Raw genomic sequence first — 72,089 nt, forward strand, 5'->3', positions numbered from 1 at the left:
CAGTGTTCTATTTGTAACTAAACATTTACTGAAGACTCTCTATGGATACTTTAAAAAATGCATTCTGTTAAAACAACACTTGATAGGATCATCAGCTAAATTTCTGAAAATAATCTGTATCACGCTATTTACAGCTATATGATTTTGACATTTTCATGTATTTTTAAGGTTCAGGTTTTGTGTTTTGTATTCTATTAAATACAATTTATTTCCGTTCAATTGAAATTTAACACACAGAGGTATTACCACTTCATGATAGATGTTATAAATACATACCATTGTTTTATTTTTATTTACAGGATGAAATATTTTAAATGGATTTTCAGTCCAGAGAGATTAGATCCTGAAACTTCTCCAAATACAGAGATTTTGAATAGATTTTAAAATGTTTTCACAACTGTACTAAAGACAGTGAATATGCTTGCAGGTAACTCTGATAATATCATGTGTATATATTTTAAATAATCAAGATTTATATCACTTGAGCTGACTAATGTTTTGAGAAAATTTATGAAAATTCAAATTCTTTTGCCACTTTAGGAAGAACAAGAAACTTTATCAACACCAAATTGCTAATTTAGTTTGAATCATCCCTTAAATACTCAAGTCCCCAAATACTTTCTTACACTCCTATTTTAAGGGATTTTTTCCCCTAATATAGTTACTTCCAATAAGAATAAGAAAGCAGAGTGTCTTTCAGAAATTTTTAAGATACAGAATTGAAACTAACCCAAGTTTAGAAATGACAGAAAGAATACTGCAAACATATGACAGTGTGTGTAGTTTTGACAAATATTAATCCTGGGGAATCCGAGGCAGTGTGACTGTGGCCTGTGACTCCAATGAATCCGTTGTCATTATTAGGAAAAGCAATTGTCTTGAAGCCAGTTTCCTTATCTTCTAGATTGACAGAAGAAGCAGACACAGTCTGGTGACAAGAAAAACAGATTTGTACTTACAAAGTTTGAAAGTTGTTTTTCAAGAAGGAGAACATATCACCCGCCCCCCCTTGTTCTATAAATAGCTCCTGGCAGGCAGAAACAACCCTGATTGCGAGAGATGAAGGAGAACAAGCAGCAGGCTGTAGTGCAGAATCAATGGCACAGTGCCAAGAGCTTCATCAAATGAATAATAGCTTCCACTTGACAATCAGTAAAGTGCCTCTTCTCCTACGGATTTAGTTTTTAATGATGATTAGAGAGGATGGGCCCCTAAAATTTCTCTGGTAGAAATGACCTCCTATTAATTTCTATTCCTTGAAATGCTGAATTTCAAAGCTATTTTACAGCTGCAAAACCAAAGGCACTGGCATAAAGGAACTATTATCTTTGTAATTGTAGCAACAAGTACTAAATTTGTCATTGATTAACACAGACTTTTTAACTTCATGATTCTTTGTTGGCTGAGTCCCTTATTTGGAGCTCTGCTGATTTGTTTTGAAAGTCAAATATTACATTTTAGATCCAACAGCTATCAGAATAAAGTCCTTTGTTTTAATATAATAAATACTTCCTATAACATGGTTATTATGCAATGAAGGGTGAAGGCTAAGTTTGAATCTCTCATTAATTCTATGTACTGTTTTTTTCTGCATATGTCACAACAAAATTCTGGACAGGCACAGTTAAAATATGTATAGGAGTACAATAATGGTTAGGCAAAAAACTTTATCAAAATTTAAAAACCTCTGACACATTTTAATTAATGTATATGTGTATGCGTATATTTTCCAAAAGGAAGTAGAAATTCAAAAGTCTCATAGAGTGTGAAGAGATTTCTATTCAGAATAAGTAAGCCCATTGTATCAAATTAAGCTATTAGTTATAAAGTAATTTCATTGGTATTAAAAATAACTCATGGTATATCTCAAATATGTGATATATGGCATTCTGTTATACATAAAATTTTTGAATGCAAAAAGAAAAAAGGAAAAAAATATTTGAGTGAATTCAAGAGAAGACAATGGCCTTTTATGGTGCTTTCTGTTTAGTGTTAGTAGTAAGAAAAAATAATGAAATGCTTACTTCAAAGATTTTAAAATTTAGGATGGTTTTAAAAAGCTAAAGAATCAATACTATTGAATCTCAAGTATGTCATATTGAGAGTTCATAAAAATTAAAGAAATGCTTAAAGTGATTGAAATATTTGGAAGGAAATATGTACTAAGAATTTTGAAAAATTTTGCCAACCTCTGATTAAGGAGGTTGCCCAGTGCTGACCTTTGTTGCTTTTCTTCAGTGTTCCCCAGAGAAATAAAAATATAGTGAGTTCATTATTTAATTTGTTCAGTTAAAGGACTTCCTTCAGTATTAAAATTTTCTTTTTTATGAAATTATACAGTATGCATGTTAGTATACTTTGTCTTGTGAAATAATATTGTTAATGTGCTTTACTTTTCAGTCCCTTTATTTGACAAAATAAAAAGCTGAGAACGACTTATGGGTTCCATCTTCACTTTAAAAATACTACCATCTTATGATATTAAAAAGTCATGGGTCTACTAGCATAAGAAAATTTATAAATTAGTTGGTAGGGATTTGCATTTTATTTTATAAGCTAGTTCAAAAAGTCTGTCATAACTACAGGTGAACCAATTTTAGAAGAAAGAAATTTGAAAAAAATGACCAAACTCTCAACATCCAAAAGAAAGGTAAAAATATCAATATCCTCAACAATTAAATTATAGTTACTAGAAAAATCAATCAGGAATTGAAACAACAGGATAAAACTTTTAGGAATGTCAAGAGTTTTAAAGAGAAGCTTGAATATATTGCTTTCTTTGTTTTTTTTTTTTTTAACTTTTATTTAATGAATATAAATTTCCAAAGTACAGCTTATAGATTACAATGGCTTTCCCCTCCCCCCAATAACTTCCTTCCCACCCACAACCCTCCCCTTTCCCTCTCCCTCCCCCTTTCCATTCACATCAAGATTCATTTTAATTCTCTTTATATACAGAAGATCAGTTTAGCATATATTAAGTAAAGATTTCAACAGTTTGCACCCACATAGAAACACAAAGTGAAAAATACTGTTTGAGTACTAGTTATAGCATTAAATCACAATGTACAGCACATTAAGGACAGAGATCCTACATGAGGAGTAAGTGCACAGTGACTCCTGTTGTTGACTTAACAAATTGACACTCTTGTTTATGGCATCAGTAATCACCCTAGGCTCTTGTCATGAGCTGCCAAGGCTATGGAAGCCCCCTGAGTTCACTGACTCTGATAATTTTTAGACAAGATCGTAGTCAAAGTGGTAGTTCTCTCCTCCCTTCAGAGAAAGGTACCTCCTTCTTTGAAGACTGTTCTTTTCACTGGGATCTCACGGAGATCTTTCATTTAGGGTTTTTTTTTTTTTTTTTTCCCCCAGAGTGTCTTGGCTTTCCATGCCTGAAATACTCTCATGGGCTTTTCAGCCAGATCCGTGTACCTTAAGGGCTGATTCCGAGGCCAGAGTGCTGTTTAGGACATCTGCCATTCTAATCAATGCTTTTTTTTTAAGATTTAAAAAACTTTATTTGAAAGGCAGAGTTTCAGAGAGGGAGAGACAAAGGCAGAGTGAAAGACAGAGGCAGAGTGAAATCTTCCATCACTAGTTCACTCCCCAAGTGGTCGAAACATCCAGGGCTAGGCTAGGATGGGTGGCAGGGGCCCAAGAACTTGGGCCATGCTCAGCTGCTTTTCCAGGTCATTAACAGGGAGCTGGATTGGAAGTGGAGCAGCTGGGACTCAAACTGCCACCCATAGAGGGTGCCGCTGTTGCAGGCAGAGGCCTAACCCTCTACACCACTGCACTGGTCCCAAATCCATGTTACTTTTATGGTGGACCCTTAAAATGCAGCATAGTTTGAACATAGAAGATTTGAAATGAAGACAAAAAATCTTGACATTTTCACTGTTAGAGAATGATATCCTTGTTGCTATATCATTTATTTCTTTTATATGAATGAAATTATTTTATACTTTATTATAATGTGGCTCTCCTATAGAGTAGGCCTTTAAAGCTAAAACAATTTCTTCTGTGTGGCGTTAATAGAGTAAAATGAGCTATTATGTAGAATAGTAGAATTCTGGACTTCTTAAGAATAAGCCTGCTATCCTAGGATTATAACTTTTACTTTGTCAGGTGAACAATTTATATTTCTTGTATATTCTATCTTTATTTTTGCTTTTGTTCTCTCTAATATTTAACAAATCTCATATGAAATATCTGGCTTGGTGCAGTTGTACTAAGGATCATTGGACGGACTATTGAAATCTACGTAGTAGTAAAGGAGGGAGTGCACCCTAGAGGCCAGTGTGATGGTGCCACTAATTAGCTCCCAGGGTGAGAACCTCAAGGAGCTCAAACTCAGAGTGACAACGCCATATTACTTGGTAATCTTTTTCCCAGAAGGAAAGTTTCCTTTCAATACTGTTTCTGGAAGAATTTACGGGGAGCCAGTTAAATAATTTGCAGGGTCCATGGCAAAATCAAAGTGTGGGACCTCATCTAGGGAGAGGGAAGTCAGCTTTCTTCCCACAGGCCACTTGCCTCATTTATTGCAGGTCAGAGTTCCAGTGTCAGGCATCATTGGATGGGATTGTGTAAGATTCCCCACAAAGTCACCTGCTGAAAATACTGATTCCTTGCCGACCTGAGGCACAATGTGGTCCACATCCCTACTACATCAGTTTCCTGTGAGGAGGTAGAGAGGAAGGTTGGTGTGGGGAGGGAATTGTGGTCTCCTCCAGACAACTTGAACTAGCAGCCATTGCAGGCAGTGGTGTTCCAAGCCTGGGAGAATTTGAAGATGCCCCCACCCCAGAGTATTAAGCCTCAACTCGGGCCTTTCTGAACATGCTGTGAGACTGCACGGGTTAGCCATGCAAGAAGCCATGGAAGTAGACTATGTTTCATTAAAGCAGATACTGGGCCTTTATATCCATGCTGTGACAATGACTTTTCCCTAAACATTTTATTTTTTTGGTTTACATTTTTATCTGTTTGTTCTAGTAGAGTTATAACATCACTGCTTCTTCACCTGAAGCAAAAATGAGTTTTAGGTTTCTTTTTTTCAAGATGAGTGATAGGTGCTGGCATTGTGGAATAGCGGATAAAACCACTGCCTGCAAGACAGGAATTCTGTATAGGTCCCATTAGAGGCCCAGCTGCTCCACTTACAATCCATTCAGCTCCCTGCTAATGTGCCTGGAAAAGCAGCAGAGGATGACCCTAGTACTTGGGCCCCTGCCACCCATGTGGGAGATTGGAAGAAGCTCTGGGCTCCTGGCTTCAGCCTGGTCCAGTTCCAGATTGCCATTTGGGAAGTGAACCAGCGAATGGAATATCTCTCCCTCTCTCTGTCTCTCCCTCTCTGTAACTCTGCCTTTCAAATAAATACATAAATCTTTTTTTAAAAAAAAGATAACTGATGAAGTCTTGGCCATTTTTTATTGCAAAATATAGATTCCTTGGAGGTTTTCTGCTACAGACCTTAGAGAGTGTTCTGTTAACAAATAAAAATTCAGTTTTTTTTTAAATAATAAGGTACTGACAAAGAAGCAAATGAAACCAAATCTACAAGAGTGGATTCATTTCTGACAGGAAAAGAAGTACAACTATCCATAGGACTGTTGCATATGGCAGAAGTAAATTGGTTTTGGTTTACAACCACTGAGAATTTTGTAGTGAGCAGAGGAATTAACTGACGAAGAAGAAAACTGAAAATGAAAGAATTTTGATAAATGATTGAGTGTCTCATTGATGCAAACTCGGCTCCACATTTCTCTCTTTTTATTTTTCTAACCCTAAAGACATAAAGTCTACACCGAATAGAAAAGCAAGGCACTTATTTTTTAAGTATATTTCTTTTTCTTCTTTTTTCTTGATTCTCTTCACAACCTCCCTTGCATTTCTTTACTGGTCTTAGTAATTATAAACAAAGAGAGATTCACTAGGAATATAAGTTTGTACCACTGAGGATAAACTGGTGAAGAAAGACAGTATTAGGGCCTACTTTCAGAATAAATCACATTTTCAGAGATAATACAGAAATATTTTCAAAGAGATAAAATAGATAATAATAGTTAAAATTTCTTCTTCCATATCCTTCATGTTCTTAATACCCCTACATTCTGGTTAGCTCCCTAGATTACATATTTGAGAAAGTGAATTCCAAGTTCATTTTAAAATTAATCTGAAGCTAGTTTTCACAAGACTGCTTGTTATATCAGGAAAACACCTTAACAAGTATACAAAGGAAACAATAATACAACTAATAAAGAATGGCAGATTTAGTTTTGTAGCGATTTATTTGAGTAAACTTTATTTTTTTTTATTTTGGACTTGATGCAAAAGCATAGGTTAGTTATGTTTAATGCATGGGATACTGTCCTTGCTCAGCTATGCAGTGATATCTCTTTTATTTGAAAAATCTGTATTTGTCCATAATCTTCAGCCATTCTAATGTGGAGTTTTTTTGTTTTTTTTTTTTGAGGGAGTGTTTTTGTAAAATTTCTATTTATTTACAAAACATTTGCTATTAATATTATTTTTGTGTGTGATTTTTATTTATATAATGATTCACTTTTAAAAATACAACACTTTTAAAAATCTATATACATATATTTTAGACATCCCTTGCTTCTAATGGCTGTGCTGTATTCCACATTTTACTTACCTCTTATTTCAGTGATAGAGACTACAGTGTCTCTCTTCTCCTATTGTCAGAAACAGCCCTGGAATGAACAGTCCTTTGCGTATCTCTTTGGGCCTGTGTGAGGATTTTTCTGGGATATCTCCACAGTTATAGTATTGCTCAGCTAAATGGTATGTGAATACCTAATTCAACTAGACTCTGGTAGACTGCTTTCCAGAATGGCAGTATCTACATTCCTTTTTTTTTTTTTTTAATAGATTTACTTATTTACTTGAGAGTTAGAGCTACAGACAGAGAGAAGGAGAGGCAGAGAGAGAGGTCTTTCATCTGCTGGTTCTCTCCCCAAATGGCCATACCAGCCAGAGATTAGCCAATCTGAAACTAGAAGCCTGGAGCTTCTTCTGGGAGTCCCACGTGGATGCAGGGGCCCAAGCACGTGGACTATCCTCTATTGCTTTCTTAGGCCATTAGCAGAGAGCTGGATTAGAAAAGGAACATCCAGGACACAAACTGGCACCCATTTGGGCTACCAGGTCTGCAAGTAGAGGCTTAACCTATTATGTCACAAAACCAGCCCCAGTATCTGCATTCTTACCAAAGTACAAGAATTACCCTATACTTTTACATCATTACCAATCCTCTGTTACATTGACCAATTTGATGGGTATAAGTGATATATCATTTAGTTTTTTTTCCTCTACTAAAAAAATTTAATATCTCTTTATATGCTTTTTAGTCTTTTGGATTTGCTTGTGTATAACTTGCATATTAATAATTTTGCCTGTATTTTACTTCATTTTGTTGTTTATTTGCTTAGCTGAAATTTTGCTTTGTCTTTGCAACGTTAGCTTGTATTTTTGATTTCAGATATTGCCAGTCTGATCTTTTCATTAACTTTGTCCATGGTATTTATGTTATTTAGGAGGTAACTTTGACATTTATGGTAGAGCCTCATATTAACAATGGCTTAGACAAGAAGGAAGTTTATTTTTCTTTCAAGTAACAGTCTGAAAGGAAGCAATCCTTTTTATTGTCACTTTGCCATTTCTAGGGTATTGCTTTTCTCAACAAGGTTCAGGGTGGCTCTCACCAGCAATTGTGAAGGAGAAAACAGCATTTCCCATCATTATAATAACATGATATAGAAGTTTGCTTACATTTCATTGGCTAGAAAGTTGTCCCAGGGCCATATCTAGTTAAAATGATGATCATTTATTCAGGTGATCATATTCTCACCTAAAATTCAGAATAATATATTTCTGACAGTTTCCTTCTTTGACAGAAATCCTCAATTTTGGTGTTCTCAAATTAATTCTTGTGCTTTATTTGTGCTTTTGGAGTTTTATATATATGAAAGTTTTCACTACTTTTGGATGATATTACTTTCTTTGAACTTTTTAGTTATACTTTCCTTATTTCATTTTTTATTTCCTGGGATTTACCTGCAATTACAGTATAAAAGGATGGATATAATTCTATTTTTCATTTTCTTTTTAATTTTTTAAAAAGATTTATTTATTTATTTGAAAGGAAGAGTTACAGAGTTAGAGAAAGAGAGAGGGAGAGAGAGACAGTGAGAGAAAAAAGAGTGATCATTTTCCATCCACTGGTTCACACCCCAGACAGCTGCAATGGCTTGGGCTGGGCTGGCTGGAGCCAGAAGCCAAGAGTTTCATTCAGGTCGCCTATGAGGGTGGCAGGGGCCCAAACACTTAGGCCATCCTCTGCTACCTCCCTAGCACATTAGTAGGCAGCTGGGTGGGAATTGGAGCATTTGGGACTCGAACCAGTGTCCATATGGGAAGCTGGTGTTCAGGCAGCAGCTTAACCTGCTGTGTCCAATGCAGGCTATATTTTTTAGCAGTGTTTCTTTCCCTCATAAGCATATTCAAAGTTATAAATTTCCCCATGAATATAGATTCAAGTGTAACCCACAAGCTTTTACTTGTTGTTTGAATTTAATCATTCATTTCTAAATACTTTGCCATTTCTTTTATGATTTCAAAAACTATTTAATTCATATTTTGTCGCTTTTGGAATCCTGATTTAAAATTTTTATTTATTTCTAGTTTTATTGCAATACAGTGCCAAACTGTAACTTAATTTTTATTTTCTGGACCCATCAGTTTCTCAAGGTGCCTTAAATTCTTGATCCACAATTTTTTATTTATGTATTTTTCACCAGAGTTCTAGCTGTATGTTAGGTGCATTCATGTTCACAAAGACTAAACTTTTGCTCCATAATTAATTTGAGTGCTGGTTAGTCAATGACGGGTAAGATCCCCTGGGGCACAACCTAAGACAGGCAAAGCTGCGTATGGAGACCACACGGAAACGGGGTCAACAATGGTATGGCCAAGAATCATGCCTCCTGTTGCTCAAACATAAATGAAAAGGGGGAAATATGGTGGAATGAGAAGATCATGCCAAGATGGCCGCTGGCAAGCAAGCGTCAGTTACTCAGGAATGGCTTTGAAACCCACCTGGCAACGGAGTCTGCCTGGCAACAGGCTGTGATTGGATGGCTTTGGAAACTGCCTGGCAACAGGCTGTGATTGGTTGGGGCAAAGACCGCCCCTTGACCGGATTGGCTGGTCTTGGCTATATAAGCTGTTGTACTAACTGAAATAAACGAATCTGCAGTCTGCTTGCCTCAAGCCTGCTTTCACCTGACTCCTGGGGTCTGTGTGGTGACTCCGTGCCTCTTGCCCCCACCACTGCAAACCGCCCCCCTCATCAGGACAGAATGTTTCTGTCATTTATGATTTTTACCATGAATTTCTATCTTGTGAAATGTTAAGAATGCAATTACATTTTTTTCATAATTCTCAATAATTGCCAGTTTAGCTTTTTCTGTCCTTTGATGGACTTATTTGGTAGTTCTTATAAACAGCATACTATTGAAACTTTTTAAAATATTTAAAATCTATTATATTATCTCTGCTTAAATCTATTATTACATTTTTTCTAAATTTTCTGGTTAATTGACACTCTACGAGGCAGCTTCTTTGTATTCCTTTGCAGAGAAAATTTCTTTGGGTTACAGTCCACCGGCTCAAGGAATTTAGATACGGAGATAGAAGAGTGACACATGGTGTATAATTTTTTGACAGGAATATATTTTCTTCCCAGCAAGGTTTTTAATCTTTCCTAATAGTACCACATAATGGTGACCTGGAATGTTGTGGATTCCTTGTTGATGGGACAGATAATATGCATCCCTACGTAATCAGGGGAAAGGTTAAGAACAGAATTTTACAGCTGTCCCTAAACCAGTCCTTAGTGTTGACCCAGTAGCCCTTTGCTCCAGGCTGCTGCAGCTCTGTACACTGACTTCCATAAGCTTTCTCCCTAGGAGCTTCTTTACGATGTTTATATTAGTTGTTAAGGCCCAGGTTTCTTTCTTAAGTTTGTAGTTGCTCCAGAATTGAATTTGTGGAAAGGAACCCACACCATGTGCTGGTATAACATATTGTTAGGAAGCTTTAGGTAGATATTTTATGAATATATTCATAAGAATGATTATACAGAAATATTATTTTTCAAAATCCCCCATTATAAACCATTCTAAAATTTCCAAACAATAGGACTTTGGCAAAAATATAATAGGAATACTAGAAAAACCCAAATTATCCATACTGGTATCTATACTTTCTTCAAGACCAAATAAATTACTCCACAGTCCTAAGTCTTGAAAGATAGCTTAGCATGTCAGTTTGGTTATTTTCCCATTTTTCCTTTCTTGCTTTCTTTTCTGCATCCATTTCTTTATGACGTTCCTGTGGCTCAGTAATTTTTTTGAAGATTTTTCTTGTTGCCATGCCAGTCTCTGCTGACTCTGGGCATTCAGGTTCCCAGGTAGGCTGTTTAACAGGTTGAGAGTGCCTTCTCTTTATCAGCAGGCAGCAGTGTTAACAGCATTAATCCCCAAACCCTTTAGTATACTCTGATGAAATGGCCATATAGCCATGTACTTGTGTGTTAATTAGACAACATAAGGGGATACCGTACTGTCCCTACTTCCTTTATTAAGCAACTTATGAAACTAAAGACCAGAGTCACTGTCACTTTACTGCTTTTCAGGGAAAAGGTTATTGTCTCTAGAAGAAACTCTATTAGTACATCCCCTACTGAGATTAAGGAATGGCATTACCAGACACAAATGAGCAGCCAAGGAAACCGAAACAACTAAGTGAACTTTGAGGTTTAATGATTTGTTTTGGAAAGACAATTCTCAGAGGATATGGAGGACTTCATCTTAAGTATGTGTATCTAAAAAAAAAAAAAAATCTTTTTTTTTTAAAGGATATGATTCATAGCCTAAATCCCCCATGTTAGTATTAGTTTGGGTTAAGGCATTAGATAGCTTATATGTAAATTGTATTTTATGTGGAAGGCTGAAAGATTAAGCAACAAGTGCTATGGATAAAAACAATGTGTTAGGAATTGAGGAACACAGATGTTAGTTTCAGCTAAATTACTAAGTAGCAGTGTGACCTTGGAGAAATTACAACTTCTCTGGAAAATCTATTTCTTCACCTGTGCAATTGTCTTTGAGATCTCATACATTAAACATTCAAGATTCTATTGTTATCGGATCCTAAAGTATTTTTTTCAAACTGTTTTATTATTTTAGTTTTTTAATTCAGCATTTTATATGAACTTTCTGTGTATTTACCTAGCCTAATGGTTTTTATTTTTTTTAACTTTTATTTAATGAATATAAATTTCCAAAGTACAGCTTATAGATTACAATGGCTTCCCCCCCATAACGTCCCTCCCACCCACAACCCTCCCCTTTCCCACTCCCTCTCCCCTTCCATTCACATCAAGAGTATTTTTTAACAAGATAATTTTTCCCCTCTACAGAACTGTTAAAAATTTACCTCATAAGGTCATAAGTGAATCTATGTTACTTTTCTACGAAATCATGGAGAATGGATGTATCACCAATTGGAAGTGGTTTTGTTGGAAAGAACAAGGCCAGGCAAGCTGCACACTAGACTCTAGATGCCTGGAGATTACAGAGGCATTAGGGATTGAAAAGGAGTCACATGCCTATAGGGAATGGAGGCCATTACAAAGACACTCTACCCCTATCAAAATCATTTTCACCTTCTGCGTGCTCTCTATTTGTAGGCAGTGCATAATATGCTCACCAGAGACTGATGCAGGGAGTGCAGACATGATCTCTAATGTTAATTGTTAGCTGTAAGTCAGCTTCTTTACAGATTGATGAATTCAGAAAAGACTTCTCAGGTAGAATGCTCATTTACTACCTCCACCTTATGCATCTTTCTCCCTTTCTCTTACATAAGAATCACATGGCAGTGAAATAAAGTGGTCTAGACATATTTTAGGACTGGAACATTTTTTCCAGACTATGATAGGACAGCTGCAAATATGATGCAGCTGGATTTTCCCTGGGTGGCCTGTAGTGCCTCAAGCTGGACCATAACCCTCTGAGTAACCTAAAATTCATGTTCAGTCTTTAATTAGGAAGGATAGGGACAATTTTATAATCTTGCTTACATGAAAAAAGAAGTCATCTGACTCTGTATAGGAATACCAAGGAGGATTTTCTAATGATTTCGCTTTTCAGGACCCAAATTTGGATTTCCAAGTTCTCTTTTTCTGTTTATTATAGCTCTGTTAGGGTAGCACAATGTAAAATAAGTCAATTCTCTGCCTTCCTAATATTGCAAAGATTGGCAGCCATGAATGTCACATTAATATGTAAATAATTTATACAAATACATATCATATATAATATATAAATGTAAGTATATATATATGTAAAAATTGATCATCATATAGTACTGATTTATATCAACCAACAATTTGAGAGGGACAGAAAATATTAGAGAACTAGAGATACAGAAAACGTATGCTTTGGAAAATAAGTATATTTTATTCTGGCACAATAGAAAAAGTCTTATCATATTTTAAGTGGCGTCTGCCAGAATAACTGCTTCTGCAATGATTGATGTACTTTCTAGAGAGTGCCTTTCACAAAGAATGCTCAGTTACCATTTTCTTTTACCCACACACCTCCCCCTTTCCCATGTAAAAATCACATAGGAGTGAAAGTTTTCTAGACATATTTGGGCAGCTCAGCATCTAGGGAAATTGTAACTGGATAAAACCAACATCAAATATACCAGTCATTTTAATAGAATTTATTTATTTCTTTTAGATTCCAGTAAATGAAAGTAGTATTTCAAAATTCCAATCAGTCCCTGAAGACAGCAGGAGATCTGTGGCCTCCTGCCTAATGATGTAATTAAGCTTAACTCATCATTATCTAGCCAGACACGACACATGTACACACACACACAGACAGAGTCTATGGTGAATTGCAAATGTATGTGAAAGATTAAGGGGTCAGTAAATGAGGATATGTGAAGCTGGAAATGAAGAAGGATTTTTAGTTTCTGGACTAGGTACATGTTGGTGTGTTTTACTGTAGCTGGACCAAGAACAGGGATGTTTTGGTGTGACAGAACTGGAAATCATAAACAACAGAGTAAAATACATAACATTTGTTATTCACCATAAACATATCTAAATAAAATGAAGTTGTTATGTACTTAAAGAGCATGTATCTTATTTTTTTTTTTACTTTCAGTGTTAATCTTATAGACTAATGCAGAAAACACTGAGTTTGGAAAGTAGAAATTTTAGTTATTTCAGACCATTTATTCTCAGCTACATGAGGAAATGTTTCGATTCTGTCCATGAGCATGGACATGATGGAGATCTTCCATTCATCGGGTCACTCCCGAAAAGGCTGCAATAGCAGGAGCTGGGCTAATCCAAAGCCAAGACAAAGAGCTTATTCCTGGTGTCCTATGTGGGTACAGGGGCTCAAGGAATTGGGCCATCTTTTGCTGCTTTCCCAGGTACATTAGGAGCTTGACTGAGTTTTGTATAAGATAGTAAATACCAATACTATGTGTGATTTTTCACAAAATAATCACTTATCAAATATAATTTATCCTTCCAGACTGAAGTTCCATTAAAGAAATTATTTTGAAAATTAGGTTTATACTACATGAAAAACAATGTCATTATATATCTGTGAATAAAAGCACAGAAATGCACAAACAGTAACCATCTCTGCACAACTTGATTTGGCTTCTTCATTTCATTTCATTTGAGGGTTTTTGTTTTTGTTTTAAGATTTATTTTATTTATTTGAAAGGCATAGTTACGGGGTGGGGGAGGCAGAGAGAGAGAGAGAGAGAAAACCATTGATCTGCTGGGGCTTGACCAGGCTGAAGCCAGGAGCCAGGATCCCCCATAGGGGTGCAGGGACCCAAGGACCTGGACCATCTTCCACTGCTTTCCCAGGTGCATTAGTATGGAACTGGTTGGGAAGTGGAGCAGCCAAGTCTTGAACGGGTGCGCATATGGGATGCTGGCATGACAGGCAGAGGCTTAACCTGTTCCACCACAACACTGGCCCCAACATACTATATTTTTTAAAAGCTAAACCTCATGGTAATGTTTATGGTTGATATTATGGGCACAATGTTTATTTTTTTAAAAAATATTTATTTATCTGAAAATTACACACATACACAAATAGAGGGGGAAAGAGAGAGTTCTCCCCAGATGACTCCAAAAAGGGGCTGGGGGCTGGGTCAGGCTGAAGTCAAGAGCCAGGAACTCCATCTGTCTCCTACCTGGGTAGCAGGGGCCAAAGCATTCAAACTATCTTTCATTGCTTTCCCCTGGAGATTTAGCAGTGAGCTCGAGCAGAAGTGGAGCAACCAGGACTTAAACCTGTGAACTCACTGCACCTCATTGCAAGCCCCACAATATTCAATTTTTAAGAAATGTGACATATTAAAAAGGATTCTTTTCCCAGATATTTAAGTAGAAGCTACACTAAAATATATATTTTGCTTCATTGTTAGGTAGCCTCCCATCTTAAGGAACATATTCATTCAGAATAAGTGAAAAAGGTAATTACAAATACTTTATTTTAAGGGGCCCTTAAAATTTTTCTTTAGCACTTTTGAAACATCTTTCAAGCACAGGAGCCACAAGTGACACTGGGGATTGGCAAAGTCTAATGCCCCTTCCAATGGCTAATAGCCACATGGCACAAACAAATGGATTGTTGAAATAGAAATGCCTGAGGGAGGGGCCGGCACTGTGGCAAAGCTGCTAAAACCTATAACTGTGGTGCTGGCATCTCCTACGGGCACCAGTTCAAATCCTGGCTGCCCCACTACTGGTCCAGCTCCCTGCTAATGTGCCTGGGAAAGCAGCAAAAGATGGCCCAATTCCTTGAGCCCCTGTACCCACATAGGACACCAGGAATAAGCTCTTAGTCTTGGCTTTGGATTAGCCCAGCTCCTGCCATTGCAGCCTTTTGGGGAGTGACTCGATGGATGGAAGATCTCCATCTCTTTTTCTTTCTAACTCTGCCTTTCAAATAAAAAAAATCTTTTAAAAACATGTCTGTGTGATGATGTAAGAAGTAGGCCATTAGATAATAGTGACAGAAAGCCATTTTGAGCAGGGAGCATTTCAGATCAAACTCAAAGGCAGGTGTGCAGAGAACTGGAAAAGAACATTCCAAGTAGAGGGATATGTAAAATTCTTGTGGGGGGAAGGACTTGGTGCATTTGTGAAATTAAAATAGTTCAAGGGGGCCGGCACTGTGGCATAGAAGGTAAAGCTGCCGCCTACTATGCCAGCATCCCATATAGGTGCCAGTTGAGTCCCGGCTGCTCCACTTCAGATCCAGCTCTCTGCTGTGGCCTAGGGAAGTAGAAAAAGATGAGATTGGGGTCCTTGGGCCCCTGCACCTACGTGGGAGACCCAGAAGAAGATCCTGGTTCCTGGCTTCAGATCAGCAAAGCTCTGGCAATTGCAACTAATTGGGGAGTGAACCAACAGATGGAAGACCGCTCTCTCTCTGCCTCTCCTCTCTCTGTGTAACTCTGACTTTCAAATAAATAAGTAAATCTATAAAAAAGAAAAAAAAAGTAGTTTCAGTTAGTTGGAGAATGATTTTGCTGAGGGAGAGTGATACAACATGAGGCCAGGGTCATCAGTAGGAACCAGATCACACAGGGACTTTTCACTGTAGCAAGAAAGGGATCATATAAACAAGACTAGTGTCTGCTAATCCTAACTGATATAATTAAAAAGGAGAGAACGATCCAACATGGGAAGCGAGATACACAGCAGACCCATAGAATGGCAGATGTCCTAAACAGCACTCTGGCCTCAGAATCAGCCCTTAAGGCATGCAGATCTGGCTGAAAAGCCCACCCATCAGAGTATTACAGGCATGGAAAGCCAAGACACTGGCAAAAAACAAAAAACAAACAAAAAACAAAAAAAAAACAACAAAACAAACCCACCTAAATGAAAGACCTGTGTGAGTGAGATCCCAGTGGAAAGAAAGGGTTGTCAAAGGAGGAGGTACCTTTCTCTGAAGGGAGGAGAAAACTTCCACTTTGACTATGACCTTGTCTAAATAAGATCAGAGTTGGCAAACTCAAAAGGCTTCCATAGCCTTGGCAATTCATGACAAGAGCCTAGGGTGATTACTGATGCCATAAACAAGAGTGTCAATTTGTTAAGTCAACAACAGCAGTCACTGTGCACTTACTCCTCATGTAGGATCTCTGTCCTTAATGTGTTATACCATGTGAATTAATGCTATAACTAGTACTAAAACAGTATTTTACACTTTATGTTTCTGTGTGGGTGCAAACTGTTGAAATCTTTACTTAATATATGCTAAACTGATCTTCTGTATATAAAGAGAATTGAAAATGAATCTTGATGTGAATGAAATGGGAGAGGGAGTGGGAGATGGGAGGGAAGTTATGGGGGGGAAGCCATTGTAATCCATAAGCTTTACTTTGGAAATTTATATTCATTAAATAAAAGTTAAAAAAAAAGTAATGGGAAATCACTGAATGAATTTAAGCAGAGAAGTCACATTCAACTTACATTTTAAGTATAACATTCTAGAGTGCTTTAAAATTAGTAGTGAAGTGTGGGGAGCAACTCGGACTAGACTGTTACTGGAATTAAGACTTATTCTATGCATCTGCTCTCCCACAATATGGCGCTGGGAGAGAAGAAAACAGCTTCTACACAGCTGCCTCCAGTTCAGCCAATAAACTGTAGGACTTGCTCCTGATTGGAGGAGAGCAGCATACTCGGTGTGTGGGCAGCCGAGTTGGGATTGGCAGAGGAGGACTATAAAGGAGGAAAGAGACGGCATGCACCAGGAACATCTAAGAGGAACATCTAAGAGGAACATCTAAGGGGAACACCTGTGCAGCCCCCGAGAGAGCCGGCCGGCGGTGTGCCGCTCCCCCGCGGAAGTGGGGAATGTGGCAGGGGGAACCGCCCTTCCACGGAGGTGGAAGGGTCGATAGCCAACCCGGGAAGAACCAGCAGCCAACCTGGGAAGAACCAGCAGCAAACCCGGGAAGAACCAGCAGCAAACCCGGGAAGGACCAGCAGCAAACCCGGGGAGGGCCGAGTAGACGAAAGAACAACGCAGGGTCCTGTGTCGTTCCTCCATGAAGAGGGGGAGCGACATAATGGTGCCGTGACTCGGATATGAAGCCTAGGCAGGGTTTAGTGTCGTTCCTCCACGAAGAGGGGGAGCGACAGTGAAGCATTGTTCACAGGCACAGAATCATTTAGACACACATTTTATTAAAAAAATTTCCCACATTATTGAAATGTTTGAAGATGGTGAGAAAGAGAAATTTAAAATAGCAAAATCAGACAAAGGAATTATCTTGCTACCTTCATATCCTCTCACATGTGAAGTTATGATCAGGAGATTTTATAACATTCCTGAAATAATATTTCACCAGAACACAGAAGTATGTCTTTTAACTCTTTGACCAAAAAAAAAAAAAAAAAAAAAAAAAAAACTAATAGAAGTCCATGAGGTAAAAATATGTGTTCATGATATAGTAGTTTCAAGTTTTAAAAACAGCGGGAACTTTTATTATGCATCATTCACAAGGCCTTCTTTGGTTGGTAAAATCCCTCTTTGTTGTATAAGAAGAACCAAACATTTGAATGATTTCCTGATTCTCTCTTCCAATTTTATGAGGATGAAACATCTGTATTGTTCCTGAAGCCACATAGAACCTCTTGATCTTCCAAGTCTAGAGTAATTTGTACAATATCCTCACTCTGTGTCTTGCTCTCAACTTCTTGCTTATTAGCATTTACCTGTGCTTAGACAGTTCTATAACAATATGAGTGAGAAATGTCATAGAGTGAGACATTTTAAATCATACCAGTTATTCAAGGAAAACTTGAAATACATAATTAAAGTCTAAATAATTTGGTTGCATTATTCATGTAGAAATGTTACCTAACTATAGGTATTCTGTTTTGGTGGCATTCTGAAAGAAGATCATTAGAGAGTTAAGAGATCAGTTTGAATTCATATCTTAACTTATCCACTTGCTAGATGTGTGATATTGGTTATTTCACTTCTGAAATATTTTATTATGTATAAAATGAGTTTGCAATAATTTCCATATAAAATTTAGGGGTAGTACAGTGTTTATATAATACTTGGCATATAGTAAGCCATCATTAGCTTTTTTGTGTTTTATTGTTATTATATGCCATTTATTCCTATAGGATTAAAACATTTTTCTAGCCATTAATGAGTTATGTGGAGTTCTACTTTTTTTTACTTTATAATCTAATTATTCTATTATTTGATTTATTCCTCTTTTTATTCTTCTTATCCAAATGATATGTCAGATATCGAATTCCAAATTTCCTTTGTACTTAAAGGACATTTTGACTTAGGATTTTAAGTGGTATGTTATAAATCAAGCTTCTATTATGCTTGTGCACATAGCAGTAGTTTTTCAGTATTTGCAAGGTTGTGTTCCTATGGCATCAGTAGCATTTTGCTGATGGTAATGTCGATGGTTGTAGTAAAGTCAAGTTCCTGGTTTGGTGGATTTTGGTATAGAAACTGGGGTGCTTTGTTCCCTATCCTTGAGGATTCTTCACGAAATAGCTTGTGTGAAGCCCCCTTTCTGCTGTATTCTAGGGAGTTGTGTTTTTAGAACTTTGACTCTGATAGTTCAATTTATATCCTGTTTTCTTTTTTTTTAACTTTTATTTAATGAATATAAATTTCCAAAGTACAGCTTATGGATTACAATGGCTCCCCCCCCCAATAACTTCCTTCCCACCCGCAACCCTCCCCTATCCCTCTCCCTCCCCACTTCCATTCACATCAAGATTCATTTTCTATTCTCTTTATATACAGAAGATCAGTTTAGCATATATTAAGTAAAGATTTCAACAGTTTGCACCCACATAGAAACACAAAGTGAAAAATACTGTTTGAGTACTAGTTATAGCATTAATTCACATGGTATAACACATTAAGGACAGAGATCCTACATGAGGAGTAAGTGCACAGTGACTGCTGTTGTTGACTTAACAAATTGACACTCTTGTTTATGGCATCAGTAATCACCCTAGGCTCTTGTCATGAATTGCCAAGGCTATGGAAGCCTTTTGAGTTTGCCAACTCTGATCTTATTTAGACAAGGTCATAGTCAAAGTGGAAGTTTTCTCCTCCCTTCAGAGAAAGGTACCTCTTCATTTGATGACCTGTTCTTTTCACTGGGATATCACTCGCGGAGATCTTTCATGTAGGGTTTTTTTGTTTTTTGTTTTTTGTTTTTTTCCAGAGTGTTTTGGCTTTCCATGCCTGTAACACTCTCATGGGTGGGCTTTTCAGCCAGATCTGCATGCCTTAAGGGCCGATTCTGAGGCCAGAGTGCTGTTTAGGACATCTGCTATTCTATGGGTCTGCTGTGTATCTCACTTCCCATGTTGGATCGTTCTCTCCCTTTTTTATTCTATCAGCTAGTATTTGCAGACACTAGTCTTTTTTATGTGCTCCCTTTGGCTCTTAGTCCTATCATTATGATCATCTGTGAACAGAAATTGATCACTGGGACTAGTGAGATGGCATTGGTACATGCCACCTTGATGGGATTGAATTGGAATCCTCTGGTATGTTTCTAACTCTACCGTTTGAGGTAAGTCAGCTTGAACATGTCAAGAATTGCACATCTCTTCCCTCTCTTACTCCCACTCTTATATTTAACAGCGATAACTTTTCAGTTAAGTTTCAACACTTGAGAATAACTGTGTATTAATTACAGTATTCAACCAAAAGTATTAAGTAGAACAAATAAACAAAAAATATAATAAGAGGGATAACGTATTAAGTTGTTCATCAACAGTCAGGGCAAGGGCTGATCAAGTCACCGTTTCTCATAGTGTTCATTTCACTTTAACAGGTTTCCTTTTTGGTGCTTGGTTAGTTGTCACTGATCAGGGAGAACAAGTGGTATTTGTCCCTTTGGGACTGGCTTATTTCACTCAGCATAATGCTTTCCAGATTCCTAACAGGGATCACTTTTCAGTTAAAATTTAAACACTTGAGAATAATTGTGTTAATTACAGAGTTCAACCAATAGTACTAGAACCAGAAAAAATACTAAAATGGATAAAGTATTACATTGTACATCAACAGTCAGGACAAGAGCTGATCAGGTCACTGTTTCTCATAGTGTCCATTTCATTTCAACAAGTTTCCCCTTTGGTGCTCAGTTAGTTGTCACTGATCAGGGAGAACATATGATATTTGTCCCTTTTGGACTGGCTTAATTCACTCAGCATGATGTTTTCCAAATTCCTCCATCTTGTTGCAAATGACTGGGTTTCGTTGTTTTTGACTGCTGTATAGTATACTATAGAGTACATGTTCCATAATTTCTTTCTCCAGTCTACTGTTGATGGGCATTTGGGTTGATTCCAGGTCTTAGCTATTGTGAATTGAGCTGAAATAAACATTCAGGTGCAGACAGCTTGTTTGTTTGCCAATTTCATTCCTTTGGGTAAATTCCAAGGAGTGGGATGGCTGGGATGAATGGTAGGGTTATATTCAGGTTTCTGAGGAATCTCCAGATTGACTTCCACAGTGGCTTAACAAGTTTGCATTCCCGCCAACAGTGGGTTTGTGTCCCTTTTTCCCCACATCCTCGCCAACATCTCTTGTTGGTAGATTTCTGAATGTGAGCCATTCTAAGCGGGGCGAGGTGAAACCTCATTGTGGTTTTGATTTGCATTTCCCTAATTGCTAGTGATCTTGAACATTTTTTCATGTGCCTGTTGGCCATTTGGATTTCCTCTTTTGAAAAATGTCTATTGAGGTCCTCGGCCCATCTCTTTAATGGGTTGTTTGTTTTGATGTTGTGGAGTTTCTTGATTTCTGTGTAGATTCTTTATCTGTTGCATAGTTTGCAAATATTTTTTCCCATTCTGTCAGTTGCCTCTTCACTTTCCTGACTGTTTCTTTTGAAGTACAGAAACTTCTCAATTTGATGCAATCCCAAATGTTAATTTTGGCTTTGACTGCCTGTGCTTCTGGGGTGTTTTCCAGGAAGTCTTTGCCGGTACCTATATCTTGCAGGGTTTCTCCAATACTCTCAAATAATTTGATGGTGTCGGGTCATATTTAAGTCTTTAATCCATGTTGAATGAATTTTTGTGTAAGGTGAAAGGTAGGGGTCTTGCTTCATGATTCTGCACGTGGAAATCCAGTTTTCCCAGCACCATTTATGGCTGTAGATTTTTGGATTGATTTCTGGTGTTTCATTTCTGTTCCTTTGGTCTATCTATCTGTTTCTGTACCAGCACCATGCTGTTTTGATAACAACTGCACTGTAGTATGTCCTGAAATCTGGTATTGTAACGCCTCCGGCTTTGTTTTTGTTGTACAAGATTGCTTTAGCTATTTGAGGTCTCCTGTGTCTCCATATGAATTTCAGCATCATTTTTTCCAGATCTGAGTAGGAGGTCTTCGGTATCTTGATTGGTATCGCATTGAATGTATAAATTGCTTTTGGGAGAATGGACATTTTGATGATATTGATTCTTCCAATCCATGAGCATGGAAGATTTTTCCATTTCTTGGTATCCTCTTCTATTTCTTTCTTTAAGGTTTTGTAATTTTCATCGTAGAGATCTTTAACATCCTAGGTAAAGTCTCTTCCAAGGTATTTGATTGTTTTTGTAGCTATTGTGAATGGGATTGATCTTAGAAGTTCTTCCTCAGCCATGGCATTGTCTGTGTATACAAAGGCTGTTGATTTTTGTGCATTGATTTTATACCCTGCTACTTTGCCAAACTCTTCTATGAGTTCCAATAGTCTCTTAGTAGAGTTCTTTGGGTCCCCCAAATAAAGAATCATATCATCTGCAAAGAGGGATAGTTTCAGTTCTTCCTTCCCAATTTGTATCCCTTTAATTTCTTTTTCTTGCCTAATAGCTCTGGCTAAAACTTCCAGAACTATGTTGAATAGCAGTGGTGAGAGTGGGCATCCCTGTCTGGTACCAGATCTCAGTGGAAATGCTTCCAACTTTTCCCCATTCAATAGGATGCTGGCCGTGGGTTTTTAATAAATTGCTTTGATTATATGAGGCATGTTCCTTCCATACCCAGTTTGCTTAGAGTTTTCATCATGAAAGGGTGTTGCATTTTATGAAGTGCTTTCTCAGCGTCTATTGAGATAATCATATGGTTTTTCTTCTGCAGTCTGTTAATGTGGTGTATCACATTGATTGATTTGCGAATGTTGAACCATCCCTGCATACCAGGGATAGATCCCACTTGGTCTGGATGGATGATCTTTCTGATGTGTTGTTGCATTCTATTGGCGAGAATTTTATTGAGGATTTTTGCATCTATGTTCATCAGGGATATTGGTCTGTAATTCTCTTTCAATGCTGCATCTTTTTCTGGCTTAGGAATTAAGGTGATGCTGGCTTCATAGAAAGAATTTGGGAGGATTCCCTCTTTTTCAATTGTTCTGAATAGTTTGAGAAGAATTGGAGTTAGTTCTTCTTTAAATGTCTGGTAGAATTCAGCAGTGAATCCATCTGGTCCTGGGCTTTTCTTTGTTGGGAGGGCCCTTATTAATGTATCAATGTCTGTCTCAGTTATGGGTCTGTTTAGGTTTTCTATGTCTTTCTGGTTCAATTTAGGTAGGTTGCATGTGTCCAGGAATCTATACATTTCTGATTGGTTTCCCTGTTTGCTGGCATACAGGTCCTTGTAGTAATTTCTGATAATTCTTTTTATTTCTGTGGTGTCTGTTGTTACGTTTCCTTATTCATCTCTGATTTTATTGATTTGGGTCTTTTCTCTTCTTTTTTTAGTTAGTTGGGCCAATGGGGTGTCAATTTTGTTTATTTTTTCAAAAAACCAGCTCCTCGTTTGGCTGATTTTTTGTAATGTTTTTTTGAATTCAATCCTGTTGATTTCTTCTCTGATTTTAATTATTTCTCTTCTCCTACTAGATTTGGGTCTGGTTTTCTGCAGATTTTCTAGATGCTTGAGATGCAGTGAAAGCTCATCTATTTGGTGCCTTTCCAATGTCTTGACGTTGGCACCTATTGTTATAAACTTTCCTCTTAACACTGCTTTTGCTGTATCCCATAAGTTTTGGTATGTTGTGCTGTTATCCTCATTTGCTTCCAGAAAATTTCTGATTTCTCTTTTAATTTCTTCTATGACCCATTGTTCATTCAGGAGCATATTGTTCAATCTCCATGTATTTGTGTATGCTCTAGGGATTCCTGAGTTGCTAATTTCCAACTTCATTCCTTTATGGTCTGAGAAGCTGCATGGAATGATTCTAAATCTTTTGAATTTGCTGAGACTTGCTTTATGGCCTAGTATGTGGTCAATCCTAGAGAAGGTTCCATGTACTGCTGAGAAGAATGTAAATGCTTTCTGTGTAGGATGAAAAGTTCTGTATATATCTGTTAGATCCATTTGGGCTATAGTGTCGTTTAAATCTATTGTCTCTTTGTTGATCTTCTGTCCTGTTGATCTGTCTATTTCTGAGAGTGGGGTATTGAAGTCCCCCAGTACTATTGTATTGGGGTCTAAGTCTCCCTTAAGTCCCTTAACAAATCATTTAAATAAACTGGTGCCCTATAATTAGGTGCATATACATTGATAATCGTTATATCTTCCTGTTGAATTGATCCCTTAATCATTATATAGTGCCCCTCTTTGTGTCTCCTAACAGTTTTTGTGGTAAAGTTTATGTTGTCCGATATTAAGATGGCTACGCCTGCACTTTTTTCATTTCTGTTGGCATGGTGTATCTTTTTCCAGCCTTTCACTTTCAGTCTGTATGGATCTTTGTTGGAAAGATGTGTTTCTTGTAAGCAGCAAATAGATGGGTTTTGTTCCTTAACCCAATCAGCCAAACGGTGTCTTTTAACTGGACAGTTCAGGCCATTAACGTTCACTGTGACTATTGATAAGTGGTAACTTTGCCCTGCCATTTGCCAACGATATTTTCTGATATATGTTTTGAACTTCCTTTGATCTTTTGGTGTGAGATTTCCTTCATTTACCTTCTTTCATATTCATGGCCGTGTTTCTGTGTTTCTGTGTGTAGCACATCTTTAAGCATTTTTTGTAGGGCTGGATGAGTGGCGACAAATTCTTTTAATTTCTGTTTGCTATGAAAGGTCTTTATTTCACCTTCATTTACAAATGAGAGCTTTGCAGGATATAATATTCTGGGTTGGCAGTTGTTCTCTCTTAGTACCTGGGCTATATCTCACCATTCCCTCCTAGCTTGTAGGGTTTCTGATGAGAAGTCAGCTGTGAGTCTAATTGGAGATCCTCTGAGAGTAATCTGACGTTTCTCTCTTGCACATTTTAGGATCTTTTCTTTATGTTTCACTGTGGTGAGTTTAATTACAACGTGTCGTGGTGAGGATCTCTTTTGGTCATGTTTATTAGGGGTTCTATGAGCTTCCTGTACTAGGATGTCTGTCCTTCTCCAAACCTGGGAAATTTTCTGCTAATATCTCACTAAAAAGACCTTCTAATCCTTTCTCCCTCTCCATGCCTTCAGGAACTCCTAGAACCCGAATGTTGGTTTTTTTAGTAGTATCCTGTAGATTCCCAACAATATGTTTTAAATTTCTAATTTCCTCTTCTTTTCTTTGGTCTGACTGTATCCTTTCCTGTTCTCTGTCTTCTAAGTCTGATATTCACTCTTCTACTTCACCCATTCTGTTTTTAAGGCTCTCTAATGTGTTTGTCATTTGATCTATTGAATTCTTCATTTCATTATGATTTCTCATCACTATCACAGTTTCCTGTTGTACTAGTTGTTTCATTTCATTTTGATTCCTCCTTAATATTTCATTTTCACGAGAGAGGTTTTCTATCCTGTCCAGTAAGGATTTCTGTAGTTCAAGAATTTGTTTTTGAGAACTTCTTAATGTTCTTATCAATTTTTTGAGATCTGCTTCTTGCATTTCTTCTATGTCATCATCTTCATAATCTTGAATTGGGGTATCTATTTCATTTGGGGGCATCATAGTGTCTTCCTTGTTCTTGTTACCTCGGCTTTTGCGTTTGTCATATTGGAGATATTCTTTGTTTTTTTTCTCATTATACTATGACTCTAGATTAAGAGGACTGTCTGCTTTTGATGCTTCCTTCGAGGCTATGATGGGTGTGGCCAGAGAGCTCTGGTTCTTCAGGGTTAAGGGTGTGCCAATGGTGATTTTCCCTGATTGTTATCTTGCTGGCTCTCACTCTTTCTCTCTCTCTCTCTCTTTTTTTTTTTTTTTTTTTTTTTGACTCAGTTGGGAAGTAATTCCACACAGCTGAGTGGAATTGAGAGTAGTTGATTCATGAAATCTGGCCCCTGTAGGTATTCGTTTGCTTACCAGAGTCAGGTTTTTCTGCTTGGCTAATGAGAGACACCTGCTTTACATATGCAAAATGGCACGTACTGCTTTACTTACGTAAAATGGCGCCTGCCCTTTGTCTTGCTCGGCTTTGTAAGGTGAGTGGAGAGAGAGGCTAAATGTCCATGCAGGTTCCCCTTATTTATTCGATTTTTTTCTCTCATTCAGCCAGCCTGGTGAACTTTCCCCAATGGGGTTTCAGGCCTCGTTCTCTGCAGGCTTTTTCTGCCTTCCCCGCCAATGTCTCGGGTTACCGAGAGCTTATTAGCTCACCTCCCCTTCCAGCTCTGGCGCGCAGACTCTGCGGCTCCGGCAGGTCCGGCAGGTCCGGTGGGTCTGGCTGCTCTGGCAGGTCCAGCGGGTCCGGCGAGTCCGGCAGGTCCAGTGGCTCCCACGGCTCAGCTTCCACGCGGTGGGCGACCTTGCTCTCCCCTTAGGTCCTCTGAGTCACAGCCACTAGATCCAGAAGAGTTTCCTCTGCAGTTTTTCCCTGATCCTTTTCCTGAGGCTACCATAACTCCACTTTTATTAAACTATCTTTTCCCGGACTGTCGGTGCGCGCCCTCACTATTCTGCCATCTTGGCTCCGCCCCTTTATTCCTGTTTTCAACTTAGTATCTTCATTTTCTGGTTTTCTTCAATTCCTATCCCCTTTGCATATCATGTAGGGAGTTTCTAGACTTCCTTCAGGATAGAACTCATTATAAACCCTTTCTACTTAGTTGTCACAAAGCGTGCAGATATAATGTATTGAAAATTAATTTTCTTTCCTGAAACATATTCTCTCTATATAATTTTGGTTCACTTCACTGAGCACAATGGTTTCCAGCTGGATCCATTTTGTTGTAAAGACAGGATTTCATTGACTGTGTAGTATTACATAGTGTATATATATATCACATTTTTTTATCCATTCATCAGTTGATGGACATCTGGGTTATTCCATCTCTTAGCTATTGTGAATTGATCTGCAATAAACATGGGGATACAAATAGCTCTTTCATATGCTGATTTCATTTCATTTGAGTAAATTCCCAGGAGTGGGATGACTGGGTCATATGTTAGATATATGTTCAGACTGCTGAGAAATCTTCATACTGTCTTCTATAATGGTTGTATTGGTTTACATTCCGACCAACAGTGTATTAGGGTATGTTTCCCCCAAATCCTCACCAGAACTTACTGTTATTTGATTTTTAGATGATAGCCATGCTAACTGGGGTGAGATGAAATTTCATTGTGGTTTTAAATTTGCATTTCCTTGATGATTAGTGATACAGAGTATTTTTTTCATGTGTCTATTGGCCATTTGCATTTCATCCATTGAAAAATTCCAGATCAAGTCCTCTGCCCATTACTTAACTGGATTATTTGTTTTGTTGTTGTTGAGTTTCTTGAGCTCTTTATAGAGCTTCAATATGCCTTTATTTGTTTTATACCCTGCAAATATTTTCTCCCATTCTGTTGGTTGTCCCTTCAACTTGTTGAGCATTTCCTTTGCAGTTCAGAAGCTTCTTAGCTTCCCACTTATCTATTTTTTGGTGTTTTTAAAGAAGTCTTTGCCTATGCCAATATCTTTAAGAGGTTCCCTGATGTTTTCCTCTAGGAAGTTGAAGTTATCAGTTCATAGATTTATATCCTTGATCCATTTTGAGTTGATTTTTGTATGAGGTGTGAGGTAGGGTTCTTGTTTCATGTTTCTGCATATGTAGATCCAATTTTCCCAGCACCATTTCTTGAGAAGATTATTCTTTTTCTAGGGATTGATTTTAGCTCCTTTGTCAAAAATAAGTTGGTGATACATGCATGGATTAATTTCTGGGGTTCCTATTCTGTCCCATTGGTCTACACATCTATTTTTGTACCAATTTCAGGTTGTCTTGAAATTTAGTACTATGATGCTTCCTGCTTTTTTTTTTTTTTCTTGATTTTTGTTGTTGTTGCTGTTGGTTAGCATTGATTTAGCTGTTTGGGATCTCTTGCGTTTCCATGGGAATTTTAGAATTGTTCTTTATATATCTGAGAAGAATATCATTGACATTTTGTTTGGGATCACATTGAATCTGTAAACTACTGTGGGTAGTATGGACATTTTGATATAAATTCTTTCAATCCATGAATGCAGAAGATTCTTCCTTTTTTATGTGTATGTTCTATTTCATTAATGTTCTTCAATTTTTATTGTAAAGACCTTCACATTTTTGGTTAAATTTATTCCAAGGTATTGAAATATTTTTTGTAACTATTGTGAATGGGACTGATCTTACAAGTTCTTTCTCAGCCAGATCATTATGTATAGAAAGGCTATTGAATTTTGTGTGTTGATTTTATATCTTACAACTTTACCAAACTCTCTTATGAGTTACAATAGTCTCTTAATGGAGTCTTTTGGTTCCCCTATATGTCATCTGCAAATGGATAATTTGATTTCTTCCTTTCCAATTTGTATCCCTTTGATTCCTTTGTCTTGCCAATTGGCTTTGGCTAAGACTTACAGAACTCTATTGACTAGCAGTGTGAATGTGGGCATCCTTGTCTTGCTCTGGATCTTAGTAGAAACGCTTCCAATTTTTCCCTATTCAATATGTTGCTGGCTCTGGGTTGTCATAAATTGCCTTGATTGTCTTGAGGAATGTTCTTCTATACCCAATTGGCCAAATATTTTTGTTTTTTATTATAAAAGAATGTTGTAGCCGGCGCCGTGGCTCAATAGGCTAATCCTCCACCTTGCGGCGCCGGCACACCGGGTTCTAGTCCCGGTCCGGGCGCCGGATTCTGTCCCGGTTGCCCCTCTTCCAGGCCAGCTCTCTGCTATGGCCAGGGAGTGCAGTGGAGGATGGCCCAGGTGCTTGGGCCCTGCACCCCATGGGAGACCAGGAAAAGCACCTGGATCCTGGCTCCTGCCATCGGATCAGCGTGGTGCGCCGGCTGCAGCGGCGGCCATTGGAGGGTGAACCAACGGCAAAGGAAGACCTTTCTCTCTGTCTCTCTCTCTCACTGTCCACTCTGCCTGTCAAAAAAAAAAAAAAAAAAAAAGAATGTTGTATTTTGTCAAATGCTTCTTCTGCATCTATTGAGATATCAACTGGTTTTTAATTTTAAATTTATTAATGTGATATATCACATTTATTGATTTGAGTATTTGAGCTATCCCTTCATATCAAGTATAAATCCCACTTGCTTTGGGTAAATGATCTTTCTGATGTGTTGTTGGAGTCTATTAGCTAGTATTTTATTGAGGTTTTTTGCTTATATGTTTTTCAGAGCATTGGTTGATAGTTCTCTTTGTTATATCTTTTTCTGGTTTTGGAATTAGGGTGTGCTGGCCTCATAGAAAGCATTTGGGCAGCTCACTAGGCTAATCCTCCACCTTGCGGCGCCGGCACACCGGGTTCTAGTCCTGGTCGGGGCACCGGATTCTGTCCTGGTTGCCCCTCTTCCAGGCCAGCTCTCTGCTGTGGCCCGGGAGTACAGTGGAGGATGGCCCAAGTGCTTGGGCCCTGCACCCCATGGGAGACCAGGAGAAGTACCTGGCTCCTGCCATCGGATCAGCACGGTGTGCCGGCCGCAGCGTGCCGGCTGCAGCGGCCATTGGAGGGTGAACCAACGGCAAAGGAAGACCTTTCTCTCTGTCTCTCTCTCTCTCACTGTCCACTCTGCCTGTCAAAAAAAAAAAAAAAAGAATATTTCCTCTATTTCAATTGTGTTGAATTATTTGAGAAGAATTAGAATTTTTCCTTAAACGTTTGGTAGAATTCAGCAGAGAGAAGCCATCCTGTTCTGGGCTTTTATTTGTTGGGAAGGTCTTTATTACTGATTCAATAACTGTGGTCTATTTAGGTTTTCTATATCTTCATGATCCAATTTTGGTAGATTGTATGTGTCCAGAAATTATCTATTTCTTCTGTGTTTTCCAATTTGATGGCCTATAGCTGTTTGTAGCAAATCTTGATGATTCTTTTTATTTCTGTGGTATCCATTGTAACATCTCCTTTTTCTTCTCTGATTTTATTAATATGGGTCTTCTCCCCCCCCACCCCTGTTTTTTTGGGTTAGTTAGGCCAATGGTTTACATTTTGTAATATTTTTAGTGATTATTTTATTCATTTGAAAGAGTTACTGAGAGAGGTGGGGGGGAGGATAGGTCTTCCTTCCGCTGGTTCACTTCCCAAATGGCCACTATGGCTGAAACTGATCCAATCTGAAGCCAGGAGCCAGGAGCTTCTTCCAAGTCTCCCATGCAGAGGTCCAAGCACTTGTGCCGTCTTCCACTGCTTTCCCAGGAGTATTAGCAGGGAGCTGGATCAGAAGTAGAACAGCCAGGATTTGAACTGGCACCCATATGGGATGCCAATGCTGCAGGCCAGGGTTTTAACCCACTGTGCCACCACCCCTTTGTTTTAAAAAAAGAACAATTATTCACTTCAATAATTTGTATCTGCTTTTTGGGGGTTTTAATTTTATTTATTTAGTCTCTAATTTTAATTATTTCTTTTCCTACTAATTTAGGGTTGGGTTTTTTTCTTGTCTTTCTAAGTCCTTGAGATGCATTCATAGGTCATTTATTTTATGCCTTTGCAGTTTCTTGATGTAGGCACTAAGTGCTATAAACTTTTGCTGTGTCACATAAGTTTTGAATATGTTGTGTTGTGGCCGGCGCCGCGGCTCACTAGGCTAATCCTCCGCCTAGCGGCGCCGGCACACCGGGTTCTAGTCCCGGTCGGGGCGCCGGATTCTGTCCCGGTTGCCCCTCTTCCAGGCCAGCCCTCTGCTGTGGCCAGGGAGTGCAGTGGAGGATGGCCCTGGTGCTTGGGCCCTGCACCCCATGGGAGACCAGGAAAAGCACCTGGCTCCTGGCTCCTGCCATCGGATCAGCGCGCTGCGCCGGCCGCAGCGCGCCGGCCGCGGCGGCCATTGGAGGGTGAACCAACGGCAAAGGAAGACCTTTCTCTCTGTCTCTCTCTCTCACTGTCCACTCTGCCTGTCAAAATAAAAAAAAAAAAAAAAAAAAAAAAGAATATGTTGTGTTGTCATCTTCCATTCCAGGAATTTTTGGATTTCCCTTTCGATTTATTGTATGACTCACTGTTCAGTCAGGAGAATCTTGTTCAGCCCCCATGTGTTTGCATGTTTTCAAGAGTTTCTTAAGTTGTTAATTTTCAGCTTCATTCCATTGTGGTCAGAAAAGATACATGGTATGATTTCAATTTTTTTGAAAATTTGTTGACACTTTCTTTATGGCCTAGCACATGGGCTATCCTAGAGAAAGTTTCATGCACAGACAAAAAATAATGTGTATTCTGCAGTTATGGGATGAAATGTTCTGTAGATATCAATTAGTCCATTTGGTCCATAATGTAGATAAGCTCTGTTGTTTCTTTGATGATTTTCTGTATCTTTGATCTTTCCATTGATCAAAATAGGGTTTTGAAGTCTCCCATTACAATTGTATTAGAGTCTATGCCTCCCTTTGGATTCATTAATATTAGTTTTAAATAGTCAAGAGCCTTGACATTGGGTGTGTATACATTCACTGTAGTCACATCTTCCTGTGGAATCGATCCCTTAATCATTACATAGTGCCCTTCTTAGTTCAGATTCTGAACATCCCTATACTATTGTTTTATTTCTTTACTGAACTGTCCTCATCTTCTTTATTTCCACTTCCCACCAGAATTAAATTTCTACTATGAAAATCTGATATTAATATTCTGTCCAAATTTTAAGTGTTCCTCAATATCTATTGGATAAGCTGTGAATAGTATGCTTTGTGTAGGCAATTTCAGTCTAGATTTTTCTCTACAACTTCCCTTGGCTGTCATATTCTAGTTATTCTATATCACTTTAATTTTCCCAAACATTGACTTCTATATTTCATTTTTGATTAAGATTTATTTATTTATTCAAAAGGCAGAGTTGCAGAAGGCAGAGAGAGAAGAAGAAGAGAGATAACGGGAGAGAGCTTCCATCTGCTGGTTCACTCCTCAAGTGGCCACAAAGGCTAGGGCTAGACCAAGATGAAGCCAAGAGTTTCATCCATGACTCCCAGGTGAGTGTCAAGGGTCCAAGTACCAGGCCATTCTGCTGTTTTCCCAGGCACATTAACAGGGAGTTGGATTGGAAGCCAAGCAGTCCCCATATGGGATGCCAACATCTCAGGCAATGCCTTAACCTGCTTGCCACAATGCTGACCCCAATTTCTATATTTCTTATAGACAATAATTCGCTTTTCATCTTTGTAGCCTTATGTATCTAACAACTATGCTCAATACACACTTGTTGAAGGAATGAATAACGCCTGTTCTTCCCATAGAGCCAGTGCCTCTCTGAATCTTTTATGTACTTTTCCTCTGGTGGTGGCTGCTCTTGTTTCTGACCAGCATTCAGTATGTCTCTCTCTCTTATTCTGTACCTGTACACTTAAGCATCATGTTTCATTCTCTTCCACTTTCAAAGCTGTATTTTTTTTTAAATTTTAGTGAGCAAGTAGTACTCTTTATTGACAAAAATGTGATATGACCCTGATATTTGGGTTGAAATAGAAGATATTCATAAAAACTCTTCCAGAGTGCTCAGGAGAGAAAGAAGGGTGGATAAGACTATAAAGTATATTGGGATTAAGTCCTAGAAGACCTTGAATGGTAAGTTGGGAATTTGGATTTCATTTAATAGGCAGTGGAGCCGCATTAAAGGATTTTGAATAAAGGTTTCATAGATTAAGGAAATATTTCAGCAATATCATTCTGTCAAGTGGTAAGCAGGATAAACTGTAACAGGTGAGGAGCACAATAGTGAGATCAGATATAAAACTAAAAGAAAAATATATAATAAGCATATGAAATGGGTAATATTAAGTGGTAGAATCAGAATTAGAACATGTCACAAAATTTTGGGAATAAGGAAAGTTAATTGTAAATTTTTTTAAAGTATTTACTTATTTGTTTGAAAGGCAGAGTTACAGAGAGAGAGAGGAAGAGATAGACACATACACACACACAGAGAGAGAGAGAGAGAGAGAGAGAGAGATTGAGATCTTCCATTTGTTTGTTCACTCCTCTAATGGACACAATGGCCAGGGATGGGCCAAGCTGAAGCCAGGAGCGAGGAACTTCTACGTCTCTCATATGGATCCAGGGCCCAAGCACTTGGGCCATCCTCTGCTACTTTCCCAGGCACATAAGCAAGGAGCTGGATCAGATGTGGAGCAGCAGGGACTGAAACTGGCACTCATATGAGATGTTGGTGTCGCAGGCAGCAGCTGAACTCAGTGTGCCACAACAGCAGCCCCTAATTATAGGTTTTAATGACAGGGTTAACTCAGGCAAAATGTCTAGCTACGTCACTCTATTAACGGAATTTCATATAGCACTTTTAGAAAATTTTAATATTATAATACATTTTAATATTATAATAAAATTCAATATTATAATAAAATTTTAATATTATAATAAATTTTAATATTATAATAAAATTTAGTGAGGCAACATTTCCTTAAATTTTAAAGATTTATTTATTTATTTGAGATGCAGAGTTATAGCCAGAGAGAGGGAGAGACAGAGAGAGAGGTCTTCTATCCACTGGTTCACTTCCTCAAAAGACTGCAATGGCCAGAGCTAGGCCAATCCGAAGCCAGGTGCTTCTTCCAGGTCTCTCATGTTGGTACAGAGACCCACGCACTTCAGCCATCTTCCACTGCTTTCCCAGGCCATTAACAGAGAGCTTGATCAAAAGTAGAGTAACTGGGACTCAAACTGACAGCCATATGGGATGCCGGTGCTGTAGGTGGAGGTTTAACCTACTATGCCACAGTGCCGACCCCTTGGAGACAACATTTCTTCAGTAATTTCCCTAATATTGTGTACTTAGCAGGCAATATGATCAGGAATTTTCAGTTCTCACTGTTAATTATCAATATATCACACAAAAAGGGGGTCTTGTTACATCTTCCATCACCTTTCTTTTATTTTAATTTCTCTTTTGTTTTTGCATTCTTTCAGATAGGCATCCCTCTTTTAATTTTTCTGTGTGTGTGTTCTCTCCCCTCTATATTTCTTCCTTTTAAATTTGCTTCTTTTAATTTTTCTCCACTTATTTTTCCTTTCTCTTATCCCTCTCTGTATATTTGAGCCTGTAAGATCCTTTCCCATTGGTAGGGCTTTGGTCCAGGAACTCCACCGTTCCCACAGGAATCTTCAGGGCAAAAGTGGAAAAGATTGCCAAATTGCAGAAGCTAGGGACAACTGGAAGCAGAGCTTTCAACCAAGGTCAGTGAGCTTAAATCTCCTCTCTCTCTTCCTGCTTCCGTGCCTGTTCTTGTCAGTCTAGCAAGCCTCACATGTCAAAATAATGGAAGTCCTTAGCAGAGTCAGCCTCAGACCTACTGCCAGAATAGGCTTTCCCTCCCCTGCAGGCCCTTAGTGAGACAGCTAATTTTTTGTCACTTCGCCAAACATAGCAGGGCTTGCAGGAGGTAAAGCCAAAAGAATCTGAGCCGTGGGGGTTTAACAACTCTATCTTTTTTCCCCCTGAAATTTGAAAAACAGATATGCCAAGATTTTTTTAAACAAGGTATCAGAATGAGGGACTTTGATTCTAAAAGTGGAAGAAAAGAAACAAACAAACAAAAAAGCAATTTTTAATGGAAACTGAACCACTAATTTCAATTCAGGGACACTGAGTTTGTAGGAATACCCAGGTGGTTTTTATTACTTTTCCTTCTGATTGTCAGTTGCCTACTACAAAAAGGGCAGAGAGGTTTCAGTATTATAGACATTGGTTCAGAGTCCAGAGTGCGAACCATTGGTTGAGTGCCCAATATATATCATCATTTTACATAATGCTGGGGAGAAGTGTTGGTTGAGGGGGGTGCAGACATGAGACTACAAACAAACATTCATAAAATGATCCCTAAAAATAAGTGCAGTCTATAACGATGTCAAAATAACAAAGGACTGAAAGTTATTGCACTTAATATATTTGGGGAGCTGCTTTTATAGGTATTATATTCAGAACTACTTACACTATAAAATAATCTGAATACTGCCCTTGTTAGTAATTTACCTTAGTATTAAATTTGGTGGCAAATAACTACTGATTGGTTTACAAAATCAATTTAATGTTCAAAGAAAAAAAATTCATTGTGCCTGAGGCTGTAAAGAAGACTGAACTACAGGTATCATAGTATTAAAAACAGCAGTGTTACTGAATAGAGTCTAATCTCAAAGTGACTACTTTGAAGAGAATAAGTATTAAGTTCATAATTGTTTTAAAATACAGTTGGGTTATTTTGTGGGTATGTTGTAAGCACATGATCTCTGACATAGGTGAAAATGTTGTGAGATCTGCACAATAAGAATTTTAAAGAACAATTGATGGCAGAATAAAATCAATTGTCAGCCGGCACCGTGGCTTAGTAGGCTAATCCTCTGCCTTGTGGCGCCAGCACACCAGGTTCTAGTCCCGGTCGGGGCACCGGATTCTGACCCGGTTGCCCCTCTTCCAGGCCAGCTCTCTGCTGTGGCCAGGGAGTGCAGTGGAGGATGGCCCAAGTCTTTGGGCCCTGCACCCCATGGGAGACCAGGAGAAGTACCTGGCTCCTGGCTTCGGATCAGCGCGGTGTGCCGGCTGCAGCGCGCCGGCCGCGGCGGCCATTGGAGGGTGAACCAATGGCAAAGGAAGACCTTTCTCTGTCTCTCTCTCTCTCACTGTCCACTCTTCCTGTCAAAAAAAAAAAAAAATCAATTGTCAAATGGAAGTTGAGATGAAGAAAAGGTTGTCTTACTCCCTGAAACTTGTGGAGAACGAGAGACTTCAGATGGGTAAGATTTGGGAAGCTGGAACATAAAAAAATCAGAATGTCAATTTTATAAACACAGAAACAGCTTAATTAAGCATCATCTTTAAATTAAGTAGTTTATTGAAATTTTAACCATAAGGATATTGGATGATGTTTTGAAACTCCTCTAATGGATGTTACATAAAGTATCTACTTAACCTTTATTTGACCTGTAAAATAGTGCTTACCCTTCATAGGAGTCTTATGAAATAATGTTGGAAACATTGCCTTGTACATTTAGCTGCATATTCTTGAGGCTATTCACTTGTCTAACTTTACCATAGGCTATAGATCTTTTCCTGCTTTGTATTCCCAGAGTCTCATATCATGCAGTGACTAAGAAAGTCTTGCAGTGCCAGCTAAAAAAGACAGGCAGGCTTCCTTGATAGTTAGTAGTCTGAATATACAAGGCCATTTTTCAAGAAAGTATTCCCAAGTGGCAAATGAATATTAGCATATAAATATATAGAGAAAAACAAGATTTTAAAACAAGCAAAAATATTTATACCTCTAACTATGATCTGAAGGTTTTAAAAAAAATCCCAGTTAACTAAATGGCCTTTTTTTTTTTTTTTTTTTTTTTTTTTTTGACAGGCAGAGGGACAGTGAGAGAGAGACAAAGAGAAAGGTCTTCCTTTGCCGTTGGTTCACCCTCCAATGGCCGCCGCGGCCAGTGCGCTGCAGCCGGCGCACCGCGCTGATCCGATGGCAGGAGCCAGGTACTTCTCCTGGTCTCCCATGGGGTGCAGGGCCCAAGCACTTGGGCCATCCTCCACTGCACTCCCTGGCCACAGCAGAGAGCTGGCCTGGAAGAGGGGCAACAGGGACAGAATCCGGTGCCCCGACCGGGACTAGAACCCGGTGTGCCGACGCCACAAGGCGGAGTATTAGCCTAGTGAGCGGCGGCGCCGGCCTAAATGGCCTTATTTTACTGGGTATTTGCTTTACAATAAAAATTCCAAATTTGGCATTTTCTTTCAATAATCATGCAGAAAATCTATTTAATAAGTTCCATAAGTTTAAGAAAAAAGGAATATAATTTTGAACTTGTCAACAATTTACAATTTTTACATTAAAGTCTTAGATGAAAATCTGAGGAGAATGATCGATTCTAAATCAACTATAATTTCATGGGCACTTAATACAATAATAAGTCATATGCACTGAGCATCTATCAAGTTCATAACATTGTGGAAATGATCTATTAATCCTCACAGTAAACCTATGAGATAGAAACTGTTATATTCATCATTTTGTAGGTGAAAAAAAAGTACAGAAATGTTAAAAAATTTGCCCAAACTCAGAGTAGTACAAGGTATAAGTCAACCAAGTTATTCTGAATTCATATCCCACTTTAAAAAGACTTTAATACAGTAATAAATACACATAATTTAGAAAAAAATAGTTCTACAAATCTCATAATTTGGTTGACATTTAATTTGTTATGTACTTCTGAGAATGAAAGGGAGATGCTAACTGAATAGGCTTGTAGGAAAGCAAGGATAAAACAGGGCACTCCTGAGAAAAGTAGAATTATATGGCCACCTGACTTATGATGAAGAAAGAACAGTCCCTTCTGCAGTATCACTTGAATCCAAATTTCTACCAAGTCCTACTCCTAATGGGCAACTATTTCTAAATCCTTTTTGCTGCTTTTTGTATTTTATAGTTGAAGACCTCATTTTTTAAAAAAATATTTATTTATTTGAAAGGCATATTATAGAGGAGATTGAGGAGGGAGAGAAAGAGATCTTCTATCCACTGGTTCACTTCCCAAATGTCTGCAACAGCCAGGGATGGGCCAGGCTGAAGGCAGGAGGCAGGAACTTCTTTCAGATATCCTGTGTGGGTGTAGGGGCCCAAATACTTGGGTCATCCTCCACTGCTTTTTTCCTAGGTGCATTAACAGGGAGCTGGATCTGAAGTGGAGCAGCTGGGACATGAATCAGCGCCCATATGGAATGCCCACAGTGCAGGTGGTGACTTAAACTGCTGTGTCACAATGCCGGCCCCCTGAAGACCTGCTTTTTGAGAAATCATATTCAAAACTACTTATCAAAAAAAAAAAAAACAGCTGCACTGTTAATTTTTGAGAGACAGATAAAAAGAGTGAGTCCGTTTCCATCTGCTTATTCGCTCCCAAATGCTGCTTGATCATGTTGAAGCCAGTAGCTGGAAACTTAATCCAGGTTTTCTACATGGGAGGCAGAGACCCTATTACTTGATCCATCACCCACTGCCTTCCAGGGACTGCATTAGCAGGAAGCTGGAATTTGGAGCCATAGCCAGGACATGAACTCAGGTACTCCCATGTGAAATGTGGACATCTCAACCATTAGATTAAAATACCTGTCCCTTTAGCTTTCTTAAGCTTCTGACTAAACACAATTTCTTCATTCTCCTAATTTTGTTTTGTTTCATATTTTGGTTAAATAATTTAGTGTTTATATTATTAAGAATTTATAGGGGCCAGCGCTATGGCATAGCAGGTACAGCTGCCTGCAGTGCCAACATCCCATATGGGCACTGGTTCAAGTCCCGGGTGCTCCACTTCCCATCCAGTTCTCTGCTATGACCTGGGAAAGCAGTGGAAGATGGCCCAAGTCTTTGGGTCCCCGCACCCGCATGGAAGACCCAGAAGATGCTCCTGGCTCCTGGCTTCGGATCAGACTAGCTCCAGCTGTTTCGGCCAACTGAGGAGTGAACCAGTGGATGGAAGACTCTCTCTCACTCTCACTCTCTCTCTTTTTTTCTCTCTCTCTCTCTTTTGCCTCTGCCTCTCTGTAATACTGCCTTTCAAATAAATAAATCTTTAAAAAAAGAATATATAAATTTGGTCATGGTTGATCCACATTTAATAGTCTGTTAACATGGAACAGACATTTGGCCTAGCAGGTAATTTACTAATGAAGATACCCATATCCCACATTGGAGTATCTTGGTTTGGTCCTTGGGTTCAGCTCCTAATTCCAGCTTCCTGCTAATGCAGATCTTAAGAGGCAGCAGTGACAGCTCAAGTAGCTACATTCCTGCCTGTGTCTTCTGGCCTTGAAATATCTAGATTATGTTCCTGGCTCACTGCTTCTCCTCTGGCTGTTGTGGGCATCTGGGCAGTGAACCAGTAGATGGGATCTCTTTTCCCCACTCACTCTGTCTTTGCATCTCAAATAATCTCTTTTTATCTTGATCTACATATTTTTTTTAGCTAACTGTCTTTTTTGTTTTGACAGTTATAGACAGTGAGAGAGAGACAGAGACAGAGACAGAGACAGAGACAGAAAGAAAGGTCTTCCTTCCATTGGTTCAGTCCCCAAATGGCTACCATGGCCCACGCTAAGCCAATCCGAAGCCAGGAGCCAGGTGCCTCCTCCTGGTCTCCCATGCGGGTGCAGGAGCCCAAGCACTTGGGCCACCCTCCACTGCGTTCCTGGGCCACAGCAGAGAGCTGGACTGGAAGAGGAGCAACCAGGACTAGCACCTGGCTCCCATATGGGATGCCGGCGCCATAGGCGGAGGATTAACCAAGTGAGCTACAGCGCCAGCCCCAGTTAACTGTCTTACATGTGCGTTTTTGCCTCTAGCTTTCTGTTTAAACTCTAAAGCTCCTCTTAGTACTGTCAAGATTTATAGATAATTGATAAGTTAAATTGATTTTTTTCCCTTAGAAACTTCCCTCCTGGATTCTTCATCTTTCCAATCCAATATAAAAGTTTGATTTCTAAATTCACCATATCATAATTCTGTTAGAATCTTTCTCCATGGTTCCCTAGGTATTTATCTCTCTCTCTCTCTCTCTCTCTCTCTCTCTCTCTCTCTTTCTCTTTCTCTTTCTCTTTCTCTCTCTGAAAGATTTTTTTTTACTTAAAAGTCAGAGTTAATATATAGAGAGAAGGAGGGGCAGAGTGAGAGAGAGAGAGGTCTTCCATCCGCTGGTTCACTCCCCAACTGGCCCAACTGCCAGAGCTGAGCGGATCTGAAGCCAGGAACCAGGAGCTTCTTCTAGGTCTCCCATGTGGGTGTAGGGGCCCAAGGACTTGGACCATCTTCCACTGCTTTCCCAGGTCATAGCAGAGAGCTGAATCCGAAATGGAGCAGCCAGTTCATCAAGCAGCGTCCACATGGGATGCCAGCACCACAGGTGGGACTTCCTATCTATGCCACAGCGATCGCCCAATTTTTCTCTCTTTTGTTTCAGATTTTCTATCTGCTGAATCACATATCTTCCTCTTACCATCCAAGAACAGAGCCTCTCTGAGTCAATCTCTGCCTGTAGCAATGTCGTGTTTTCCTCCGGTGGTTAAGAGGAGAAGATGAGTGGCAGTATAGGCTTGTGGAAGGTATTCAGATTTTAAATGTTTCCTTTTTAGACTCAAAAGCCAGTCTTTTTGTACTCATCCTATGTTGTTCCTGGTACCTACAACTTCTGAACCCTTCTGGGGTTTAACAACACAAATATGATTGTTTTACATTGGCATCTCCCTCTCTGGGTTGTTGGATTTGAACTTGTTGAACCTGGTGACTCATTTGCCATTCAATTAACTTTTTTAATCCTCCAAAATTTTGCCTTTCTATTCTGTTTGTCTTGAGGAGTTTTTGTCTTTCTAAAACTATTTTCAACATTTTAGAACTGTTTTCAGCCCACAGCAAAACTGAGCAGAAGATGAAGAGTTCCTGTACATACTCTGCCCCCACACTATCAACAGCCTGTACTAGAGAAACACATTTGTTACAGTCAATCACTATTATTCAAAGTTCATAGTTTACATTTGTTAAAATCAATCATGATTATCCAAAGTTCATAGTTTACATTATGACATTTTTGGCATTGTATATGTTGCAGGATTAGATAGTATATAATAATATTTATTCAACATTATATCAGAAAGACTGTTTCACGCCCTAAAAATCCTCTTTGTTCCCCCTATTCGTCCATCTCCTCCACTCTCAGAATCCCTGGAAACCTTTAATATTTTACTGTCTTTGTAGTTTTACATTTTCACAATGTCATGTAATTGGAATTATACAGTAAATAGTCATCTCAGGGGGCTTGCACTATGGCATGGCAGGTAAATCTGCCGCTTGCAGTGCTGGCATCCCATATAGGCATCAGTTCAAATCCCAGCTGCTCTACTTCTGATCCAGCACCCTGCTAATGTGTCTGGGAAAGCAACAGAGGATGGCCCATGTGCCTGAGACCTTGCACCCACATGGGAGACCTGGAAGAAGCTCCTGGCTCCTGGCTTCAGCCAGGCCCACTCCTGAACTTTGTGGCCATTTGAGGAGTAAGCCAGCAGATGGAAGATCAATCTCTCTTTGTACTTCTGCCTTTCTGTACTCTGCCTTTCAAATAGATAAATAAATAATTCTTTTTTAAAAACAGTCTTCTCAGCTTGGCTTATTTCACTTATTATGTGTATTTTTAAGTCTTTTTATGGCTTGATAGCTCATTTCTTTTTAGAATTAAATAGTATTCCATTGTGTGAATAGTCCACATTTTGTTTATCCATTCACCTACTAAAGGTTTTTTGATCCTTTTTAATTTTAGCAATTGTAAATAAACCTGTAAACATATGTGTGCAAGTTTTTGTGTGTGCATAAAGGAGTATGATTATTGAATCAAATGATAAAGCTGTATGTTCAGTTTTGAAAGAAAATATTAAACTGTTTTCTAGAGTTTGTGCAGTCAAACTGGCAATGAATGAGGATTCCTGTTGCTTCACATTCTTTTTAACATTTGGCATTGTTAGTATTTGGGATTTTGTGCATTCTTTTAAATATAAAATGGTATCTCATTTTTTCAATTTATAATTTTATAATGGAATATGATATTAGCATCTTTCATAGGCTTTTGCCAATACCACAAGGAATTAAATATATAGCTTTAATAGTAAGTCTTGAAGTTGGATATTGTCAGTCCTCTGACTTTGTTCTTCTTCAAAATTATGTTGACTATTCTTGGTATTTTTTCTTTCCTTATAAATTTTAACATTGATTTGCTACTATTCACCCACGAACTTATTGATATTTTGATTGCAATTGTGTTTAATATGAAGAACAAGTTGTGAGGAACTGATGTCTTGACAATATTGAGTCTCTCTATTCATGAAAATGGAGTAACTCCCCATTTATTTAGTTCTTTTTTATTTTTATAATCAGAGATTTATAGTTTTCCTCATATAAATCTTGTATTTCTTCTGTGAGATTTAATGGGTGTTAATGTAAATGGTATCATGTTTTCAATGTAAAATTTTGAATGTTCATTTTGGGTATATAGGAAAATGATTGACTTTTGTATGTTAATCTTGCATCCTGCCATGCTACTGCAATTGCTTATTAGTTCCAAGAGAGTTTTTAAATTTTATGTTTCTGTTGATTCTTAGGCACATTCTACCTAGAAAATCATGTCTTCTGTGAAAAAATACAGTATTATTTCTTCCTTTCCAGAAAGTCTACATCTTTACATCTCTTTTTCCAATGGTATTAACTAGAACTTATAGTGAAATGTGGTAAAAGTGGTAAAAGAACCATGTTCAGCTTTTTCCTGATTCTAGTGGGAAAGTTACAAGTTTCTCACTACTGAGTGTGCTGTTATGGAATTCTTGTTGATGTCATTATAATGTTGAGACTGTTGTCCTCTGTTTCTAGTTTTTTTGAGCGTTTTTGTCATAAGTAGGTGTTAGGATTTCTTAAGTGTTTTTTCTGGTTCTATTGATATGATTATATGATTTTTTCCCCTTTAACTGTAGAGACAATGGATTATAGTAACTGGTTTTCAAATGCTGAATCAACCTTGTATGCCAGGATTACACACTGCTTGTTGCAGTATATAATTATTTTTATACATTGGTGAATTTAAATAGTTAACATTCTGTTGAGATTTTTTGCATCTATTGAGAAATGTTGGTCTGCCTTTTTTATAATATCTTTGTTTGATTTTGGTATTAGGGTAATGGTGGCCTATGCCTAACTTTTTAACAATATTTTGTTCAGAAAATCTTTTATTTTGTGCATGGTGGCATTCATCTTGATTTCTGTATAAAGGAGTGCATGGTAGAAGTGTTATTAATATGGACTTTGAAGGACCAAAAGGAAAGTAGATAGTAGAGTGTGGTGGTCAAGAATTAAGGCTTAGGGCCGGCCCCGCAGCTGAATAGGCTAATCCTCTGCCTTGTGGCGCGGGCACACCAGGTTCTAGTCCTGGTCGGGGCGCCGGGTTCTGTCCCAGTTGCCCCTCTTCCAGGCCAGCTCTCTGCTGTGGCCAGGGAGTGCAGTGGAGGGTGGCCCAAGTCCTTGGGCCCTGCACCCCATGGGAGACCAAGATAAGTACCTGGCTCCTGCCATCGGATCAGCGCGGTGTGCTGGCTGCAGTGCGCCGGCCGTGGCGGCCATTGGAGGGTGAACCAACGGCAAAAGGAAGACCTTTCTCTCTGTCTCTCTCTCTCACTGTCCACTCTGCCTGTCAAAAAAAAAAAAAAGAAAAAAAGAAAAAGAAAAAGAACTAAGGCTTAGGATTCAAGTAAGACCCAAAACAACCCATGAATCTACAACTTACAAACTTCTTGATTTTAATTAATTTACCGAACATTTCCAAACCTCTGTCTTATTTGTGAAATGAAGATAGTAATAGTACCTTTCTCACAAAGTTGTCAGTATTATTGAGATAACTAAGGTAAAATATATGGCATAAGTAACAAACCTTCAGTAAGCACTTGAAAAATTTCAGCTATTTTTTTTAAAAAAGCAAGACAGTGGTAAACTATTTTAGTTATAAAAAGTGTATGGTAAAAAATGACCCGAGCAATAAGTGTTTAAAGCAGAATGTACTGTGAAAGTACTTAAATAAACCAAAGGACCAAGTAAAGATCCTTTTTAGTAACATCAGGTTTTGAGAGGTTGTAGGAGATGAGTTAGATCTTAGCTTTCATCTGTCTCCTGCACAGCTGAAAAGTCTTCAGATCTCAAACTTCAGGAAGCCTATCTTTACTCCTCACCTTGCACTCCATTAATTAGGTGTTTCAATTTATGTACTCCCATAGCAGCCTTTATTTCCTGTATACTAGCATTAAACACGATATATTGAAAATTTTTCAATATATCCTGCTAAGCTCTAGATTCCTCAATACCAGGATATATAGTGTCTGGCACATAATAGACACTCAATAAATATTCATCAAATAAACGAGTGTGAGTAAATCAGAATACAGTTGAGAAATAGCATGCAGAAGGCTTTGGGTTTATACTGCACATATGGTACATATATTGGTATTTTATATAGTATGTTTGGGGACTTGAAATATCACAATGTGTAACTTAATACTAAGGGACATGATAATAAAGTAGGGACATATGAGAATGGGCCTGGCTTGGTATCTAGTAAAATGTATTAAGTACCTGTCAGTAAATATCTGTACAATATAGTTAGAACAAGGACTGAATCAACAAATATTCTCAGGCACACATTTCATAGCATTTAGGATTGGGAGCTGGCATACAGAGATGGAATTTTTTTTTTTAAATCTAGTAAAATATGGGGAATAGTCTAGAGAGACTGATTCAGAATTTTGGTTTTCTCTATTTTGAATGAAATAACATTTTCTATGATCATTTCTTTAGTTTGTTATGGTAGTTTAACTTAAAAAAATCAAATATATGAATTTTTCCCAAGAAATATATAATGGATAGTTCAGTATAAATTAGTGAGTTCCAACCTTGCCATTACAAAGAAAACTATGCAGCTAGTTCAGAAGAGTTATAATTTTGAAAAAAATGGCTTGCAATAACTAAGTTCCACTATTCTTTTTCCTTTTTATAGTCTCATTTTCTTGTTTGTGAGTTAAACTATATCCTTATGTTTGAAACACACCTGAGTGAAAAACGTGCTGAGCTGTGGTCTGCCCAACAAGTGAGTAGCATTTCTACCATCCTTAATCCAGTTCCTTTTAGGTCTTTTCTTTTTTTTTTCCTCCATTCTTTTTTTTTTTTTTTTTTTTTTTGGACAGGCAGAGTGGACAGTGAGAGAGAGAGAGAGATAGGGAGAAAGGTCTTCCTTTTGCCGTTGGTTCACCCTCCAATGGCCGCCACGGCTGGTGCGCTGCTGCCGGCGCACTGCGCTGATCCGAAGCCAGGAGCCAGGTGCTTCTCCTGGTCTCCCATGGGGTGCAGGGCCCAAGGACTTGGGCCATCCTCCACTGCACTCCCTGGCCACAGCAGAGAGCTGGCCTGGAAGAGGGGCAACTGGGACAGAATCTGGCGCCCCAACCAGGACTAGAACCTGGTGTACTGGCGCCGCTAGGTGGAGGATTAACCTGTTGAATCATGGTGCCAGCCTTTTTTTTTTTTTTTTGACAGGCAGAGTGGACGGGGAGAGAGAGAGACAGAGAGAAAGGTCTCCATTCATTCTTAAAATGTTTCCGTCTCTTTTCAATAACCTGCAGCCTACTAAATTCAACTCATTTTAGTTCTGAATAAAGACAAGAATTGTAACTCCAAAAGAATCCTTTTTTTCCTTCTGTTTTCTTTGTGTTAATGCCTTATCCAGTTCTACCATACCTGGCCAAGGTGTTAAGAGTTTGTGTACTCGGGCCAGCACTGTGGTGTACTAAGTGGTGTACAGTGCTGGCATCCCATATGGGTGCTGGCTCAAGACCTGGCTGTTCCACTTCCAATCCAGCTCTCTGCTATTGGCCTGGGAAAGCAGTGGAAGATGGCCCAAGTGCTTGGGCCTCTGCACCCACGTTGGAGACCAGGATGGAATTTCAGGATCCTGATTTCAGATCAGCACAGCCCCAGGCCATTGCAGCCATTTTTTGGAGTGAACCAGAGGATGGAAGAGCTCTTTCTATTTCTCTCTGTGTGTGTCTGTAACTCTGCCTCTCAAATAAATAAATAAATCTTTTTTAAAAAAGAGGTTGTGTACTTAGCTGTTGCCATCCTTTTTAACTATAAACCTCTGATGAATAGTTGTTTTTAAAGAATACTTTTGCATGGCCCAGCTTTTCTTAATGTGGTATTTAATTAATACCATTCCAATTCTATTATATATTCATCATCTAAATAAATGTTTAAGATACAAGCACAGTTTATAATTCACCACTGAAAAAATAGAAAACTAAAAGTAAGAAAATGCTGACTAAATATGAGGGATGGTGTACATATATAAGGGAATGATATGCAATATATCTATTGATTATTTAAAACTTTGGCACTGCCTATATTACCTATGGGTTCTGTATATCTGTATAAGATCACATTGAGCCTGTAAGTAATATTGGCTGTTGATACTGCCAAAGTCTTGAATTGAATTCCCTCCAGAAATGTTAAGGTTTGAGTTTATTGTTTCAAGTTAATGAGTATGGCTTTAACTCAAGGCAAAGACAAGGGTTGAAACTAGATTATGTGGCCTTAAACCACATAGCAATTTCCCTTGTGAAATTTTTTTCTTTTTTGCTGTTTGAGTTTAGTTTGTATAAAATAATCAAAACACTCTGTAGGAATTACAAGCTTCTAAAGTGTTTTATTCCCACAGAGCAGTTTTAGATCATGTGTGGCAGCACAGAACTTGGAAAATTGTTGACCTAATTTATTATAAGCATTAGGAATCAAAATTAGCATTAAAATCAACTCCTTGCAACATTTCCCTATAAGTTGTGCTTACATAAAATGGAATACACTATAGAATTTATCAGCTTTTGGTGAAATTTTAATTTGTGTAATGGTGGCAGGTAAAAGATTTAAGATCTTTGATCACATCTAGTTAGCTCTGAAAGTTATTAAAACATAGAGACCTGTAGATTTTTATTAATACACCTTTTGATTATAATTTTATTTTTAAGGAATAACTCCTAATTTCCATCTTTGTGAACTTGGCTTCCAGAAAGATTTTATCAGTCTTATCAGGCTTATTCTCAAAGTTATTCAGGATTAAACAGATTTTTCAGTCTTTTTTTGTGTGTTATATTGAGAAATGAATGCGTTTTATATCTTTTCTGTTATAAACTTACTATATAATACATTTGTATATTATGTGAGCCTTTACCTATGCATTGTATGTGCATATACTATCATTTAAAACTAAAGTTGGGAGCTGGTACTGTGGCCCAGTGAGTTAAGCCACCACTTACCATGTTGACATTCCATATTGGACTGCAGTTTGAGTCCTGGCTACTCTTGGCTTCTCTGCTTCTGATACAGCTCCCTGCTAATGTGTCTGGGAAAGCAATGGAAGATTGTCGAAGTCCTTGGGCCCTTATCACCCATATGGGAAAGTTCCTTGCTCTGGACTTGCACCTGACTCAGCCCTGGCTATTGCAGCCATTTGGGGAGCAAACCTGTGGATAGAAAATTCTCTTACTCACTTGCTGGCTCGCTTGCTTACTTGCTCGTTCCTTCCCTCCCTCTCTCTCTCTCTCTCTCTCTGATGCCCTTACAAATAAATCCTTTTTTTTTTTTTAAAGAAAATAAAACTAAACTTAACTCAGGATAGTGAAAAGTCTCCATAATAGTTTTTGCCTAATAAACTTGGGAAAACAAGCATTCAGCCTAATGGTTAAGAAGTCTGCAACCCAAATTGTAGTACCTAGTTGTTTTGTTTTGTTTTGTTTTTCCCTGTATTTAGCTCCAGACTCCAGCTTCCCATCAATGCAGACCCTGGGAAACTACAGTGATGGCTCAAGTAATTGGGTTCCTGCTACCTATGTAGAAGATGTGGATTGAGTTCCCAGCTGCTGGTGTCAGCCCAGCTCTGCCCATCCCTACCTGTTGTGAACATATGGGGAGTCAGCTAGTGGAAGCAGCTCTCAGTTTGTCTCAGATAAGTAAGTAAATAAAAAACAAAAAAGCAAAACAAAACCAGTTTATTTTCTACAGTTTTAAAATAAATCAAATTCTCTATAGCAAATCTACATTATTTATGAATAAATAGCAATTCTGTGACATAAGAATTATTAAGTAATATATAACATCAGTGAGATATAATCTCCTACAAATGAAATTAATGTATTGGTACATTTTAATATTTTGTTGCTTATTTTTTTCAGAAGAAAGAACCAACTTTTAATTTTTCAAAAACTTTATTTTAATTTTACTTGAAAGGCAGAGAGACAGAGACACAGAGAGGTCTTCCATCTGCTTTTCATTCCCCAAATGCCCACAATTGTTGGGGTTGGACCAGGCCAAAGTCAGGAGCCCAGAACTCAATTTGGGTCTCCTGTATGGATGGCAGGGAGCCAAGTACTTTGGCCACCACCTACTGCCTCACATGGTCTGCATTAATAGGAAGCTGGAGTCAGAAGCAGAGCCAGGACTTGAACTCAGTTACTCCACAATGAGAGGTAGGTATACCAGGATGCATCTTAACCACTATACCAAACACCCACTCCAAGGACAATTTTTTCTAAAGTAATATAGCCAATGTTACGTAATATGGATGAATTTTTTTTACATAATACTGAGCACTTTTGAGAAATAATTATATATTTTTAAGGTGAAAACACTGGAATTATTTTAAGGATACTAGGTTTACTTTATGAGGTCCTTGACCATTCCTGTTTTTCTCTTAGTGCAGTAATTTTGTGGAACTGAAATTTATGGTAATTTGTGTGAACAAGATTTGCAGATTATACTTTGCTATTACTATTTCCCAACACAAACTTGTATCAATTAATTCAATGACTCATGCTTTAGAAAACAATAGTTAATTACAGTTTCAAAAAGTACTAATTTTCTAGCCATTGAGAATCTTAAAACAATTTTCCAACAGCTATCTGGAGTTTATACCCAATGAAGATATCTTGCTGAAGTAATTGAAACCTCTTTGAGGTTTGGTGTCCATTAGGATATGTACATAAAATAATATATTTTTTCTGAAGGATGATTAGGGTAGCCTAAAATGAAAGTAACTAATGTCCTAGTTCCCGATTCCTCCAAAAATTCAGACTCTGTATCTGCTAATTGACTCTGGGTAAAATATTCACAGTGGTGGATTTGTGTAATTTAAATTATACACTTAAATACTATATGGAATTATGTGCACATAAGACACATGGTTTTGGTGTGTGTTTTGAAGGACAATAAGATACTCTAAATCCTCAAATTAACTCCTGTACTGGAATACCTACATAAGCTGCCATTCCTAAACTTGTCCTTTGAGTTAAGATATTATCTCCAGACATAAGACTTCCTTACAGAGCTTTTGATAGACAAGTTAATAATTCCATGTATTTTCCAATAATTTATAAAGTTCTTTAGTTAATTCTTTGTTCCATTATTAGCAGTTAGGAACTTAAAAGTATTATCTCCTTATTAGTAGTGAGGAACTGAAGGTCTGAAAAGTTTTATAACATGCTCAGGGTCAAACAGCTAGTGGCAGATGAAGCTTCTGGCTCTAAATCTAACACTTTTACGATTGCATTATAGGAAGACTCTAAGAGACCACTGGCTCATGAGTTAATGTATAGAACATTTGAGCACATTACTTGGCATATCCTTCAAGAAGTTCATCAGAGTTGGGAGAGTATCAGAAAGGTACTTTACGTCACAGTGATAAGGAAGGCAGTTAAGGACAATGGGTATCCATAGCTGGATAGGTGGAGGTCACCATGTGGAAGATAAGGCTGATCAAAAGAAGTAAAGATGGCAAAGGTGGAGTTAGGGATCTTATGTCCAAACTAACTATAAAATTGCCCCTAGCTATAAGAACAGTAAATATTTCTCTCTTGCCAGAATTCTTGAGATCCACAGCCCAAGAGGTTGCCTGGTATTTTCAAATAACAATTCTTCAATGTTGGGAAATAGAGTGTTTATTGAAAAAGATAATTTAGGGGCTGGTGTTGTGGTGCAGTGAGTCAAGCCGCTGCCTGTGATACCAGCATCCCTTACCAGCACTGATTTGTGTTCTGGCTGCTCCACTTCTGATCAGCTTCCGGGTAATGTGTTTGGAAAGCAACGGAGGATGGTCTAACTGCTTGTGGCCCTGCCATCTACGTGGCAGACTCAGATAAAGCTTCTGGTTCATGGTTTTGTCCTAGCCCAACCCTGGCTTTTGCAGCCATTGGGGTATAGAACCAGTGGATGGAAGATTCTCTCTTCTCCCTCCCTCTCTCTCTCTAACTCTATCTTCCAAATAAATAAATAAATCTTCAAAAAGAAAAAGATAATTTAGATTTTTGCCATTTTCAGAAATCCTTTATGGGATTTATTTATACAAGGAAAGACATATGGCACTCCACAAAGTACTCCTCTATGAATGATCTAAATATGTACAGAAGAAACTCTGCAAGCTAGATATTTCCTGCCGTTGCAGCTTTCACTGTAGTCATTAACTAATACTCTTTTTTTTTTTTATTTGACAGGTAGAGTTATAGACAGTGAGAGAGAGAGAGACAGAGAGAAAGGTCTTCTCTCCGCTGGTTCACTCCCCAAATGGCTGCTATGGCCAGCACTGTGCTGATCCGAAGCCAGAAGCCAGGTGCTTCCTCCTGGTCTCCCATGCAGGTACAGGGGCCAAAGCACTTGGGCCATCCTCCACTGCCCTTCTGGGCCACAGCAGAGAGCTGGACTGGAAGAGGAGCAACCAAGACTAGAACCCAGTGCCCATATGGGATGCCGGCACCGTAGGCAGAGGATTAACCAAGTGAGCCAGAGTGCTGGCCAACTAGTACTGTTAGTGCTGGAAGATCTAGTGTCAGCGTAGATTGCACTGTTTCTTAGCTGAATGACCCTGGGGAATTTATTCATCTCTTTTGTGGCTCATTTTCCTCATCTATTAAATTGTCTTTATAGTAAGATCTTAGAACAATGCCTGGCTCAAAGTAAGCTTTCAATGAATTTTAGTTACTATTAAAATTTCATAAGTTTATAAGCAGGGAATGCCACAAAAAGGATGAATACAATTGAAATGGCCTCCCAAAAAGTTTTCAATTTTCCATTTATATTAATTAGTATTTTTGTTAATATGAATGTTGTTTATTTTATAGTTGCAATTAAGAGTTTGTTTACTCCACAGATACCCACAAGAGCTGGAGTTATATCTGGCAAAAGCTTGGAACTCAATCTGAGTCTCCCATGTTGGTAACAGGGACCCAAGTACCTGAGCGATTACTTAACTGCTTCCCAGGGTATGTATTAGCAGGTAGCTGCCTTGGAAGCAGAGCACCTGGGACTTGAGCCAGGTACTTTGATAGGGAATGTGGGCATCCAAGCAGCAACTTAACTACTGTGTCAAATACACACACCATTTTGTCATTTCCTTTTCAAATAATTTACTATTAGTGTATAAAAACATTGCTGATTTTTGCATGTCAACTTCAAATCCTGAAGCTTTGCTGGGTTTGTTCATTAGTTCTAGCATTTTTGTAGTGAAGTCTTTGAGGGTTTTCTATATATAGATAAAGGCTTCATATTTTCCCTTTTCAGTGAAATGTTAGCTGTTCACTTGTTGTTTATGACCAGCATTTATTTTGATTCTCTCTTACTTCTTTCCTGGTTTGGTACTTTCATATCTACTTCTTTTCTTTTAGGTTAATATTCTTAGTTTTAATCTCATATTTTATATATGAGAATTAAATCAATTTTCTCATCCTCTAAACAAGAAACTTTAGCATGCTTTTAACTGCCAAAAATCATCCTCTACTTAGGTTTCTTTTTAGTGTTATTTAGAGTTTTATTTACAACTTCTTTATAACAAATTTATTTTATTTTTGTTGTCTCTGAAATTATTGTTGGTAATATTGATTTTTTTTTTGACAGGCAGAGTGGACAGTGAGAGAGAGAGACAGAAAGAGAGGTCTTCCTTTGCCGTTGGTTCACCCTCCAATGGCCGCCACGGCCGGCACACTGCAGCCAGCACACCGCGCTGATCCGATGGCAGGAGCCAGGTACTTATCCTGGTCTCCCATGGGGTGCAGGGCCCAAGGACTTGGGCCACCCTCCACTGCACTCCCTGGCCACAGCAGAGAGCTGGCCCGGAAGAGGGGCAACTGGGACAGAATCTGGTGCCCCGACCGGGACTAGAACCCGGTGTGCCGGCGCCGCAAGGTGGAGGATTAGCCTAGTGAGCTGCAGTGCCAGCCGGTAATATTGATTTTTATAGTCAGTGCACATTCGGATTTAACAATCTGTTTTTCTAATTACTTTGGTAGCAGTGCTTTTTTCAACCCCATTCTTTTCTTCTAGGTGTTTTGTTTTGTTTTGTTTTGTTTTGTTTTGTTTTTGGTCAAGTGTATTTTCAGTGATAGTTTGTGGATAATAAATACTCTTAGTATTCTTATCTTAGAAATACCTAGTGTATATATTACCCTGACTCTTGCATAATAGTTTATTGAGGTGTAAATTCTAGGCTCCTGATTATTTTTCCTCATTATTTTAGATATATTACTTCACTGTCTTTTTGTACCTATTGTTGCTCAAGAGAGATTTGCAGTTAATTTCATTGTTATTTCCTTTTTAGAAAATTTGTTTTCTTTCTGGTAGTTTTTAAGAAAGCACAGGTTTTATTATATATGTGTATGTGTGTGTTTACTTATTTTTATTTTCACACCAGTTGACTTTTGAAAGTATAATTGAAATACAAGACAACAGTGTATTTCGTGGCTGGTATTGTGGTTAAGCCACCTCTGGTGACACTAGCATCTCATATATCTGAGTGCCCTTTCTACTTTTAAGCCAGCTGCAGCTTCCCTGCCTGAGGAAGCAGTGAAAAATGGCCCAAATTCTTGAGCCCTTCCCATCTATGTGGGAGACCTGAATAGCGTTACCAGCTTCTGGCTTCAGCCTGCTCCCCTGTGATTATTTGGGGAATGAACCAGCAGATTGAAGGACTCTCTGTCTCTATCTCTACCACTCTCTCTGTCACTCTGCCTTTCAAAAAAAAAAAAAAATCTTAATACACACAAAAAAGAATGCAATCCATTTCAGTAAAACTAGATAAAACAAACAATGCATATTTAAAGTGTATAATGTAAGTTTTGACTTAAAAATACCTCTGAAACATTGCCATAATCAAGACAATCAGCCACAGTGTTTCCTCTGTCCCCTCATGTTCACTCTTCCACTTCCAGGGAGTCATGGATCTACTTTCTGTCATCGTAGATTTGTTGGCACTTTATGAAATTTATGTAAGTGCAGTCATTCATCAAGTATTCTTTGTTTTGGTGGCGATTATTCTGCTTTCTTTATTTAAGCATAATTATTTTGAGATTCATTCACACTGGTGAATTTACTAAAGTTCATCTCTTTTTATTACTCAGTCGTGTTCTATTGTAGCAATACTTCAGTTTTTTTGTTCATACATTTGTTGATGCATTTGTATTATTTACAGTATTTGCCAACTACAAAGTTGCTGTTAACATGTACATACAGATGCTTGCATAGACATGTGCTTTTATTTTTCTTGAGTAGTTACCTAGAACTAGAATGCTTGGACTATATACAAATATATTCACCTTATAGAACTGAAATATTATCAAAGTGGTTATATCAATTTACATTCCTGTTGATAGTGTATGTGAATTCCAGTTGGTCCATGTTCTTAGCAATACTTCGTATGATCAGATTTCTTAGTTTTATCCATTCAAATAGGTATGTACTGGTATGATGATTTTGATTATCAGTCCCTAATAATTATTAATATGTTCATGTGATTATTTGCAATCCAGGTGTCTTATTTGGTGAAGAATTTGTTTAATTTGGACATTAAAAATTGGATGGTTTTGTTGTCTCGTAATCGAGTTTAGAGAATTCTTTATATATGGATACAAATCATTTATCAGGTATGTGATTCACAAATATTTTCTCTAATTCTGTTTCATTCTCTTTCATGAGGTAGAAGTTCTTAACTTGGATGAATTCCAAGTTATAATTTTCTTCTTCTATACATCAGGATTTTGGCATTGTATATCTACAACATTAATTTTAACACCAAATTTATCAATTTTTATGGTTAAGTCTTTTTGTATTTGGCTTAATATATAAATCCATTTTCGAGTAAATATATTTTCTATGTTTTCTTTAATAGTTTTAAAGTCTTTAGTGTATTTTTATTCATATGGAATATAGAATTGTTTTTTATGTATGATGTGGAATAAGGATCACTCGTATTTTTCTTTCAACACTAAATTGACACAGTAATTTACTGAACAGTTCATCCTTTCCTCATTGTATCACTCAGGATAAACTCAGTTATACTGTAATCATAAGCAATCTAAAAATATCTATGCCATGACCTAGTAATAGTTTATTTTTCGGTTCATACTACAGGTATAAAATAGGTCATCAGGGACTCTGCCCATCATAGCCACTCAGCCATCCCAGCTATGTATTGACTTATGTTTCTAGAATTAGGCAGGGAAGAGACAAACAAATTGGTTACTGGCTTTCGAAGCTTTTAAATTTTTTTTATGTTAGTGTGCTAGTAATACAATGAGTACATATTCAATGTAGATCATAGATACAATTCTAAGAATATAACAATATTTCCTTCCTCCCTCATACTTTTTCCCACTTCCCTTCTCTCCCTACCCCCCCTTTCTTTCTTTCTTGAAATTTTCAAGCATCTGACATCCTCCTGCTCACATATTCTTGACCAAAGTCATAGGGTCATACCTGTTGTGGTTTCTATTATTATCATGTCCTTTGTAATTTGGTCTTAAGGTTTCTCCCTGTTGAAAGTGACTGTAAACCAAGATAGCCACTCTATAGCAGAGCGCTTACCAGAGGTTACATCTGACTTCTAAAAAATAAATTGGAATAAAAAGTGTGACATCAGAATAAAGTGCATGTGTTTTAGTTTTATTTTGTATTAAGTGGTCTCAAGCCAGGCTAGAACAGAGCCATGAGAGTCAAAGAATAAAAGGTTTTAACAGAATGAAATGAAAATTACATTTGCTTGAAAGGCTCAGGAATAACATTAATTTATTCATGACCGTATTTCAGTTCTGGCAATGAGTCTTCTGGGCTGGAGATGCTCCAAAGTGCATCCAGTATTAGTTATAAGGTACCATGCTGTCTACCACTCACACTCATATCAATGTTATAGCTTTGACAGAAGCATTGAACTTGATCTGACCTGAGAAATGTTATCTGTGTGAGGAAAGGTAGGTTTCACAATTTCCTTAAGAACTTATGAAGTTTGGTAGCTATTACTTGCTGGTGATATGGGAGAAGCACTGGATATCATATATGAAGAACTAAATGCAAAGTTGTCAGCAGCAGGGATGACTCTGATCAATCCATTTAAGTTTTCAGGATCTTATTTTTATCATCTGCAAAATCAGAGCAATAATACCTATACCACAGAGTTGCAGTAAGAAGTAAGTAGAAGGAGCTTTGTGAAAATACTGTATGGTGTAAGTGATTACTGAGAGGGAAACTCTGATTTTCTTGATCTTATCTTCTGCCGGCCAGTCCTGTAACCTATTGTAGGCAATTTCTATCTTACGCTAGCTTCCAGACCACAGTGATTGAGGCTTAGAAGTAACCTGTTTTCAAGCACAGAGCAGGTCCTGATGTTCTCTAGCTTCACGCTTTGGGAAGCTGTACTTTTTTTTTTTTTTTTTTTGGCAACTATCGCTAAGTAATTTTAATTTTAAGCAGACTTCATGAAGAAACCAGAAGAAATTCCTTTTTGTACCTGTTTTTATTATTTTATTGTTAAATTCAAGCCCAACATATCTGGACTGTTAGGAGATGATGGTAAGCATATCATTTAAAAATATTTATTTTATTTATCTGAAAGACACAGTTACAGAAAGAGGTAGAGCTAGAGAGAGAGAGAGAGAGAGGGCTTCCATTCTGCTGGTTCACTCCCCAAATGGCTGCAACAGCCAGAGCTGAGCTGATCCAAAGCCAGGAGCCAGGAGCTTCTTCTGGGTCTCCCATGAGGGTGCAGGGGCTGAAGGAGTTGGGCCGTCTTTACTGCTTTCCCAGGCCACAGCAGAGAGCTGGATTGGAAGTGGAACAGCCGGCACTCAAACTGGTGCCCATATGGGATGCCGACATTGCAGGCTAGGGCTTTAACCCGCTGTGCCACAGTGCTGGCCTCTGTGAAGGTACATTTTTTGCAAATCTTGACAGCAGGATTTAGAGTTCATGTTGCATGCACTTTCACCATTTACTTCCATTTGGTAAACTAGAACAATGTTTCTAAAATTAGGAAGGAAAGATAGCCAAAGTTTTAGAAATACAGTGATGGAAGGACAGAATGGTAGAAGCAAAATCAAGAGTCAGAGTTAAGCTATATTATACAAGCACCTGTTGTTATCAGTCTTGATATTTGTATTTTTAAAAAGATTTATTTATTTATTTGTAAGTCAGAGTTATAGAGAGAGAGGGAGAGACAGAGACAGATCTATCTGCTGGTTCATTCCCCAAATGGCCACATTGGCTGAGGCTGTGCCAGGCCAAAACCAGGAGTGAGGATATTCATCCGGGTTTCCCACATGGGTGGTAGGGGTCCAAACACTTAGGCCATCTTCTGCTGCTTTCTCAGGTCAGTAACAGGGAACTGGTTCAGAAATGGAGCAGCTGGGACATGAACCAGCGCTTATATGGGATGCCAGTATCAAAGACTGTGGCTTTACCTGCTACGCCAAAATGCTATCCTCTTAAATTAGATTTTAAGTGCCTTTATAGAGATTTTTAAATTGTGGTTAGTGCTTTTATTTTTAAAATATTCTCCATGGGTTGTGTGAAGAATAGATTGGAAGAGATTAGAATATTAGAAACAACAATAAGCCAATGACATATGTGTTGACAGATGTTTCTTACCCAGTGGAAAGGAGGTAGAGGAATGTAGATGGGGTCAAAGGAGCAATTCTAAAGATGATAGAATTGTAAGTGAAAATTTAACAGGTAGAAACTTCTGAGAGAGTTCTCATAACTTAGGGGAATCTTGGATACAGGTGCACTGATAACAACGTCGGACGTAGACATGCAAACATTTAATTACTGACAACTTCTTTGCCTTTGGACAAGTCACTTAACTTCTACTCACCCATCTGTTTAATGAAGATGAAGATGTCGTATGAGATAAGATATCTGTTTACTCTAGAATTTTATTCAGTGGGAGATAACAAGGAAAAGTTTTGGAGCCAGAAAGAGTTCAATTCCAGCTCTGTAATTTCCACTTCTATAAAATAGAGGCTGAATATTACTGTGGTGGCAATTGCTGGAAGTCTCTTTTTTTTTCTTTTGAAAGTAGTTAGCAGTTTTTATATATTTAATTTGAAAACTAATCGTGGGCACTGTTCTTTCCTTACCATCTTTTCTAAAATTTAAGAGCTAAACATAGAGTAGGATCCCAGGTTCAATATATTTTTATGTATTTTATTTTTGTCATACGATCTGACTATTCCAAGACTCTATTTCCTCATTTGTGATAATACTTAGCACAAAGTTGACTTGAGATTTTGCATGCTAAAAGGCCTGGCAAAGGGCCTTGAACATAGTATGTGCTCAAAAATATCTGTTCTCTTTTCCTTTATTCCTTTCATAAAGATAAGTAGTATACATTTCATTCCCAGGAAATAGTAATTTCTTTTAGCCAGGATTACTTGAATAACTAGTCATGTAATATTTCATATTCAATCATGACTAACTTAAGCAGAGTTAGTTAAGTGTCATGTGAATACCTTACATTTACCGGGGAATTCTGATTTTATCATTTGTGGAAGAAAACAAACCTATAGAGCCTTCTCTCAACCTCACTGGCATCCCTCAAACCTTTGTGGTATATATTGTTTAATGAAATCCCAGTCTGTATTTTAATGGCAATAATGATCTTTAAAATAGGTAAAAAGATTTTTGGAGTGCTGTGTAAAAGAAAACACCACACACATACCCGTTGCCTGTAAAAGTGCAGCTCAACTGATTTTGGAGCCATTACAATCAGTGAACTACTCAAGCCTCTTTCTGTATGCCCTTTTCAGTAGCATCCAATTTCCTACCTCTTAGTCCTAAGGTTATCTTAAGTGAATTGCTGAAGAGAAGACAAACGGTATATTCCATAATATGCCTCACATGCTGAGGCCAGTTTAAATGGGATTCCTAACACTTTTGTGTGTTTTAAGCTCTGGTTTACCTCATAGGTAGCTGTGATTCTGTCTGGAGAGGCCAAAAGGATCTTGAAATCTTGGGCAAAGTGCTTCTTCTCCCAGCCTTTAAGTTCAGGAACTGAGACGTTCAAACTATGCAATGTTGAATTTTGTCACTTCAATCTCTAGTTATTATAATAAATCGTAACTCTTCTCTGTCCATCTGGTCTCTCTCTGCTACCAGTTTTTCTCTCCATTCTAACTGCCTTCAGACTAATCTTAAACAGCTCTTGAATGAAGTCTTATGTGATTTTAGCATTCTTTACTCTCTGTTAAACAAAGTATAAATTCTGTAAAATGTCAAGAATTACCCCAACTATCTGCCTAGGTTTTTCTGTCATTACATTTTCTCATGATCCTGACTTAATAGCAAAATGTTGTTTCTAAAGAACTTACCAAATCCCAGTGGCACTGCTAGAAGCAGGATAAATATCCCCTTTGGTTTTGAAAAAACTTTTCTTATTTCTACTTTTTTTAACCAATGGGGATCTTTTTTATTCTAAATTGAAAAACATTTTGCTTTCATGCATCTTCAAGATATTTTACTTGTCCTCCTATATTCAGGAATCCCTTTCTCTATTATTTTAATGCAAAAGTCAGTAATCCTTATAGGATCTTTCTGTTTTCACCCCTAACACATATCTTTCCTGCAGAAATGAGAATAAAGGTGGTTGTTGATTTTCTTGAAAGTAAATTAAGAAAGAAAAATCATGGAGAAATATAAAAGTTTATATATATATATAAACTTATCTCTAAAAATGTTTTAGGTACATATTTATTATCTAAGCTAACCCTTAAAATCTACACTATAAAAGTCAGAATCAATAAAAAAGTTTTATAGATGAGAAAATTGAGGATATTAACTTGCTGGTCTAAATACACATCCTAATTAATAATGAAACCAGGCTTGTCTGATATCATAGTACAGGCTTTCATTGAAGAGCACTGATGTTTTCTGGTAGGTCCACCTGAACTCCTACAAGGAAAAGAAAATTTGACTTCAGAATTTTATTTTCTGGGAGCTAAAAATCAAAAGTTGCTACTTTACTTTAAAGGAGGAAGAATATGGGAATTAATACTGATTGGCAATGGTACTACTCCCAACTTGTGGAAGTGAACACTCCTAAAATGTTGAGAAGTTGATGGCTCATTACACAGAGCAAAAATGGGGCTAATGACTGCTGTCCACGAAGGAGTATATAATGAAGTGACTCAAATGTAGAGTTAAGTGGAGTGACCAATCAGGACAGTCTAAATACCAACTAGGACTTACAGAAAATTGAGTTGACTGCAAGCAGCAATGCCAGATACATGGATACAAAGCAGATCAGAGGGTTAGCTAGATGAATATTTTACCAGCATTATGAAGGGGTTTCAAAAAGTTCACAGACAATGCATATTATATTTAATTCAGTTTTTCCACAAACTTTTTGATGTCTCCTGTATTTACAGATTATTGATACTTTTTTAAAAACAAAATGTATAGTTCCTAAGACACAAGATATTAACAGAATTAAATGACAGTGTAGTGGTACAGTGGAAAGTAACAGGACTTTGGAGTTAGATAGACTCTGTTCAAATCTTAGTTTACCTCTTAAAAGTCATTTAATCATAAGAGATTTAACTAAACTTCTTAGAGACTCACCTGAAAACCAGAAGTAATAGTATTAACTTTGTAGGACTATGATCAAGATTATAAATAATACATGTACCTGGGCCGGCGCCGCGGCTCACTAGGCTAATCCTCCGCCTAGCGGCGCCGGCACACCGGGTTCTAGTCCCGGTCGGGGCGCCAGATTCTGTCCCGGTTGCCCCTCTTCCAGGCCAGCCCTCTGCTGTGGCCAGGGAGTGCAGTGGAGGATGGCCAAGGTGCTTGGGCCCTGCACCCCATGGGAGACCAGGAAAAGCACCTGGCTCCTGGCTCCTGCCATCGGATCAGTGCGGTGCGCCGGCCGCAGCGCGCCGGCCGCGGCGGCCATTGGAGGGTGAACCAACGGCAAAGGAAGACCTTTCTCTCTGTCTCTCTCTCTCACTGTCCACTCTGCCTGTCAAAAAATAAAAAAATAAATAAATAAATAAAAAAATAATAATAATACATGTACCTACCAGAAAACCTAGCATAAGGCCTGGCTTATACTACCTATTCAAATAAATAGTACTTGTGATGATCATTCCCTGCTATAGGCCCAATTGAATATCCAAATTGTATCATTTTCACAAAATGTCTGGATCAGAAGCAGAAGGCCATCTTCCATCCTTTGTGTCTTAAGATCCATTTACTTTCTCCCCTGGGATTCTAAATTCATCTATGCAATCCTGGCTGAGATATCAATGAGTAGTGATAAGACATACTCATTTCCATCTGTAACTTTGAAAAATACAGTCTCTTCTTTCTACTCTTTTTATAAAACCATCATATACTATTTTTTCAATAAACTTTACAGTTTTGTAGTAAATTTCAGAGAACGTTAGTCTTAGGTTTTCAGATCTAATATTTACTGTTTTATTACATCTGTTTGCCTGCTACAAGATTGGCAAAAACATTATTCATTCATATGAAAAGTATTTTAGTACCTGTTTGAGTGCCAGATACTGTTTATATGTGCTTGTGGTATATCAGTAAAAATATATGTAAATAAATTCTGTAAAAAGTATAATGAAAACAGATAAAACACTTGTTTTCATGGATTTTACATTCTAGTAGGAGGAGACAAATAATAGCTTAACAAAATTAAAAGGTAAATGGTATTTTGTGAAAGTAATAAGTGACATGGGAAAAGGGAACATTAGGTAAGGAGATTAGAATTGTTTATAGGAAAGGGCAGCTTCAGATTAAAATATGGTGGTTCTGATCAAAATATTTTAGGTTGTGATGATGATTAGACAACTCTTTCTGTGGCAGGTAGACTAATGCTACTCTTCCCAAACCTAGATATTTCCCTCCTAATCCCACAGAATTCTTTTTTTTTTTTTTTAATTTAATGAGCATAAATTTCCAAAGTACAGCTTATGGATTACAATAGCTTCCTCCCCCCCCCATAACTTCCCTCCCACCCACAACGCTCCACTCTTCCACTCCCTCTCCCCTTCCCCTTCACATCAAGATTAATTTTCAATTATCTTTATATACAGAAGATCAATTTAGCATATAGTAAGTAAAGATTTCCACATTTTGCTCCCACACAGAAACACAAAGTGTAAAATTCTATTTGAGTACTAGTTATAGCATTAATTAAACACCTAAGAGTAATTGTGTATTAATTACAGAGTTTCAACCAATAGTTTTAAGTAGAATATAAAATGCAACTTTTGTATTGTTGTGGCTTCCCCCCCCCCAACCTCCCTCCCTCCCTCCCTCCCGTGACCCTCCCCTCACCCACTCCCTCTCCCATCCCGCCCTTCATCACGTTTCATTTTCAATTACCTTCATATACTGAAGATCAACTTGGTATATACTAAGCAGGGATTTCAACAGGTTGCACTCTTCGACTAGTAGTGTTGTTTTTGAGTTTCATAGTTAAACACATTAAGGACAGAGATCCTGCGTGGGGAGCATGAACCCAGTGACTCCCGTTGTTGATTTAACAATTGGCACTCTTATTAATGACGTCAGCAATCACCCGAGACTCTTGCTATGAGCTGTCTAGGCTATGGAAGTCCCTTGAGTTCACCAACTCTGAATTTGTTTAGCCAAGGCCATATCACAGTGGAGGTTCCTTCCTCCCTTCAGAGAAAGGCGCCTCTCTCCTTGATGGCCTAATCCTTCTGCTGGGGTCTTGTTCACCAGGATCTTTCATTTAGATTGTTTTTTGCCACCGTGTCATGGCTTTCCATGCCCCCACAGAATTCTGATTGTGGTATGTTTAATGGCAAAGATGCATTAAGGTTACACATGGAATAAAAGTTGTTAATAAGCTCATTATAAAGCACAGATTATTTGGGGGGTCCAGTGTAATCAAAAATTTCCTTAAATGAAGAAAAATGATATAGAAAAATCAGAACCTGAGAAGTAGCACTACAAGAAAAGATTTTATCAGCCATTGCTAGCCTTAAAGGTGGAAGAAGTGGACCAGGAAGAGTGTCTGGGCAGCTAGACAAGTCTGTAAAATGGATTGTTCTCTGGAGTCTCCAGAAGGAAACTCAGCCTGGCCCACATGTTGTTTTCAGCCCAGTAAGGCACATTTTATATATTTAACCTCCAGAACTGTGATATACTAAATTTGTGGTTTTTTAATTTTTATTTATTTGTTTTCATATTATTTGAAAGGCAGATACACACACACACATACACAGAGAGAGAGAGAGAGATGGGGGAGAGAGAGAGAGAGAGAGAGAGAGAGAGAGAATATCTTCCATCCACTAGTTCACAGATGCCCACCACAACCAGGGGTGAGCCAGAATGAATACAGCAGCCCAGAACTCAATCCAGGTCTCCCACATGGGTGACAAGAACCCAAGCATTTGAGCAATAATCTGATGCCTCCCCGGATGCACATTAGTAAGAAACTAGGATCAAATGTGGAAAAGCCAGAACCTGAACCAGGTACTTCAGCATAGAATGCAGGTGTACCAAGTGGTGACTTAGCTATTTGCACTACCCACCCATCCCAAATTTTAATTTAAATGATAGTCAAAGGCCTAATGCTCCACTATATAGAATTCAAGAAGTAAAAAGTAAAATGATCATAGTTCAGCAGTAATTTAGGTAAGGTCTATATAAACAATAATCAAATAGAAAGATGTCAGTTTCACTCATAGCACTGAAACTCATGCATTGAGAACAGTCTTAAAGGGACAAGGTGAAGAAGGGAGAATAGTTAGGAAGTGATTTCAGTAGTTCTGGTGGAAAACAGTTGTGCTTAATGGCAACAGTGGAGATGGAAAGAAAATTTAAATTTTTTTATACATCCTTGTAACAGAACCAAGAATATTTTCCTGACAGAGTGGATGAGGTATGTGTAAAAAGGAGGGGAGTCAAAGATGATTTCAATACACTTGGCCTGAATAGCAGAAATAATGGAGCTGCTATTGAATAAGGTAGAAAAGACTGAAGATGGAACAGTTTTAAGAGGAAGTTTGGTGAGGGACATAATTGACTTAGTGATGTTTACTATACATCCAAGTGGAGATGTCAAACAGGCCATGGGTATATGAGAGTGAAATTCAGGAAGAAATCCTAGGTTAAAGGTATACATTTGTGAATCTTTGGTCATGGGTGGTATTTAATAAGACTGGCTGCATTCAGCAAGAAAGTTACTGCAGATGGAGAACAGGCTTAAGGATTAAGTACTAGGTAACTCTAATATTAAGAAACCTAGAAAAGGAAGAACATGAAATAAGATTGAGAGTGAACAGCCAGTAATATAGGAAGAATAGCATGGGCGATTATACATACTTCACACTGGAAAGGCCGAAGACAACCTAAACTGTCTGTGTTGCCTCAGTTTTCTAGTAGGGAAGATGAGCTCTCTCTTCAGCACCCATTTTGACTATGATTTTGTGTATGCATTGGTTGTATTATCACACAATACAGTGTTTTGAAGCATTGTTTTAAGAGTTAAAAGGAAATTTTAGTATCAGCTGCCCAGTCACTTAATTCCTACAGTCATAGATTAATGTGATTTGATTGGATGTATTAATTTGAGCTTTAATATTTTGTGATGGGGCCTGGTGCTGTGGCATAGCAGGTAAAACCACCACCTGCAGTGCTGGCATCCCATGTGGGTGCCAATTCATGTCCCAGCTGCTCCTGGCTTCTGGCTTCAGATCAGTGCAGCTCCGGCCATTGCAGCCATCTGGGGAGTGAACCAGCGGATGGAAGACCTCTCTCTCTCTGCCTCTCTTTCTCTCTGTGTAACTCTTTCAAATATATAAATAAATCTTAAAAAAAAGATAGCCATAAAAAGTTCATCATGTGTAAAAATGAGTAGCCATGTTAGTGTACCAATTACTGTAGTCTTCCAAATGAGAATTAAGTATTTTGTAGGTCCATTTTCTATTGCTGTAACTAAATACTCAGACTCAGTAATTTATTTAAAAAATAAAAAAATATCTATTTCATTCATTTCTGCAAGCTCAGTAGTATGGTGCTAGAATCTGTTTAGCATCTGGTGAGGGCCCTCCCACTGGGTCATGATGTAACAGATATTACATGGCTAGAGCAAGCAAAGGAGAAAATTCACTTTCACAATAAAGCTACTTCCAAACTAACTCATTAATCCTCTAATCCTCTAATCTAATTAATCATGGAAAATGGATTAATCCACCCACAAGCTTCATGACCCAATCACCACTTTAATGATCCCACTTTTTTTTTTTAAGATTTATTTATTTGAAAGTCAGAGTTACACAGAGAGAGGAGAGGCAGAGAGAGAGAGAGAGAGGTCTTCCATCTGTTGGTTCATTCCCCAATTGGCTGCAATGGCCGGAGCTGTGCCAACCCGAAGCCAGGATCCAGGAGCTTCTTCCAGGTCTTCCACGTGGGTGCAGGGACCTAAGCACTAGGGCCATCTTCTACTGCTATCCCAGACCATAGCAGAGAGCTGGATTGGAAGAGGAACAGCTAGGGCTAGAACTGACACCCATATAGGATGCTGGCGCCTCAGGCCAGGGCTTTAACCTGCTGCACCACAGCGCAGGCCCCTCTCCCACTTTTTAATGCCTTAACAATAGGGATTAAATTTCAGCATGATGTTTGATGAGTGACATTCAAACCATAGCAGTGCCCTGCTCTGTTGACCCATCACCCTACAAAATGCCCACACTATAGTTTTTATTAAACAACATTATGATTTCCATATACTCATCCATTTACCCTTTAGACAAGGGGATGGGTAACCTTTTCTATCAAGGGCCAGGTGGTAAATATTTTAGGTTTTGCAAACCATAATTCTCTGTCACAACTATTCAGTTCTGTCACTATAGTGTGAAGGCAGTGAGAGATAGTGCATAACCAATGATAGTGTTCCAATAAAACTTTACAAAAACATTACATTTTTACATCATTACAAAAACAGGCAGTGGGGTGGATTGGGCCCATGAGAGTAATAAGTATATTTTTGTGATTATTTTATCCATAGTACCTAGGGCATTCCTTAAAGCATAATAGGAATTTCACAAACATTTATTTAAGGAATTTAAAGGACATTCTGGTAGAACCTTGCAGAAAAAATGTTATACAATTTAAGTTTATTTGTATGTATATTCTATCAAAGCAAGTCTCAGTTCTTAAAATCTTTCCTTTCTTCAGCCTAAATTTGGCATGATTTTAGTGGTCTCACTCAGTTTCCCCAACTCACTCTGTATGCTGGGGCAGTTGTTAGATACACAGAGACTGTTGTTTAATCTGCACGTTTCCTGCAGTGGCTAGGAGTTGTAGATACTACTTTCTCTTTATATGTAGTTGAGAAGAAACTTTTCCTAAGATCAAGTCTGTTCATTGTGGTTATTAGGAGTCTGGTATTTATTGACCATCCCTGTCTCTCTGCAGTGTGTGGAATTTGGGTAAACGGTGATTCATTTGCAAAAATATCATTCATTTAGATTCATTTAATGGAGCTTCATGTGGTTTCTCGGCCATGGTTTACTTCCCCAAATTATGAACGGGAAATCAGGAGGCTTAGGAGAATTTTGGCTTGTACCTTTGCCAGGTAATGAGTAAAACATGGTGTAGGGAATGAGAAGCTATGTTTGTGGTAGTCACATCTTTTAACCAGACATTGTCAGGATGTTGAGCCAGATTTGGTCAGATGAGCAAGTTAATCCCTGGGAAGTCTCATTATTTGGGTTATTTGAAAGAAAAGGAACATAATAGAAAAGATGCTTGTATTTTTAAAGTGACCCCATAAAACCATAATTATTTCCATTTTTTCCAGATTTAACTATACCTTGTATAGAAACAGGGGATATTTGGTTGGTTTTGAGTATCAACTCAAACCCAGAAGAGAGGAGCTTTAAGACTCCATCTACCCTTAAATGAGCACACAGTCCAGACCAAGTGAAAGATAAGCTCAGCCTGCCCCTGATGCACAGACCTGGCACTGGGCTTGCTGCAGAACTTTCTACTCCCCCGGACTGAAATACTACCTCAGGGCCAAATAGGTTTTCAACTATATGTGAATTTGATAACAGCCTTTCACAATTTAAAGTTACATGAACACCAAAATCAATCAATAAATAAAAGGGATAAAAAGGAAACTGAGGATGAGGAAGAGGAAGAAGAAGAACAAGAAGAAGAAGGAGGAGGAGAAGGATGAGGAGGAGGGGAGGGGGAGAAGAAGAAAGATGCGTTCAGCTGTAGGTCGGCGCCGCGGCTCACTAGGCTAATCCTCTGCCTAGCGGTGCCGGCACACTGGGTTCTAGTCCCGGTTGGGGCGCCGGATTCTGTCCCGGTTGCCCCTCTTCCAGGCCAGCTCTCTGCTGTGGCCAGGGAGTGCAGTGGAGGATGGCCCAAGTGCTTGGGCCCTGCACCCCATGGGAGACCAGGAAAAGCACCTGGCTCCTGGCTCCTGCCATCGGATCAGTGCGGTGCGCCGGCCGCAGTGCGCCGGCCGCGGCGGCCATTGGAGGGTGAACCAACGGCAAAGGAAGACCTTTCTCTCTGTCTCTCTCTCACTGTCCACTCTGCCTGTCAAAAAATAAAAAAAAAAAGAAAGAAAGATGAGAAGTTAAAGAAACCAGAAGATGAGTATTAGAAAAGAGGCCATAAAAACAGGAGTTAACAAAATAAAATCATGATCCTTGTATACATGGTGCAATATAAACTAAATTCTGAAGCAACTTTTTATTTCAGTTTCTTCATGACTTCTCTGAACTAGGTAATGTTAATTGTTGCCTTTTTGAAAGTTATGAAACGTGCTTTCAAAGAAGTAAAGAGACATGATCACAGATAGTAGCAGGGGAACCATATCCTGAATCTAAGACTTCTTTTTGACTGGAAGATGCTTTTATGCTCAATGAGGGTAAGGGACCTGCTTGTTTATGTTACCACTCATCCACCTAATTCTATTCTTTCTTCCATAGGATCCATTGCTTTCTCCCATCATTTCTAAATTCCAACCCATGAGGTCTGGGTGTCTGTTGGCCTTCCTTAATCTTCATTTCAAGTTACCCTTAAGGCTAATTTGGTTGTTTCTTCCATTGTTTTTCTCCTTGTTCAGGGTCAGCCTACAGAGAGTTAAACATGAGGAAGCAGCGATGTCATGAAGCAGTGAGTAGAGGAGGGAAGAGTTTTGCACACTGTTAAAGAGGAAGTTTTAACTGAAAGAAAGGCAAGCAGTTGCTGTAGGAATGTTTGTTCCCCAGAAAGGAGCAGATATTACTTTGGTTTTTGTTCTCTGTTAATTATTATTGTAATAATTGACATCATTCAAGGTAGTAGTCATTTTATTAAAAGCACAAAGCACATATCCATTTTATAAAGATCAGTTGAACGTGTGTAAGTGATCATTTTAGTGAGAAAGATCATTTTCATTTGCCATTTGAATTTAAAATGCCATAGTCAGTTTTCTTTTAGGTTGGACTTATGAGCCACATGAATAGATTTTTCTGTTTTAGATTACATTTGTTTCTTTGAGAGTTAATCCCTGGTGTTTTCAGACATCCTAGCGTTTTTCAAATGATAGCTAACTTCTAGGTGGAAGAAGCCTTACGTCAAGATGTTATCTACATTTCTTGGCATAGCCTGATACTATATCATTGCTGAATTAACATTGTGTTTATTTAAATATGTCTTGGAAACATTTTAAATTTGTGTTCATGTTTTCTTCACTAGCAAATTCTCACTCAGCTTATCCTACCAGAAACTACCACCTTACATTTATGTAAACAATGATCTAACCGTGCAGAATGTTTTAGATACAAAGCCCAGATTCACATGTCTGTGTTAGGGAAGGTGCCCCAGAGCTCACTTCAGCCAGACTCTGTTAAATTTGTACATATGGAAATGCTGTTCTTTGTTTGCATAATACCTTTGTACTCACGTTTTCTGCTCTGTTTCAACACATGGAATTAGTTCCTTAGGCTCATATCAATCACTGAATGAGGAATTCTTTCATCTAGTGGCAGATATTTAACATTTGTCTTTAAATTTTTTTAATGCAATTCCGTAGTTTCAAAGGAAACTCTAATCCTATAGAAGACTGGCCTTGGATTGTTATTGTCATTATTATATCATCCACATTATTTTCAGTCAGTTTTTCAGGTCACTTCTGGTTCACAATCAGAAGAGGAATCAGCTAATAGGAAGTTTAAAGTTAAATTCAAAAATGCAGATTAAAATACTTTGGTATGTTCACAAGGAGAAGCAGAAAAAAATGAAGGGGGTACAGTTGAGGTCCAAGAATAATAATCAATTTATAAAATCACAGAACTCTGAGCCAACTTTTAAAATAGTCAAATGACTACTCAACTCACCTATTCTTTGGCCTCTGTCATCACGTTTGTAACATCACAACTATTTCTTCCTTTCACAGATCAGTGGCCATTGGTTATTGAAATAGCAAATGGACTAGAAACAGGAAACCTGGATTCAAGACCAGACTTGATGCTTAGATAAATTGCTTTTGAGAGTTTTTTTCCAGTTGTAAAATGAGATCAATGACATCTCTATAGGATTAAGATGAGGTAGAAAAAGAGAATGTGGAAGCATTCTGAAAATTCTGCATCTTTATACATATATAAAAAATTTATAGTAAATATTATTTTTACACTCAGTTACACTGGGATTTTCAACAACTTCCTTTGAGCTCCCACAACATTTTTAGAAGTGATCCTTTACTAATTTATCTGTAAAGTGATGTGCAGTTGGTGTTTTGGCTTACCATTTCTCAGCAGCAGTTTTGGATTTTTGTATACTACTAAGCAAGCTCTAACAGACTGAATTTGCTTTTAAAAAATGTGAAACAGAAAATGGGGCCAAGTAGAAATGAGGAATCAGAGAGTACCAGAAAGTTCTTAGTAAGTATAAACCGAATTTCTTTCTCTTGAGTTCTGTGAAATATTCCTGACTCTTTATAGTAAATTCCTCTTTAGTAAGGCCACGTTAAGAGTGGTTGATTTTTTTTTTTCAATCAATTCCTATGTACCTGACTATGAAGAGTGTTGGTTAGAGAGAACAGCAACTGGAAACAACCAACAGACTTACTGGCTGTGGTTACATGAGTTAGTGCAGAGTATTCTGGAACGGACACTTGATATTACTGATACATATCTTCATTAGTTGGGATGTCAGAATATCACAGGTGCTCAAATTTTTATGTCCTCACTGATTATATTTATTTTACAAAATTATTTTTTTCTAAAAGGTGCTTCACCCATCTCGGAATTCTCAAACAATTATTAAGAAGTATTTCAAGATCCAAAGGAAACTTTTGAACTAAATAATACCACAAGTGGCACAGAATCATGGAAAGAGCATAGTCTAGGGTCAGAAAACCTTTAATTCCATGCTGTGACATTAGGTATATAACTATGCTCTTTGAAACCTTAGTATCCTCATCTATAAAATGGCAGAAGTAGGAATTGAGATTTCAAATGCCCCTTGCACACCTAATATTCTCATTCTGCTAATGGTGCTGCATCAAAAGTACCATATTATGTGGTTGACATATTTTTGCCAAATTTGTGGGAAATAGTTGGGATACTTTGATACAACACAGATGAGTTTTACCAGTTTCAATTACCTCCAAATTACCTATTAGACCTTTCTTTTCATCTTCCACCACTTTCCACGTGACAAACTTCTCACTGTGGTTTCTTGGGTAGGAAGGAGAAGACAATTTCAGAATGTGTGGCCGTTTAACCAGGGAACATCCACACAAAACTGATTGGCAGTGAATAATTGGCAAGCTGAAGGAGGAAATCATAATAACTGAGAAGAAATTAATGACACAGATGGTAGAAAAACAATAGAAACAGTCATGAAGCCAAAAACTGGTTCTTTAAGGAAAAAAAAGATTGGAATACTAAACTAAGGAATAAATAAGGAGATACTACTATTAAACTTACAGAAATCAAATTAGGGTACTGGTGTTGTGGCACAGTGGTTTAAGCTGCCACTTGGTGATATTGGCATCTCGTATTGCTCTGCTTCTGATCCAGCTTCCTGCTAATGTGCCTGAGAAGCCAGTGTAGGATGACCCAAGTACTTGGGATGCTGCCAGTCATCTGGGAGAACAGCATGTGGTTTCTTTCTCTTAGCTTTGGCCTGACTCAGACCTTGCTGTTGCAACCACTTGAGTGTGAACCAAGCAGAGGGAAAGTCAATCTCCCGTCCTCCCTCCCTCCCTCCTTCTCTCCCTCCCTTCCCCATTAAAACAAACAAATAAATCTTTAAAAAGAACTAAAATGTTACCAGAGAATATCATGAACAACTGAGCAACTTTATGTTAAAAAATTGGATAACCTGCAAGAAATGGACAAATTCCTAGACAAACTACTGAAATCAATTCAAGAAGAAATGTAAAATCTGAAGAGATATTTAGCAAATAAATAAATTGGAGTCATTAAAAACTATCCACAGAGAAAGCACAAATTCTTTCAATAAATAGGAGAGTGGGTAACAATTCTCAGCTCACTCTATGAAGCTACATGTTAACTAAAAACACTTTAAACATAAAGAAAGAAGTATACCATACTAATACTATGGTAAATATAAAGACAGAGACATGCCATCTAATATAAAGACAGATATACTATCCTAGTACAATAGTAAAAAAAAAAAAAACAGTTGGACTGGATATAGTAACATCAAACTAGATTTCAGAGTAAAGACTATCAAGGATAAGGAAGTTCATTTGAATACAAAGGGACCAATTAATCAAAAGAAAATAATGAATTAGGTTATATACCTCATAAGAGAACTTCAAAATATGTAAAGCAAACTGATAGAATTGAAAAAATAAATAGGCAAAGCTCAATTATAGTCAATATAGTCGGTAATTGAGAGAAAATAGGTAGAAAACACTCAACAAAGTGAAGAGCAACTGACAGGATTGGATAAAATAGTTGCAAACTATGCTACTGATAAGAGATTAATATCTAGAATCTATGAAGAGCTCAAGAAATTGAACAACTACAGAAAAAACAATGCAGTCAAGAAATGCACAAAGGACTTGAACAGGCATTTTTCAAAGGATGAAATTCAAATGGCCAACAGACACATGAAAAAATGCTCAGGATACACAGCAGACCCAAAGAATGGCAGATGTCCTAAATAGCACTCTGGCCTCAGAATCAGCCCTTAAGGCATGCGGATCTGGCTGAAAAGCCCATGAGAGTATTTCAGGCAAGGAAAACCAAGACACTCTGGGGAAAAAAAAAAAGACCTAAATGAAAGATCTCTGCAAGTGAGATCCCAGTGGAAAGAACGGGTCATCAAAGAAGGAGGTACCTTTCTCTGAAGAGAGGAGAGAACTTCCACTTTGACCATGGCCTTGTCTAAATATGATCAGAGTCGGTGAACTCAGGGGGCTTCCATAGCCTTGGCAGCTCATGACAAGAGCCTAGAGTGATTACTGATGCCATAAACAAGAGTGTCAATTTGTTAAGTCAACAGGAGTCACTGTGCACTTACTCCTCATGTAGGATCTCTGTCCTTAATGTGCTGTACATTGAGATTTAATGCTATAACTAGTACTCAAACAGTATTTTTCACTTTATGTTTCTGTGTGGGAGCAAACTGTTGAAATCTTTACTTAATGTATGCTAAACTGATCTTCTGTATATAAAGAGAATCAAAAATGAATCTTGATGTGAATGGAAGGGGAGAGGGAGTGGGAAAGGGGAGGGTTGCGGGTGGGAGGTAAGTTATGGGGGGGAAGCCATTGTAATCTATAAGCTGTACTTTGGAAATTTATATTCATTAAATAAAAGTTAAAAAAAGTAATATAAAAAAAAGAAAAAATGCTCAGGATCACTATCCATCAGGGAAATGCAAATCAAAAGCAAATGAGGTTTCATCTCACCCCAATCAGAATGGCTGTCATCCAAAAATCAAGAAAAAATAAATACTGGTGACCATGTAGGAGAGAAGGTACCCTGATACACTGTTGGTGGAAATGTATTAGTACAACCACTATGGAAGTATATGGAGATTTCTCAGAAATCTGAAAAGAGATCTACCATATGACCCAGATAACCCATTCCTAGGAATTTACCCAAACAAAATGCAATCAGAATATGAAATAGTTATCAGTACCCCATATATATAGCAGCTTAATTCACAATACATAAGGTATGGAATCAACCCTAGATGTCCATCAACTGATGACTAAAGAAAATGTTTTATAAAAACACTATGGAATACTATTCAGCCATAAAAAATGAAATTATATCTTTTACATAAAGTGTATGCAACTGGAATCCATTACACTTTGTGAAATAAGCCTGTCTCTAAAAGTCAAATATTTTATGGTTTCCCTGACTTGTGGTCACTAATATACAGAGTACAAAAAATGCATATGAGCAAGATTGACATTTTGATATTTGATTATTGTTTACAGCCCTCATCTATGCTCTTGTGAAACAGTGGTTTTTGCTACATACTTCTTATTGAATTCTTTATTTGGTGGAGGTTAAGCTTGCAATTATAAAATAAATTGAAAGTATGTCATTGCAAAAATTGAAAGCAAAATGAGAAAAGAAAGAGGAGGAACAGGGGAAATAGAGTAGGGAGAGAGGATAAGGT

General features: G+C 38.0%; 1 long non-coding RNA gene across 2 annotated transcripts; it reads left to right on the top strand.

Annotated features, from left to right (window-relative positions):
• Positions 1-25,448: 25,448 nt before the first annotated feature.
• On the top strand, positions 25,449-47,156 carry LOC127493601 (uncharacterized). 2 transcript variants are annotated; one of them, XR_016237273.1, is made up of 4 exons: positions 25,449-25,581; positions 31,394-31,532; positions 39,514-39,655; positions 44,131-44,221. It is a non-coding gene; the product is annotated as an uncharacterized LOC127493601 (long non-coding RNA). The 2 variants fall into 2 exon arrangements; XR_016237274.1 differs by lacking the exons at positions 39,514-39,655; positions 44,131-44,221 and adding an exon at positions 46,933-47,156.
• The last annotated feature ends 24,933 nt before the right edge of the window (positions 47,157-72,089 follow it).

This window comes from Oryctolagus cuniculus, chromosome 7 (genome assembly GCF_051225735.1).
Source record: "Oryctolagus cuniculus isolate XC-2025 breed Fujian yellow rabbit chromosome 7, ASM5122573v1, whole genome shotgun sequence".
In the NCBI taxonomy this organism is placed as follows: Eukaryota; Metazoa; Chordata; class Mammalia; order Lagomorpha; family Leporidae; genus Oryctolagus; species Oryctolagus cuniculus.